The following is a 72,089-nucleotide window of genomic DNA, read 5'->3' on the forward strand; positions in this document are numbered from 1 at the left end:
ACGTATCCAATCTTTTATATCTCCAGATTTGTACAGCAAGTTATCGTCTTTTAGATGAAAAAATCGGAATAAGGATATATTTACACATTTGCATTTTAAATAAGTTTTCATGAAATTATCACGAAATTACCTATGTTTACCCTATAGCGCTAAATGCGCTGATCGATCAATAAATTATAAAAGAAAGCTTCATTCAAATGTTGGTATGAACACTGTAAGTATGTATACTTTTGATATAGAATGCCTTTTTCCTCACCGAGTATGAAAACCCGTTCCAGGATCCGTAACGAAAAAGAGAACAAATGACATAATTATAGATGCTTTCTGTATTGGTTTCCAAAATACGGATTGCGATCCCTTGGGGGTTCGTGTAATGAGGTGAGGGGGTTGCGAGATGATTTAAAAAATAAAACAAAAACGCATGATTAACATATATATTATTTTGTAACTTAGAGCAAAAATAATCTGTATTTATCTCAATGTAAGTTTTGGCCCATTATAATGCATAAATAATTTACCATTTCACATATAAGAATTTTATGCCATAAGGAAGGATGGACATTTGAAAAATTTGTGATATGTAAAGTTATTTTTAAATTATTTTCACTTAAACGAAGCCCTGTTTCATTTAAAGAAAGAAAGTATAAGGGCTGTTTTACCCTAATATTGAGAGACGGAAGGTTTGCACTAATCTATTTTTAACAATGTTAACTCCCGTATTTGCTTAAGACTCTACAATTATTATTTTGAAATAACGTAAACACAAGCATAGAAGCTTGGAGTTAAGTTCTTATGCTTAAGTTTATTTTCATGTGTATGTAATTCATTGTAAATGCTAACATTAAATAACATAAGCACAAGGTTTTATGTTTGTATTATGTTTAAATTTAATTTTTATTGTGAATGAAACATAAACATAATTCAATTATGTGAACAGAATTAAATACGTATCAATTTAATGTATATTTAATTATTATTCATATTAACTGAGTTACTTTTGAAGCAAGTAAAGCGATAGGGTTGGAAGTAAATCCCGAAAAGACTAAGTATATGGTTATGTCTCGTGACCAGAATATTGTACGAAATGGAACTATAAAAATTGAAGATTTATCTTTCGAAGAGGTGGAAAAATTCAAATATCTTGGAACAACAGTAACAAATATAAATGACACTCGGGAGGAAATTAAACTCAGAATAAATATGGGAAATGCATGTTATTATTCGGTTGAGAAGCTTTTGTCATCCAGTCTGCTGTCAAAAAATCTGAAAATTAGAATTTATAAAACAGTTATATTACCGGTTGTTCTGTATGGCTGTGAAACTTGGACTCTCACTCTGAGAGAGGAACAGAGATTAAGGGTGTTTGAGAATAAGGCTCTTAGGAAAATATTTGGGGCTAAGAGGGATGAAGTACAGGAGAATGGAGAAAGTTACACAACACAGAACTGCACGCATTGTATTCTTCACCTGACATAATTAGGAACATTAAATCCAGACGTTTGAGATGGGCAGGACATGTAGCATGTATGGGCGAATCCAGAAATGCATATACAGTGTTAGTTGGGAGGCCGGAGGGAAAAAGACCTTTGGGGAGGCCGAGACGTAGATGGGAGGATAATATTAAAATGGATTTGAGGGAGGTGGGATATGATGATAGAGAATGGCTTAATCTTGCTCAGGATAGGGACCGATGGCGGGCTTATGTGAGGGCGGCAATGAACCTCCGGGTTCCTTAAAAGCCAGTAAGTAAGTAAGTACTAAGTTATTTACACATTAACTTAATTACGTACCAATTTAATTAATGTAGGTCTTCTAACAGAAAGTCGTTCACGTGGTTTGTCTTGTAAAATCTATTTTGTCATTATGCATGGATCCGTTCGTTCAATATATTCAAATCACTGTTACTCCATTTCGTCAATTTTTCCCCCAAGTTAAAGGTGGTCACATGAGCTCTGGTGTTTGCATTGTGGAAGCTAGGAGACGTGCAATGTCTTGGTCGGATTTGAAAGAAGAAAGGAGTTTATCTAAAATTTTTTGGGAAAAGATAACGTCCCACTGCTTTTGAAATTCAGGATGGGCAGGAGGATGAGTGGTTTGTGAGGAAGTACACCAACCAGTCAGAGCATTACGCACATGACAGATTTCAGTTGCATCACAGACAGCTTAGTTCAAAAAGGAGAGATTAGCCTTTTGATGTCTGGTTGATTTTCACATAAAGAACTATAATAAAAATGAGCTCTAAAAAGAATAATCCAAGGTTACATTTGGCACATACATTTATCATATAAAATTTACTTTGAGCAATGTAATACAAGCAATAGAAAGAGCAAAACAATGTATATAAAAAAGTAGCGAAGTCATCTTTGTAAATGATGTAGTTAACAGTTCTTACTCAATTTTAGTCACGTGAGTACTTCACACTATCATTCGACATTCATATAAAAACTGACTGTCTTTGAGCAATTACATAATATACTACCATTTCTTTTGGGTCTGAAAACTGGTAAGTGACTTCCTCAGCACTACTCGTTGTATTACATGAAGTTATTTGTAGTAGATATGAAAGGAGCCATTCAAATGGGACACATGTATTTCCTAAGATGGATAATTATTTCTGTCAATTGTAATTTAGTTAATTTAACTTACACAATACTTGATAAGCGATATTGAAATTATAATGGAAACAAAAAGAACAGTATACAAAAACTACTAAATACATTTATTTATTTATTTTATTGCTAGTAAATTTCAAATGAATACAAGTTAATATAATAAAATATAAACTAGCCCACTCCTAAATGAGTAAGACTCGTGCTCAGATGAGATTCCCATACAGATAGAAATAAAATTGAGAGTGAATAAATAACAGATTAAAAAGTGTTTAATATCGTTAAACCAAAACTATAAATACAATACATTTTTTAAATTTTTTTATTAATCTGGAAATAATTAATGGTTAAAATAATATTACAATAAAATTTGTTTAATAATCTAAGAACATGACTCATGCTATGATAAAAAGCTGCATTGGTTTTACATTTAGATTCAGATAAACGCAGAGAATTCATATTTTTAGTTCTATATTTATGTATATACCTTACTTACTTACTTACAAATGGCTTTTAAGCAACCCGAAGGTTCATTGCCGCCCTCACATAAGCCCGCCAGCGGTCCCTATCCTGTGCAAGATTAATCCAGTCTCTATCATCATACCCCACCTCCCTCAAATCCATTTTAATATTATCCTCCCATCTACGTCTCGGCCTCCCTAAAGGTCTTTTTTCCTCCGGTCTCCCAACTAACACTCTATATGCATTTCTGGATTCGCCCATACGTGCTACATGCCCTGCCCATCTCAAACGTCTCGATTTTATGTTCCTAATTATGTCAGGTGAAGAATACAATGCGTGCAGTTCTGTGTTGTGTAACTTTCTCCATTCTCCTGTAACTTCATCCCGCTTAGCCCCAAATATTTTCCTTAGCACCTTATTCTCAAACACCCTGAACATATGTTCCTCTCTCAGAGTGAGAGTCCAAGTTTCACAACCATACAGAAGAACCGGTAATATAACTGTTTTATAAATTCTAACTTTCAGATTTTTGGACAGCAGACTGGATGATAAGAGCTTCTCAACCGAATAATAACACGCATTTCCCATATTTATTCTGCGTTTAATTTCCTCCCGAGTGTCATTTATATTTGTTACTGTTGCTCCAAGATATTTGAATTTTTCCACCTCTTCGAAAGATAAATCTCCAATTTTTATATTTCCATTTCGTGCAATATTCTGGTCACGAGACATAATCATATACTTTGTCTTTTCGGGATTTACTTCCAAACCGATCGCTCTACTTGCTTCAAGTAAAATTTCCGTGTTTTCCCTAATCGTTTGTGTATTTTCTCCTAACATATTCACGTCATCCGCATAGACAAGAAGCTGATGTAACCCGTTCAATTCCAAACCCTGCCTGTTATCCTGAACTTTCCTAATGGCATATTCTAGAGCGAAGTTAAAAAGTAAAGGTGATACTGCATCTCCCTGCTTTAGCCCGCAGTGAATTGGAAAAGCATCAGATAGAAACTGACCTATACGGACTCTGCTGCATGTTTCACTGAGACACATTTTAATTAATCGAACTAGTTTCTTGGGAATACCAAATTCAATAAGAATATCATATAATACTTCCCTCTTAACCAAGTCATAAGCCTTTTTGAAATCTATGAATAACTGATGTACTGTACCCTTATACTCCCATTTTTTCTCCATTATCTGTCGAATACAAAAAATCTGATCAATAGTCGATCTATTACGCCGAAAACAGCACTGATGTTCCCCAATAATTTCATCTACGTACGGAGTTAATCTTCTCAAAAGAATATTGGACAAAATTTTGTACGACGTCAACAAAAGTGATATTCCTCGAAAGTTACCACAGTTGGTTTTGTCCCCCTTTTTAAAAATAGGTACAATTATGGACTCCTTCCATTGTTCTGGTACAATTTCCTTTTCCCAAATAGCAAGTACAAGTTTATAAATTTCGCTATATAATGCACTCCCACCCTCTTGTATTAATTCTGCTGGAATTTGATCGATACCTGGAGACTTGTACTTTTTCAGATTTTCTATCGCAATTTCGACTTCTGAAAGCGTGGGTTCGGGTATATGTATATACCTGTGAAAGTTATTAAGATTTCTGTGAAAATATTTTAATTAGATAAAATGAGGAGCAACTAATCAAAACATATATATGTTAGTGAACTATATACGTTTCGATCCAATCACCTTCATGGACAATATACAATTTGTTTCAACCACTGGTTTTCAAAGCACTTTTTCACTGTAAAATTATACGATTTGATGTAATCTGAATATGGGAACTTTTAGAGCGTATGAAAAAGTACACGTTAACATATCAGACTCAATTTTGTCCACTGGAAGACAATATAATAAGTAGTGCGATATTGTTTTATTGCTTAGTATGTTCTCTTGTGTTAAGCTAGTCTCTATTGATGTAGGCCTATAATAGCCTATGTTTATAAAGAATTTCTTACATTTTTAAACTTGTTTGAATTTAAGTCGTTCTACAGATTAATTACAAAATGGCGACTCAAGAATTTCGATTTGAGGAGCTTCGAGGCCCACTCGTAGACAAGTTTGTGAAGAGTAATGACAACATCTACAAGTACGGCCTTATTAAGGTCTGGCCATCTGGCTGCACGTTCTACCCCGAGTATCGCAACCACGCTCAAAGGATCCGAGACCTGGAAGTTCGTGCTGACGATGTTTGGATTGTTACATACCCTAAATGTGGTAAGTATTGACCTTTGCGTTCATATCTCATGATTAGAGTAGAGTAACAATGTATATAACGTAATGTACAGTGTGTTTCAGAATTAAACCGAAGAAATTTATCAGGTTATAGAGGGGTTGTAGACAAGCAATTTGATATAGGGAACCCAGGGTCTCTGACAAAAAATATCTGAGTTATCAGTTGCTAAATTTACATAGGTTGGATAAAAAGTAATGGCAACACTGCTGTCACGTGACGATGGTGCATTCGAGAGCTGCCAGCTGTGTGGACATGAACAAGGACTGTTAGATGAGTTAGTGCAGCCAGCGGTGACAGTACTCCATCAATCTACTGCAGTGTGTAGAACGTTCACTTTCATAGGGATAGTGCAAGCGCCCTAAGACCATCCTTACAAAACTAGAGCAACGTTCCTGGATCAAAATTGAAATGGCACGAGGTCGTAGTGCACAAGAATGTTTTCAGGGACTGCGTGAAGCATGTGGCGATGCAGCGTTGCCATATCGCACAGTTGCACGATGGGTTAAAGCGTTCCGGGAAGGCCTTGTTGCACCGGTACCAAAGGGAAGGTTACGACTTTCTTGGACGAATCGTCGCTATGGACGGAACCTGGACTCGCTCGTATGAACCAAACTTGAGACGCCAATCAAATGAATGGAAGCATCCCGGTTCTCCTCGTCCAAAGAAAGTGCGCCCTACACAAAGTGCTGTGAAAGAGATGTTCATTGTGGCGTATGACATTGATGGGGTAATACTGCACCACGCTGTACTTCCAAGGCAGACGGAAAACGCGGACTACTGGAACATCCACCGTACTCACCCGATATGATCCATGCGATTACGATCTTTTCACCAAAGTGAAAGAACCACTGCGAGGGACCCGGTACAATACCAGAGATGAACTTATCCGTGCTTTAGGGCGGTCAATACGGAACATCAACAAAGATGGACGCGCTGACGGTGTACGACGCCTTCCAAACATTTGGTAAAATGTAATAAATAAGGGAGGCGACTATATAGAAGGTACGTAAATGTGAATAAAGCCATGTCAGAAATATCGAACTGTTGCCATTACTCTTTATCCAACCCAAGTATTTACATTTGGCACTCATAATCCAATACTAAAATAAAATACAGAGATGGAATTATATGGATTGATTTCGAACCTTATTTGAGATTGAATGAAGCCCAGTTGTTAAGAACTATTCAATCTAGTTTTTAAAATTTAGCTTTTACAGAATCTGTAAAATTGGCGTCAAATAATTAGACATCACGCCACGCTCAATACCTTGTATTTTATTGGTGAGATCTCTGAATTCTTTCTTTTCTAAACTACCGAAATACGTATTGTAGTACTATGCTTTTGGCAAGAGTATACTGTACAGACTAGCCTTTTGTTCAATACTGTTCACTTGAGATTATCAGTTGTATTGGACACCTATAGAGCTAGGGTATTTGCTAGACATGCGCTGACCTTTGGTTGCAAAAGTCACTAGTTCATGACTTTTTTGTGTTCTGTGTTATTTTCTGTATGACATTCGTAAGTTGTCCAGAGTAATGGATATGCATTTTCCAAACTACATTCTTTCTTCACCCTTTTAAACAATTATTGTCATTGTTACCTACATTACAGAATAACTAGAGCTGAATTTTTAATGTTACAACATACGTTTAAAGTTACATAAGTTAAAAAATACCTGCTAAAATTAACGTTCGACCTCATTGTCTGTAAGGAATTTATGTTTACTGATTGTGCCAGAGATACATTGCAATATTGCATCCGATGCGTTTCCAATGTACTGCTACACCACGTGCAGCTACAATCAGTGGCATACTGGTCCAAAAAAAATATTTGACGCCATTACGTTCAAGTTTGAACCAGCAGACTCCTAGTTTCCTATCCCGAAATAGTTACCTAGCGCTCCTCCACAACCCTCTTAAAATTTCTTCGGTTAAATTCTGAACCATTCGATGTAAAATAGCCTACATTCATGTCATGCTCTATCAAACTTAAACAGAGATTGTTAAGATCTATTGAAAATATGACACGATGATAAAATCATTGTGGTAGGTACAACAACGGCAGAAGAAATGGAATTATTCTTTAAAAAAAAGGACACCATGATGTCTTTGTTCAACGGAGTTTTGGAAGACATTCTGGTAATCAATCTCAATTTTTTTGTTCAGGAATGATTACGATAGAAAATAAAAAAAAAACGGGACACTTCTTATAGTTGACATGAATCAATATTTTATCTAAACATTCATTATTATTTGTGTTTATAGTGTATAATGTCAGTGAGCAATAAGGTTCAGTTTTATTTATTTTAAATATAAAATTATAGTGCTAACATTATCTTTAGCATTACCACTTTGAGTTAGTTTTATATTATTTGGTTGAATTAATAATACTCAACACATATTTGCACACCTTGTACCACAAGGCACTCCCCCAATTCTGATACCATAAAAAAACTATTCTAAAAAATAATTCATAATTAAAACCGTTCAAATAAATATATAATATTAAAAACAAAATTAAGATAATAAATTCTAAACTTAACGTAACAAGTAAATGTTTAGTGAATACTACACTGTTTACAATAACTAGGTTATAATAATAAAATTATGCAAATACATAATAGGGTAGCATGGATAAGGTCATTGTTAACAGTTGTTTATATTGTAACTAGTCCAGATTAATTAGGTTAACTTATCTGCTTAAAAATACTTCAGGTTAATTTGGACCTTACGTTATATTCATGCCACTGTATTCTTATCTTGTTTCATAACAAAATTGTTTGCGTCATATTAACTTCCAACTATTTTAACATTCTCCATGAAGATCAACTGTACAATCAGCATCATATTTCTTTGATGAGTACCTTTGTTCTAGAAGTGTAGGCCATTCTTTCAGGAAACTATAAAAATCCATGCAAGACACATTATTGAAGTTACATTTTGTGATTAACATGGCCTTTAATTAATTCATTACTGTGACATCTGATGAAAACAGTACACATTTAATCAATGTTTTACGTGATTATTAAATAAAATAAAAGAAAAAGAAATATTTTAACAATAATTTAGGGAAAAGGGACGAAATTTAAGAAGCGGGACATTTGGCGTCCCGAGTATACTTTTCTCGGGAAATTTTCTTAAGAATGTGTCGTAAAAACACCACAGAAAAGTACGGTTTTAGAAGCAACTTAAAACAAATGCTCTAACAAATTTACGCCAGAAAAAATATGTTTTTCCTCTTTCTCGGTATTCTAGCCCAAGCCTTTCGAAGCACCATTACAGAGTATATTCCTTTTAAATGTATATCCATGGATAAATATATAATACGATGCGAAACTTAAAGAGTTTCCCGTAACACATACTAGAGGCGCTGTTATAGAAATTGATCTTGCTGCCATCTATTTTTGGGAGATGCGTTATTACAAATAGCAGCGCACCAAGTAGCGAAAAGAGTAATTACTCCATGCATTTAGCAGCGCACCTGGTGACGAAAATGTTAAACTGTCTAGAAAGTATTCCCTCCCACCCTCATAGATATTCAAAACTAACCTAATTTAAAATAAAACATTTACAGTTTTACTCCTCACAGCATATTCTACTGAAAATTCTTACCGGAGCCAACAGGAAGATAAAAGAGACGATGTGTTTTACATTACCCGATTAAAATATAACCAGACAGAAACAAAAAATAAAGCAAAAGGTAGATAATTGGGATTGTATTCTTTGGGTATTTATTGTACAGCACAATGGAAAGTCTGCAAGAACTACGTAGATAGTTCAATTCATTATATTACTATTACTTTACAATACATTCAACACTATTTTTACAACGTCCATAAACTTCACTGTTTAACATGCACTGCTTATACACACACGTATCACTTTATGTTCACTTATTAGTAAGTTTCAGTCCGCCATCTTCTCTCCTCGACTCTCCCATACAATATCTCTAACGGATAAATAGAGAACTCTCAGTAATGTACCCAACACGTAGTTCTAATGTTCACCACCTACGACGCCGGGCGCTGATCACCTTATTTCAGAGCACCAAATCCAGATGGTGCTGACAGCAGTTTCGCATCCTATTATATATTTATCCATGGTATATCACTGTTGATAATTTTTTTACGAAATCCTTGATGTAGGTTTTTTTACAAGTGTGGTAGGCTTTAATAAATTTAATGCTCTACTATCATACGTATGAAGGAAGTCATGATTCTTAATATTAAAATTAAATGTATGATATTTAACAATTATTTCTATCACTTATGCTAGCTAAAATTAATTAGAAGTAAACTAATGTAGTCAGAAAATGGTTGATTATGATGCAAATGTTAAACGTGTAATTGTGTTTTTCGAGTAGGAACAGATCTTAATGTATTTGCGAAACCATACCAATAAATAAAGTGTAGAAAATCTAAGAATAAGAAAAATTCAGTTTGATATACGTAATTCATACACTATATTTTATACAGAAATTACATTATTTGTTATCTTAATTGTTATCCATTCTTTTAAATTACACAAAACGCTTTCCAGTTTTGTGGCACTAACAAACAACTTTCAGATATTCAAAGTTGATAAACGATGCATGGCCTACTCTAACAATGACTGTCTTAAAAACGTACGATTAATTATTATTTAATACAGTCATTGATCTTGCATCGTTGTTAACTCTTTAGAAAGATGAAAATTGTTTACTCCTAACATTAATAGCAGCTATTTTTAACAGGCTTCCCCATAATAATCCATTTTAACACAATCATATACTATTAAAAGTCTTGCTTTTAGAAATGACTTTCTGAAAACGTTATTACTAAAAATCTAACTTTTTTTTTGCAGGAACTACTTGGACGCAAGAGATGGTGTGGCTATTAATGAACAATTTGGATTATGAGAAGGCTGGGAAAATTTTGCTGACAGAGAGATCGCCGTTTATAGAGTGTGTAATCATCCATTTTGTCTAAGAGAATTCCTATAATTTTTTAAAATAAAATTTCACTAGAATTTCATGAAACTACAGTATATTACAGTATATGGCAAACTCGGCTAATTTCGTGATATTTTCATTTAAATTTATTACGAAAACATATCAGCGACAAACTAGTATAGTTATAGCTCAAGATGAATAATCATCTTTCCTTTTACACTTCGAATATGTTTTTTTCTTTCCTCTGCAAGTGCCTATAATACAGGAAACAGTCTAAGTGCAGAAAGCTTCCTCTGACACGAGAGTTCATCATTTCAGCCACGTATGAATGTTGTACAGGGTTAGTTAAAAGTCCCACACCACCTAAATAACTTTTGAAGCATACGGTTCAGTGACATGAAACTTGGTATGTAGGGATAACCATAGGGTAAACTAGGATCTGTTGGACAGTCGGGCATGTTGGACACTATGTACTTTAACGTGTTACCTCGCCACTTGTGGGCACCACATTCTGCTAGAAGTCAATGAAGGTAGTAGCCACGAGTGGGGCTACTTTCGTCATTGACTTCTAGCAGAATGTGGTGCCCACAAGTGGCGAGGTAACACGTTAAAGTACAGAGTGTCCAACATGCCCGAATGTCCAACAGACCCTAGTTTACCCTATGCTAAGAACTCAATAATGGTATTACCGAGTTTTTTCTGCTTCCGGTTTAACCGGAAGTAACTCCAACTCTCTTATTTTAAATGGAACACCCAATATATATTTTTATTTTTGAATAAAGCTCATTAAGAGCTTTTCAAAACTTACCCACACATGATACTTCTGTACAAATTCAGTGTTGCTAAGTCAAGAAAACAGAAAAGAGTATCGAATATTAAACTAATAAACGCACCACCTAAATAACTTTTGAAGCATACGGTTCAGTGATATGAAACTTGGTATGTGAGGATAACCATATGCTAAGAACTTAATAATGGTATTACTGAGTTTTTTCTACTTCCGGTTTAACCGGAAGTAACTGCAACTCTCTTATTTTAAATGGAACATCCAATATATTTTTTTATTTTTGAATAAAGCTCATTAAGAGCTTTTCAAAAAGTACCCACACTTGATACTTCTGTACAAATTCAGTGTTGCTAAATAAAAATGGAAGTGGTGCAAGATATTCCTAACGCCTGGTTAAATCATTCCTTAAATAGTTTCTATGATCGAGTGACACATTGTAAAGCAGCTGAGGGCTACCAATTTGAACACATAATTTAGAAGGTGAGCTAGCTTTGTTTTGTTTTTGTTAAGGAAGGAGTATTTTATTATTTTAATATTCGATACACTTTTCTGTTTTCTTGACTTAGCAACACTGAATTTGTACAGAAGTATCAAGTGTGGGTACTTTTTGAAAAGCTCTTAATGAGCTTTATTCAAAAATAAAATATATATATATATATATATATATATATATATTTGGTGTTCCATTTAAAATAAGAGAGTTGGAGTTACTTCCGTTTAAACTGGAAGCAGAAAAAACTCGGTAACACCATTATTGAGTTCTTAGTATATGGTTATCGTCACATACCAAGTTTCATGTCACTGAACCGTATGCTTCAAAAGTTATTTAGGTGGTGCGGGACTTTCAAATAACCTGTATAGTCACACATACTGGGAACAATAGTAATTAAAATGCAAGAAATGTAGGTTTGAGATAAAAGGTTGGAAGAAAGTATGATTTGGAAGTAGAGATGTTGAAGTGTTGTTGATTGGAACTATATGTGTGAGAAAGAAAGATTTGGAACTAGAGATGCAGTGGGACTAATGTGGATTGGTCTAGACGTTTGGAATAGTGTCCCCCAACGCTTACTGTATTCACTCATAGTACCACATATTTCCTAACACTCAACAATATTCCAGTCTACTCAACCATGCGTCCCTAACCACTCACTCGCTTATTCATCCCCCCTATTCATCCAATCATTCACTTCGTACTCCTCCAATAGTCACTTATCTATCCACTCTCACATTAGTAACATCATCATAGAAATGTGCATGCATAATTTCGTTCCCAATAGGTACGGCTGCATGTCCGGAAGTGATGACTTGTTTCAAGTAGGAGACACAGTGGCTCAAGTGGAGGAGCTGGAGTCTCCGCGTGTTGTCAAGACTCACTTACCCCTTGAGTTGCTACCAAAACAGCTGTGGACCGTCAAACCCAAAGTACGTACTACTTCATATTCTAAGTCCCTCTTAGTCTCACAATTTAATCATATCCAATTGTTGTTACCAGCTTTGAGGAAGAAAAGTCAATGCACTGGTCCTTACGGATCTCCCATGACCCGAAGTTTGAGCCACGATAAATACTTCAACAGTTTATGAAGTAACTTTTCCTACAGCCATTCCTCTCTTCTATTCTCTTCTGCTGGTTCGTTTCTGTACTATTCCACCGTTTCTAAGCCATCTTCACAGCCAGTTTCTATTAGATTTGTATTATTAGTAAATAAATTATTTAGAATTTTATTCTTCTGAGCTATCACCGTTTCGGTTAAAAATTTTCTGAATTGAGGTATTCATTTATATTAACAATACCATCTTCAGAAAAAAAAAAACTTTGAGCCAATTCAATTTCTGCCCTATGATATAAAGGTAACGTAATTAGCTAATACGCTGCAGACACGTTCTCAGTGCTAATTCTACTTGTGTACAAATCTTAGAGGTGCTATTCATAGACGTTTCGCTAGCCCGCGCTATGAGCAAGCTAAACTAGCCCCGGCTATCCACTGGTTACTTGTACAGGATTAATATCATATCATATCGCTGACACTAGTATATGAATAGGAAAAACGTTAGTTCGCTGATTATCGACCGGAAGCGCACTAAGAATGTCTATGAATAAGTTACGGCCCTAGAGGACTTATTTCATCCCCATGAGACCCCAAAATCTGACGAAACTTACGGCGTTAAATCTTCCAATTAGTGCAAAACATATTCTTTAAAATCAATTACCCACTCTAAATAAATGAATGAATGACAAAATGAATGAATGAATGAATGAATAAATAAATAAATAAATAAATAAATAAATAAATAAATAAATAAATAAATAAATAAATAAATAAATAAATAAATAAACTTACTTACTTACTGGCTTTTAAGGAACCCGGAGGTTCATTGCCGCCCTCACAGAAGCCAGCCATTGGTGCCTATCCTGAGCAAGATTAATCCAGTCTCTATCATCATAACCCACCTCCCTCAAATCCATTTTAATATTATCTTCCCATCTACGTCTCGGCATCACCAAAGGTCTTTTTCCCTCCGGCCTCCCAACTAACACTCTATATCCATTTCTGGATTCGCCTATACGTACTACATGCCCTGCCAATCTCAAACGTCTGGATTTAATGTTCCTAATTATGTCAGGTGAAGAATACAATGCGTAATAAATAAACAAACAAACAAACAAACAAATAAATAAATAAATAAATAAATAAATAAATAAATAAATAAATAAATAAATAAATAAATAAATAAATAAATAAATAAATAAATAAATAAATAAATAAATAAATAAATAAATAAATAAATAAATAAATAAATAAATAAATAAATAAATAAGTAAATAAGTAAGTAAGTAAGTAAATAAATAAATAAATAAATAAATAATAAGTAAATAAGTAAGTAAGTAAATAAATAAATAAATAAATAAATAAATAAATAAATAAATAAATAAATAAATAAGTAAATAAGTAAATAAGTAAGTAAGTAAGTAAATAAATAAATAAATAAGTAAATAAGTAAATAAGTAAGTAAGTAAGTAAATAAATAAATAAGTAAATAAGTAAATAAGTAAGTAAGTAATTAAGTAAGTAAATAAATAAATAAATAAATAAATAAATAAATAAATAAGTAAATAAGTAAGTAAGTAAATAAATAAATAAATAAATAAATAAATAAATAAATAAGTAAGTAAGTAAATAAATAAATAAAGTAAGTAAATACATAAATAAATAAATAAATAAATAAGTAAATAAATAAATAATAAATAAATAAGTGAATAAATAAATAAATAAATAAATAAATAAATGAATGAATAAATAAATAAATAAATAAATGAATAAATAAATAAATAAAGAAATGAATAAATGAATAAATAAATAAATAAATAAACAAACAAAGAAACACACAAACAAATAAATAAATACATAAATAAATAGATAGATAAATACATAAATACATAAATAAATAGATAGATAAATAAATAAATAAATAAATAGGTAGATAAATAAATAAATAAATAGACAAATAAATAAATAATAAATAAATAAATAAATAAATAATCTTCGTGATAAGTTCATACACTGTAGGCATATATTCTTGCACTTCAAATTCTATTTAAAGGAGAGATAACACTCAAGTTAGAGAAACGTTTGTCATTAACATCTTGACATTTTGTAGGAGTAAATTATGACTACGGCATACAAATGCTTCTAGTAGTATATTTACTAGCATAGAATTAATTTTTATTTACATACCACCTACATAATTTCATAACTCCAATCATAATAACATGTAAGGCCACTTTTCTTCTGAAGATTTGAGCTTTTAATGGATCTGATTTTTCTAGAGCCTCTTACTTCAGAAGAATATTTCCATAGAAATTAGCAAGATGAAATAAATTACGATTTTAACAGAACTAAATAGTGGTATGAATTTTGTCCACTAGAAAGTAATAGACCTAAGTGGGGGCCGTATCTTTCGGTAATATAATGATACGAACGAAATTTTCCAAATTACGTTCATTGTTACATACACCCTTCTAGAATGCATAAAATACCATAATTTAAGTACAACAAACAAATTTTGATCGATGTGCATAATATGTTAACAGCCACCAAATATACCACATCCATTGCAAAAACTACGAAATTTGAACCAAAATTATATTCAATATTGTTAAAGAAACAAGTTTGTGACTTTAGTTTCAGTAAATTTGTCAATCACTTGGTAACGCCAATATTTCTCTATGGATATTTTGTTCACTCACTTTTACTGTCTGTCACTATCGGAAAGAGATAGATTTCTTATAGTAACATGCAACCTCCTTCAGTCTTTGCTGCAGTAGGTTATGCACTGTAGCCTATGTTGCAAAGATGCTGGGGAGGACTAGTAGGGGACCACAGCGAATTTAGTGTGAATAGTTTGTAGGGAGAGTTTTCCCCTACATAATTATAAAGTGGACAGTGAGTAAGAAATGTTATTGAATAAATTTTAGTTGGATTTTCAATATTTCGAGAAGTGAAATGGTCGAGGGTTGATTTTGCGCCGGCACTATTCCACAGAATTTTCCCAAACTGACGTCTCCCTACTTCATACCATTTTTAATCTTTCTTAAAAGTTCATGTACTCAAAATAAATTATTTTAAAACTGTTTATATTTCATGAGGATCATACTGACACAGCGGGAAAGGCATGGAGGGCGTTACACTTTGTGATGAGGGTACTAAGGAAAGGCTCTGATAAATCCAAAGAGATTGCATATAAATCACTAGTACGTCCAGTAATGGAATATGGTGCTGCATGTTGGGATCCTTACAGATTAGAATATATTAAGACACTCAAAAGATTCAAAAAACGGGCTCTCAAGTGTTGTCGTAATAATTCACCATTAAAATGGGACACACGGACCGGAGAACGCGAATTCGATTATGCGAAATGTTCAAAACATACAGAGGTGAGCCTGCCTGGAGAGAAATAAAAAATAGGTTGCAGCCGCCAAATTACTTTTCAAGGAACGACCACTCATATAAATTGAGGGAAAGAAGGCAGAGGACGGACACTGGAAAGTTTTCTTTTCTCAATCATACTATCAGGGACTGCAGACTTACTAAAGGCTTTACCAATAACCAAAAATGTATTTAAAAATAGGCTTAAGGACTTTACTAATAGACAGTAGTATATTATACACACTACTTAAAGGGTGTAATTGATATCTTGTTATTTTAAGTGTTCTATCAGTGAAGAAGTGTGTTGTGTCAGTGAAGTGTGTAATGTCAGTGAAGTCTATTGTGTAAGTGAAGTGTGTTGGTGTCAGTGAAGTGGCTGTGCAAAGTATGTGAACAGTGAAATGGTTAGAAGTGTTAGTGAAATCAGGTAGAATCAGTGCAGTGAGTGAGTTGACAGCGAAATAAGTGTAGTGCCGAAAGGTACTTGTGCAGGTATGAACCTGTCGCACTCGTGGGTCTTAGTTCGAACTTAGGGTTAAGATACAAATTAGATTTACTTTAAATGTTATTTTAAGTGACCATGTTTCATTTAATTTTGGATGCTTATTATTATTATTATTATTATTATTATTATTATTATTATTATTAATTATTGTTTTTTATTATTTGTGTTTATTATTAATTGTCATTATTGAGTGTAATTAGTTACCACTGCCACCGGGTATATACCCATTTGCAGTGTGAATAAATACATACATACACATACACATACATATTCAAATTCATTTCATTTAGTTTCATTTAGTCTTCTGCCCAATGGCAGGTCATTCACTACAAACCCAGCTTTCTCCAATCTTTCCTATTTTCTGCCTTCCTCTTCGTTTCCTCATAATATGATTCATATATTTTAATATCGTCTATGATGTGAAATTTTCTTCTACCCCGAACTCTTTTCCCGTTCACCATTCCTCCCAGTGCATCTTTCAGTAGGTAGTTTCTTCTCAGCCAGTGACCCAACCAATTCCTTTTCCTCTTCCTGATCAGTTTCAGCATCATTCTTCCACTCTTTCCAAAGCAGCTTCATTTCTTATTCTGTTTATTTAGACTGTTATTCAGTTTTCTGTGTCTTGTTGCCCAGCAGATAATATACGTGGCCCGCGGAGCGAAGGACGTGGCGGTGTCCTACTTCCACCACCATCGCTTGTGGAACTGCTACGTGGGAACCAGCGAAGACTTCGTCGACGCTTTCATAGAAGGATATCGTGAGTAAAGATCTATTCCCCCAAATTTATTTTCTGAAAAAATGAATGTAACTGTTTTAGTCCAACGAAATAAGTTAACAAATATCGCTTCAAATTTACTTTGTCGTCGTCTTCCTAACAAGTATTAGGCCGAGTGACCTGTTACGATCTCAAACTAGAATTTTCAGTCCATCTCTTCTTCGGACGACCTAGAGATCTTTTGCCATGCGGATGGTAATGAAACAGTGCTTTTGGAATTCTGCATCGATTCATTCGTTCGAGATGACCCTTCCACTGAAGTTGATATTTGCTGATGAACTGCATAATGGGTTCTATTTGAAGTTCTTGCATTATGTCCTCATTTTTTTATGATCCCAGCGAGTATATCCACCTGTTGCTCTCATCTCACTTGCTGTTATTCTACTGACATCTTTATTCTTCACAGTCCACGCTTTGCTACCATAGCTTAATACTGGCTGTGCTAAGGTTTTATACAAGCCTATTCTTGTGTGTCTTTGTACTAGTGAAGGTTTCATGATTTTATTAATGATCCCCATTGTTTTATTATATTTACATATTTTTTTCAGCAATATCTACTTCATCATAAGGTGATAGTGTATTTTGTGAAAAATGAATATAGCTGTTTTAATGCAACAAAATAAGTTAACAAATATATAATTATGATAATACATGTGCCAGGTAGCCTCAAAGTCTGCATGCAACAGGTAGGACGAGATATCTTCGCTGTTATTCCAAAACCTCGTAAATCCAATTACCGCTGAAATCAAGGTTTCTAGCTTAACGGCTGCAAAATATCAATCCTGAATGGTTTATGAACGCTTATAGAAGAATGAACAATACATTTTCCGCAGATGACGAAATACAAACCTACATACGGTACATCGGAATGACAACAGAATAAAGCAGCAAAAGTCTGTATATTCACACATTAACTGTAAGAGATTATGTATTAGCAGGTATGCTAGCAAAATCTGGTAATTGATCAATGCGAGATTTTGGTAGCTGTAAAAGCACCTACTTCATTCGTTCATTCATTCCTTTGTTCGTCCGTCCGTCCGTCCATCCATCCATCCATCCATCCATCCATCCATTCCATTTGTTCGTTCATTCATTCCTTTGTCCGTCCATCCATCCATCCATCCATCCATCCATCCATCCATCCATCCATCCATCCATCCATTCCATTTGTTCGTTCATTCATTCCTTTGTCCGTCCATCCATCCATCCATCCATCCATCCATACATTCCATTTGTTCGTTCATTCATTCGTTAATTAGTTCATGTATTCATTCAACTCATATCTCCAAAGTTGGAACATAGGTATCTCGTAGCAGGTTTCAATAAAAAAAAAATAAAAAAAAAAATAAATAATAATAATAATAATAATAATAATAATAATAATAATCCGTGGGGCTACAGTCCACGAAGGGCCAAGACCGACCAGCCGGCTGCTGGTCTCACGGCCACATGACGAAGCAGAGGTAAACGATCATCCAATCAGAATAAGGTATCGTATGGTTAGCACGATGAGCCCCCCAGCCGTTATAGCTGGTTTGCGTAACCGGATTTCGCTACCTATCGGAGTGCATCACGATGCTGAGTGGGCACCGGTCCCATACACTGGCTGGAACTTCATGAGAAAATTTCTTCTCCATGAGAACTCGAACCAGCGCGCATTCCGTAATACGAGTCCCAGGCAGGATGCCTTAGACTATGACGCCACGGCGCGGTACAGAGGTTACAGTACCTACAAGAAATTTAGTTACACTTATTTTCCGGCAGGAAGCAGAGGGACACGTGGTAAGCTTATCGCCTCAAACGCCATCTAGTATATAACTGAGGTATCACAAGGACGCGAGAGAGGAGAAATTCTGTCCAGAGGCTCTATTTTAGGCTTTGAGGTCTTTAACGTGCCGAAAGAATCCGACACGGGACATACGGCTTGAAGTCCCCCTTGGAGGATTGCGCGCCCCATTTTTGAGTCCTGAAAAAATTAATCGAGCATAACTACGTTCGAACCATTAAATCTTATGTCTAAAATAGAGCGGTTTACCCCTGGACCACTTACGCTTCATTAATATTTTTGTTCTTACTGAGAAATATTGTTTTTTGGGGTTACGAGATGTTGGAATAACAGCGACGATACTACTGATGTGACACGTAACAAGGTTAAAGAGGATTTGACGAGAAGCTAGTTAAGTGAGAGGGATTTGCATTCATGTCAGTGTTTACCCCCAAAGCCCTCTGAAACTGTATGTGTGATCATTTCTCTCAGCTTCCTAAACATTATCAGTAAACTATTTTCAATTATGTGTGTGCTATCTCGATAAAATTGATTTTGAATTGCATTCTTTTCAAGCTGGCTACGGTTCACTATGGGATCACATTTTGGAGTTTTGGAAGATTCGTAACGAACCTTACGTGCTTTTTAACACTTTCGAAGAAATGAAGAAGGTAAGTAGCAACTATTTTTTCAGAGGGATATGTTCTGAAAACAGTGAATTACAATCACATTTGGTAGAGAATATCAGAGTAGAAAATTGCTTCATTTTCTTTTAGAATCTAACACACCCACACGCTAATATAATCAATTTCAGGGGGTTATTCTTTGAGATATTTCAAACAAAAAATGTTTAATACAATTTTGCTCGTTTTTTCTTCCTGTTCAAGATAAAAATTCTTTTATTTGAAACCATTAATAGCATGTTTTGCAAAAGCCATTGATTTAATTCTTAATATGCTCAATCAATTTAAGAAAGCTCCTGCCCACTTCTGTGTTGACATTCGTCAGCATCTAAACATTTTCCCCGTCAGTTGGTTCGGACGAGGTCATGTTGCATGGCCCTCCCTATCACCGGACTTCAATTCATGTAAGTTTTGCCTGTGGGGGCACCTGAAAAGTGTCGTGTATACTGAGCCAATTCTTGATGTGCAGACACTGCAACAACGTGTCGCTATTCGGATACAGACCGGAACATTCGACTGGGTACATCAGTCCATGATGTAATGCGTGGGCACTTGCATTGGGGTTCACGGGAAACACTTCAAATACTATTAAAGTTGTCAGAAATTAAATGGCTTATATCTTGCAATGGCATGTAGCACGTATGGGCGATTAGAGTGTTAGTTGGGAGGCCGGAGGGAAAATACCTGTGGGGAGGCAGAGACGTAAATGGGAGGATGATATTAAAATGGATTTGAGGGAGGTGGGATATGATGGTAGGGACTGGATTAATCTTGCTCAGGATAGGGACCGATAGCGAACTTAAGTGAGGGCGGCAATGAACCTCCGGGTTCTCTAAAAGCAGTTAGCAAGTGAGTGAGTGAGCGAGTGAGTGAGTAATATCTTGCAATGAAAGGGAATGTAATTATGCTGTATTCCCGTCTCTCTGTACATTTACGGACATTTGTTCTTAAGAATTTTTTTGTTCCTTTTCCTATAAGAAAACACTTTCTGAAGTTTGCCCTATAGTTCATATTCACCCTGTATATCAGACACATCAAAATCTGTATCATCGTACGTAATTGTGATTTTTTAAAAGATAATAACCAGTGTGTTTGAACACTGTTCGTCACTTGCAACTGTTCATTTCTTAAGTCCATGTTACGACTTGTTCAGGACCTGCCAAATGTGGTGCAGCGTACTGCCAAGTTCCTGAACAAGAGTCTGAATTGTCAACAGCTGCAAAAACTCTGTGAGCATCTCAGCTTCGACTCCATGAAGAATAATACGTCGGTGAACCACGATGATGAATTGGGGAAAATTGCTCGGCCAACAGTAAACGTGGAGGAGCGCTTCATGAGAAAGGGCCAAGTCGGCAACTGGAAAAGTGAATTAACCCCCCAACAGGCCGAGAAGATTGATAAGTGGACAGACGAGAAAATAAAGGGCACAGGTTATGTGCTGCACTGAAGCCAGACACATTATTTAACACTACTTCAGCACCACTGGAGTTGGTTTCAAATCTTGTTGCTAATTGCCAATGTAGGATATTCAAAAGTGAGAATATTTTAAATCTGTGAAACTATTTAAAAATTATGTTCGCAGAGAAATAAAAGCTAATTAATTTTGTGCGAGATAATACGTAAATTCTCGCGTTCTATGTTTCAAATAAGACATATAATAAGAAATATTAACAAATAGTATAATAATAAATAAATGTTGCAGCTATATTTGTTGTATCTTGATAAGGTTGTATTCAGTTTGTGTTTCCAGCACTAAACTAATTTACAAAGCTAGAAAATAATTTTGTTATGTGTTTAGGTACAGTCTGTATAAAATTACTATAATTATTGTACCATGCGTCATTCTGAAATTCAAATCATGGAGTAGATATCACGACTACCTGCATGAGCCGCCAGAGAGCACCGTGGCAGTGAACTGCTTTTGCAGCGAAACTACAAACAACTTGTAACTGCTGCGGCTGGCTCCGTCTGCCTTTCTCTCTTTCAAGGTTTTTTTTAACACTTTGTGAGCACGAGTTGCCCATCCATGTCCATGTTATTTATATATCGAATCTTCGATACCTCGAAGCATTACCAAATTGCCGAAAGCGTTTCGAGATATCGAAGTTCGACGGTATATGAATGTCAAATGAAGTACACCACAGTGCACTGTTAAAAGGTACATATTGTATATTTTATAGAGAACTTCACGTTAAGAAAAAAGCATTGAGCATATTGGGCTATTCCATCAAATGACAGTTGCCATAGAAACGGCTACCTACCACATAGCTTGTACAGTGTATTAGCCAAGGCCCATATGCTTTTTTTCTTAACGTGGAATCCTCTATAGTATTTCACGCAATCGCAGGTATTTCCTTAAATCCTCTACCACTGGTGTTACATTTAATGTGAGCAGTTTCTCCAGAAGATTACGGAAATCCCATCCATTTCAGATGACTAGTTATCCTTCTCGTACGTTAATCGCGCATGCTCATCACATGATTAAGCCATTTTATAGCGAAACAATCCCAGGTTTATCTTCGTGTTATTATTAATTCTCAGGATTTATTAAATGCATAATTTTTATCTGCTGTCAAGGTGTGTTGCGTCTTTATCTTGTTTATAAATTACAACCTTGAGAGATAATTGCTCGGGAATTACTGATGTCGTGTCCTATTTGATTTCACTTAAAACTCAGTAAATAACAGAAAATCTTGCAATTTGATATAAGTAACATATTATAACGCGAAAAAGAATTGTGAAATTTAGCAACGTGAGAAGGAGCGCGTGTTAAGTAACATTAAATACACTAGAATGCAATAAACCAGTTTCAGAAGAGGTTGGAATTAAGAATATAGGGGGAAATGACCACAGAAAGCTTAGAATTGTGATGGAGGAGAAAAATTAGTGTTTAAAATAGACTGGAAAATAAGACAGAATGCTGTATTAGCGCAATACAGTAAAGAAGATTATAGTTTTGAAATAGAACAATTGGAACGAAATATAACACAAGATAATAGAGTAAGAATATAAAACAAAAGAAGAGAATATGTTAGACTAGTACACAACAGAAAAAAAAATACAAAAAGGAACAGAGAGTAAGAGAAGAAAATATATCACAACAAAGATTGAATGAAGATAAGAAAAGAATAGAAGGTAGATATTAGAACAAAACAGGAGACAATAGTTTGAAAATAATTGAAAAGGACATGTTAGAACAAAATAGAACAGAACAACGTACATTGAAATAAACTGGAAAAGAAAATATTAATTCTGAAGTAGATTAAATGAAACATATGAGATTACATTAGAGCAAAATAAAACACAAAAAATATATCAGACTAAAAAAGAGAATAGTTTTAAAATAGAACAGTGAAGAATAAATGGAAATATATTAAACAAAATATAACAGAAGAAAATATATCAGACTAAAAAAGAGAATAGTTTTAAAATAGAACAGTGAAGAATAAATGGAAATATATTAAACAAAATATAACAGAAGAAAATATATCAAACTAAAAAAGATAATAGTTTTAAAGTAGAACAGTGAAGAATAAATGGAAATATATTAAACAAAATATAACAGAAGAAAATATATCAGACTAAAAAAGAGAATAGTTTTAAAGTAGAACAGTGAAGAATAAATGGAAATATATTAGAACAAAATATAACAAAAGAAAGTATATCAGACTAAAAAAGAGAAGAGTTTTAAAGTAGAACAGTGAAGAATAAATGGAAATATATTAGAACAAAATATAACAGAAGAAAATATATCAGACTAAAAAAGAGAATAGTTTTAAAGTAGAACAGTGAAGAATAAATGGAAATATATTAGAACAAAATATAACAAAAGAAAGTATATCAGACTAAAAAAGAGAAGAGTTTTAAAGTAGAACAGTGAAGAATAAATGGAAATATATTAGAACAAAATATAACAGAAGAAAATATATCAGACTAAAAAAGAGGATAGTTTTAAAATAGAACAGTGAAGAATAAATGGAAATATATTAGAACAAAATATAACAGAAGAAAACATATCAGACTAAAAAAAGAGAATAGTTTTAAAGTAGAACAGTGAAGAATAAATGGAAATATATTAAACAAAATATAACAGAAGCAAATATATCAGACTAAAAAAGAGAATAGTTTTAAAGTAGAACAGTGAAGAATAAATGGAAATGTATTAAACAAAATATAACAGAAGAAAATATATCAGACTAAAAAAGAGAATAGGTTTAAAATAGAACAGTGAAGAATATATGGAAATATATTAAACAAAATATAACAGAAGAAAACATATCAGACTAAAAAAAAGAGAATAGTTTTAAAGTAGAACAGTGAAGAATAAATGGAAATATATTAAACAAAATATAACAGAAGTAAATATATCAGACTAAAAAAGAGAATAGCTTTAAAATAGAACAGTGAAGAATAAATGGAAATATATTAAACAAAATATAACAGAAGTAAATATATCAGACTAAAAAAGAAAACAGTTTCAAAATAGAACAGTGAAGAATAAACGGAAATATATTAGAACAAAATATAACAGAAGAAAATATATTATACTACAAACGAGAATAGTTTTATAATAGAGCAGTAAAAATGAATAAGAATATACTACAACATAGAATAAAACAGTAGAATATAATTAGAAGAGATCAGAACATGATGACACAAAACTACAATGAAATAAAAAAAGTAGAATACATTAGACTGGAAGAATAAAACATATAACTGATATGAATATAATTTTATAGAATGAGATGGAAAGAAGCAGTATACAGTTGTATAGGCTATGCAGCTTCAAGACTCCCTCGAAATATCTTCAATGTGAATACACTATGTTGATTTTAACACGGAAGACTAATAACAAGAAAAGTTTCAGCACATATTGTATATTTTTCATTAATAATCTTCCTCGTATGTAATCGTGAAAATTGTGTAACTAATTCAACAGTTCGTAGCATAAACACGCGTGAAAAAATGACTTTCATACTCCATCGGCAAAGTCTATCGTGCTATCAAAAAGGAGTGCGTTATATGGCAGTAAAAATGTTTAATAGCCTCCCTATCGATATAAAAAATGAAACTCAAAACATAAGATTATTTAGGACCAAATTAAAGAAGTACCTAATTTCTCACGCCTTCTATTCTTTAGGTGAATTCATGACATTCAACAACATATAATGAATATTTCTGTTTTGTTAAGTATCGATACTAACCCCTTGTGTTGTACTAGTAGACTATATTGTAAAACCCTTCTGTTATATGTTTGAACTAGGCTATAGCTATAATTAAGACTTTATATAGTTCTATTAAAATTCTTTTCACTTGTTACATATTCTAGCTGTGAAGCGATGTACAAATACCATAGATTGCAAATAAATATAATACAATACAATAATTATAATACGAGAAGAAACATTTCATTTCGCAGAGTCAAAAAGTTTCACGGCTCCTGGTATGAAATATGACTTCAGCTACGGCTTAAAGCTATATAATATTCTCATATCACAATGCCCTGACTTAGAAAATGTAAGTACGATTCAATTTAAAATGCAAATTAAAGATATTATTAAGAAAAATTAAAATAGAAGTAGATAATTGTTAAATAAAAAAAGGTAAAAAAGGTAAAGGTATCCACGTAACATGCCATGAAGGCACTTAGGAGGCATGGAGGTAGAGCCCCATGCTTTCCATGACCTCGGCACTAGAATTAGGTGGTGTGGTCGGCACCACGCTCTGACCGCCTTTTACCCCCGGGAAAGACCCGGTACTCAATTTTATAGGAGGCTGAGTGAATCTCGGAGCCGTTCTGAAAGTTTGGCAACGAGAAAAAAAATCCTATCACCACCTGAGATCGAACTCCAGACCTTCCAGTCCGTAGCCAGCTGCTCTACCAACTGAGCTAACCGGCCGCCAATTAATTGTTTAATAATAATATTATTTACTTATTAATATCAGTTATAAACTCTTCAAATTGTAATTATTTATTTCAATTGTGATTTGAGATTTTCCTTTTCGTTTCACAAATCACATGCATCTTGTTCCGACCACAGTGAGTTGTTCCTTGCCCCCTAACCTCCCACTTATCTGCGTACATATCAAACACAGCTTGACCGCCGCTGTTTTGGTGAGTAATGGGATCTACAGCATACATTTTAAAGCAAATTCATCCCAGTGCTGATAGCTGCAGCGCTTCCGAGATATCTTATCAGAAAATGTTTAATATTATCAGTCTGTGCGTGAGATTCGTGTTGACTGGAAGTGTGGAGTGCATCGCTTTATCCTGATATCACCGATCCAGGTTCCGTAAAATAATATAACTTTTATTCATAGTTACACCTTATGCACTCAATGGTTATAAAGCTGACTGGATGTTATATTAGAGTGATAAATTCTTTCTGTGTTGTGGAATGTTTGTCGTTTTTAATATAATGTCTTGTATTGTCTTAAGTGGACCGATATAGTTCAAATTCCACCTTACTGTAGTAGTAGTAGTAGTAGTAGTAGTAGTAGTAGTAGTAGTAGTAGTAGTAGTAGTAGTAGTAGTAGTAGTAGTAGTAGTAAGATTATTTTGCCTGGCAGAGTTAAGGCCATGAGGCCTTCTCTTCCACTCAACCAGGTCTCAATAATATACATGAAATACAAAATTAGATTACAAAACAACACAAAAGAAAATACCTTAGAAATTACATGAAATATAATAGAAAATTACAAATAGTCAAGATCAGTTACATAAAATAAAATTACAAATAGTCAAGATCGGTTACATAATATATAAAATAAAGTAGAAAATTACACATAATCAGAATCAGTTACATAACATAAGGGGAAAAAAACACAAGCACGCACGCACACACACACACACAATTTATAAGACCTAAAATGCTCGAGATAAATTCGACGATTAATTCACTTGAGATATATTATACAGTTAATATACTAATAGGAGAATACATGTGGGTTACAAGACATAAAATGTTGATTAGCAAAGTCGTACTAAATGGCATACAAATACAAATGATTAAGTAATATATCAAGACAATAAAAAAAAAAGAAGAGAGAGGAGAAAAAAATAACAACTTGGTCATTTAAGACTACTTAGAAACTTCCTCAAGAGTCTAGTTCTGTTCATTAAAAACATTTCTAAGTAGAGTGTGCTTAAAAGATTTTACACTCCGACTGCTCCTGATTTCCTGTGACGAGGAATTCCAGGAACGAGCTGTGTGTATTGTGAAGGAAGCAGAGTAGAGAGGCGGTTGATGGAATGGAATTGATAGAACAAGGTTACGCTGTGAATGTGTATCACGGTTGTGGTGGGATGCTAAAAGTGTGAAGCGAGGAACTAGGTAAATAGGTGTGGAATTATTGAAAATCTGATACAGCAAACAGAGTGAATGAACTGAACGTCGGAGTTCCGTCGCATGTAAACTTCTGTAGTGTCTGATATGGAAGTCACTTGACAATAACGGAGAAAAGGCTCTCCTCTAACAATTACGAAATTAAAAAATAACTTACTTAGTTGTTATAATAAGAAAACTTGTAATTATAAATTGAGATGTCCTCTGGAACAAAATATTATGTAGGTTATTTTACGACGCTGTATCAACATCTTAGGTTATTTAGCGTCTGAATGAAACGAAGGTGATAATGTCGGTGAAATGAGTCCGGCGTCCAGGACCGATAGTTACCCAGCATTTGCTCATACTGGGTTGGGGGAAAACCCAGGGAAAAAAACCTCAACCAGGCAACTTGCCCCGACCGGGATTCGAACCCGGGCCTGGTTTCGCGAACAGACGCGCTAACCGTTGCTCTACAGGTGTGTACAAGAACTTATGTACAAAATCTTGAATTTGAGATACAGAATATCAAATATTTTTAATCTGGTATAATAGCATTGCGTAGAACGATATTCAAATGTTTGTAGATGGCGCTGTGTTTGTTGGAGGTAAATAATATTTTGTGAGGATGGAGTTGTGTTACTAGGAATTCAATATATGCTAGAAACAAAAAAAACGATGTAACGTACGTTAAGTTGTAATTGCATGGAAGGCCTGAATTATTATTATTATTATTATTATTATTATTATTATTATTATTATTATTATTATTATTATTATTATTATTATTATTAAAATATATTTTTATTGTACTAAATGTTTAATTATTGTTTTATTTAGGACTTGAAGGTGATTTAATTTGTTCTAATCTAATGTCTTGTGTTTTGTTTTTGTGTTTATGTTATTGTTTTGTAATTCTATAATGCAAAAAAGTCTTGTTATTTTGTGTTTTGTATTTATATTTTGTTCTGATTTTTGTGTTGTGGTTTGCATTTGTATTTTTGAATTTTTTATTTTATTTATTTATTTATTTATTTATTCAATTCTGGTAGTGTTAAGGCTATGGGGCCTTTTCTTCCACACTTGCAGAAGTGTCTTGTTCACGTGACAGAATAATGCATCTTCTTAAAAATGGACATGGTTGAAAAAATTAAAATACAAATTGCGAAATTCAGACATTTGAAAGTACCTCAAATTAGTCAATAATTAAAATCATCTGTATTAGGTTAGGCTTTGCAAACAAACCTATGACGTTGTGAACGTAAAAACAAGTGCCACAAGCTCCCATTCAAAACTGACCACTATGCATACAACATTCCTTTTGTGGAATTCGTTCACAGGTGAGTGTCTTCAGACATCGATATGGAGAATGACGGCAAAGATATAATATTTGAGGACTTCCATGGACCAATCGTTGATAAGTACCTCAAATCTAATCAGTCAGTGACCAGCAGCGGGTTCTGCAAAGCCTGGCCGTCTGGGTGTGTGCTGCCCGTTGGCTATGTCGAAGAAGCAGAGAGGATTCGACGCCTGGGCGTTCGAGAGGACGACGTCTGGGTAGTCACGTACCCAAAATGCGGTGAGTATAACTTGAATTGAAGGTCATTATTAGATAATCAGTATTTTAATAAACTTAAATATTTTATCGATGTTTCTACTCATGAGTACGAACACTTTCTGTGACTGTACACCCATAACCATTACAATGTACTCATTTTCGTAAGAATTAAAACATTCCTCACTTGAATACGCACTCATCTACACAGCCTTCTGGATCATTTAAATGTGAGCACGCAGTCGTGTCATCTATGCTCTTTCACCACATCGCAAGGGATGCTCAACTGTTTATAGACATTCACTCGTTATCGGTATGCTTTAGTGTTATTGCTTCGGTTTTCTTAATTTTTATAATGGATTCTGCCCCATGAATAACATTCGCAAATCTTTTGAGGGAATATCCTGATTTATTAACAAACACAAGTTACCCGCTGTTAGGAAGGGTAAGAAATGAAAATGAAAATAAAAGCCATGTGGGGGAAGAACAATGATCTAAATTCAATTTAAAAATAAATAAACAAGTAAACAAATATATAAATAAACAAATAAATAAAATAAATAAAAAAATAAGTAAATAGGTAAATAAATAAATAAGTAAATAAGTAAATAAATAAATAAGTAAGTAAGTAAATAAATAAATAAAGTAAATAAATAAGTAAATAAATAAATAAGTAAATAAATAAATAGATAAATAAGTAAGTAAATAAATAAATAAATAAGTAAAGAAATAAGTAAGTAAATAAGTAAATAAGTAAATAAGTAAATAAATAAATAAGTAAATAAATAAATAAGTAAATAAATAAGTAAACAAATAAGTAAATAAATAAATAAATAAATAAATATGGAAATAAATAAATAAGGAAATGAGTAAATAAGTAAATAAATAAATAAGTAAATAAATAAATAAGTAAATTAATAGATAAATAAGTAAATAAACAAATAAGTAAATAAATAAGTAAATAAATAGATAAATAACTAAATAAATAAGTAAATAAATAAATAAGTAAATAAACAAATAAGTAAATAAATAAGTAAATAAATAAATAAATAAGTAAATAAATAAATAAATAAGTAAATAAATAAATAAATAAATAAGTAAATAAATAAATAAGTAAATAAACAAACAAATAAATAAATAAGTAAATAAATAGATAAATAAGTAAATAAATAAGTAAATAAACAAATAAGTAAATAAATAAGTAAATAAATAGATAAATAAGTAAATAAATAAGTAAATAAATAAATAAGTAAATAAACAAATAAGTAAATAAATAAGTAAATAAATAAATAAGTAAATAAATAAATAAGTAAATAAACAAATAAGTAAATAAATAAGTAAATAAATAGATAAATAAGTAAATAAATAAATAAATAAATAAATAAGTAAATAAATAGATAAATAAGTAAATAAATAAGTAAATAAATAAATAAATAAGTAAATAAACAAATAAGTAAGTAAATAAGTAAATAAATAAATAAGTAAAGAAATAAATAAGTAAATAAATAAGTAAACAAATAAGTAAATAAATAAGTAAACAAATAAGTAAATAAATAAATATGGAAATAAATAAATAAGGAAATAAGTAAATAAGTAAATAAATAGATAAATAAGTAAATAAATAAATAAGTAAATAAACAAATAAGTAAATAAATAAGTAAATAAATAGATAAATAAGTAAATAAATAAGTAAATAAATAAATAAGTAAATAAATAGATAAATAAGTAAATAAATAAATAAGTAAATAAACAAATAAGGAAATAAATAAGTAAATAAGTAAATAAATAAGTAAATAAATAAATAAGTAAATAAACAAATAAGTAAATAAATAAATAAGTAAATAAATAAGTAAATAAATAAGTAAATAAACAAATAAGTAAATAAATAAGTAAATAAATAGATAAATAAGTAAATAAATAAGTAAACAAATAAGTAAATAAATAAGTAAATAAATAGATAAATAAGTAAATAAATAAGTAAATAAATAAATAAATAAGTAAATAAACAAATAAGTAAATAAATAAGTAAATAAATAAATAAGTAAATAAATAAATAAATAAATAAATAAGTAAATAAACAAATAAGTAAATAAGTAAATTAATAGATAAATAAGTAAATAAATAAATAAGTAAATAAACAAATAAGTAAATAAATAAATAAATAAATAAATAGATAAATAAGTAAATAAATAAGTAAATAAACAAATAAGTAAATAAATAAGTAAATAAGTATATTCCCCAAGTTTTTGTACCATGCACACAGCCGGATCATGATTTGTGAACCCAATGTTACCTTTTTGTTATTTTATAACTTGTATTTATCACCAAATGTATTGACAGATATTCTTGTAAAGCTACAGAATTTATTATTATCACTCCGTAGTTCAATTATATATTTCTGCAAAATATTTTCTTTTCCTCGTTTTCCATTTATTAGATATACCCACAAAAAATGTTTGCCTTTGTCTTCTGCACAAGCAACTTTCATCCAGTGCCATTCACCACAACCACATCACTCCCACCGCCTTTGCAAGACTGCTGCTGCTCCTTGTCTCCCACTGCTCTAATGTTTTCGGGAGAAGAAAAGTTTCCGTTTCAAGGACGAATGTTAAAATACGAAACAAAAACCTTATTAAACAAAGTGCTTTTGGCAAAACAAAATTGTTTTCGGTTTCAACAAAAAAGTTTCTATTTTAAACAAAACCGAATCTGGTGAAAACAGTTTTGCTAAGTAATTGTGCCTTAAGAATTCTCTTATAAACTATTTTTACGCTCTTTTTTAGTTTGTTATTTAACGACGCTGTATCAACTACTAGGCTATTTAGCGTCAATGAGATTGGTGATAGTGAAATGGTATTTGGCGAGATGAGGGCGAGGATTCGCCATAGATTAGCTGACATTCGCCTTACGGTTCGAGAAAACCTCGGAAAAAATTCAACCAGGTAAGCAGCCCAAGCGGGAATCGTAACCTCTCTCGATCACAACTCTGGATCGGCAGGCCTTAGCCGACTGAGCTACATCGGTGGCTCCACATATTGTGCCATTTTCTGTCCTTTTCCAAAAATATGTATTTTTCTTATCACCAACAACAGAAACAGCAATAATAATAATAATAATAATAATAATAATAATAATAATAATAATAATAATAATAATAATAATAATAATTTTAATAGGGTCAAGTAATTTAACAATCAATCGGATTTCATTTACTGTAGCAGTAAATTTTCTAGTTGAGCTAAAATGAATTATAAATTACGAAGTTAGATTAACATAGGATCTGTGAATAACCTTCCCTTCCCTTATCTTGCTACGCAAAGTTACAGTTTTGCAACATTAAAACCATTAATGGAAATGATTCTCATTCCAACGTTTTGTGTAGGCACAACTTGGACGCAGGAAATGACATGGCTTTTGGTCAACAATTTGGACTACGATGCAGCTAAAGCAACCTCGATTGTACGCAGATCACCGTTTATGGAGTAAGTAGAGATTTATGGCACAAGCAAAGATATAAAATTAAACCCCTCATACAAGATCAAGAGTACTGCAACAGTCTATGCCAAAACTTTTACGAATAATTAATTTTAATTAATACAAATTTTTGTGATCCAGTTTACAACAGACCTAATTTCAGAGGTAGATTCTGACTTTTTCATTACATCATGTATGAAAGTATTTGATGCTAAAACAATCATGCATCGGAGTGACATCTAGCAGAACTACAGGCACTGGAACACAGGCTAACAAAAACACGAAAAAAAAATCGGGGGACGCCCTCTTATGGAGAGGTCCACGAGGTTTCAAGCATAGAATTACATCAATAGAGTTCCTGGGGTGAAACGCAGTACTGGGTGTTCAGTTCAAAGTGTGTCATGGCTCGCTGTATGCCGTCACGTGGCTAGTCGATGAGTCTAGAGAATTCAATCTTCCTACACTTCCGCAGAGGTGTATTACTTATCTGCCAGAGAAGTTGCCTAGCAAGTACGGCGTTCATTCAGAAGAGTACTTACCGATACGTACGGTAACGCCGGTAGTGGCAGGAATGTGAACTGTTTCGAAACATGTACTGAGGTGAGTTTTTTCTTACTGTCGGGATATGGGGAGAGGGTTAAGGCGATTACTTACGTATTTGTTGACATTAACTTCGACGGTCAACATGGACACGGAGCATTTGATTTGTATTGTGGAATGTTGCCGTACGCAACCGATGATAACAAATAAGTTACCCTGCGTACGACTTGGCCGCGCAAAACACAGTTCGAAAGAGGTTATGATAGCACACAGACCGTAGAGACCGCCATCTGTTGCTACGACGTTCAAGTTATACCGTACACGTTCTCAAGTTCAGATTGAACGCCTTGAATAATAGACAACTTCTCTGACACAAAAGCTGAAACTCGTTTCAAATCGCTGACTCATCAACAGTGACGTCATGACACACTTTGAAATGAACACCCAGTAGTTTTAGCCGAAGAAAATTCGAAAGAAATAAAGTTTTCGAAAAAATAAAGTTGATTTACTTTTTAAAATTCTATCCCCTTTATCTCAACATACACGCGTTTTAAATTCGTTCTTCATCAATCCTCCTGTTTTCTTTCCAGTGCGAGCTATTAGATGTCGCCATCCGTAAAACTAATTTTATAATTCTAATCCAAAGCAAATAATGTAACATGTACACATGCAGTGTGCAGGTCTATGTAAATTGATGTTAAATATTCCGGGGACAAATTCCTAACAAAAAAAAAAAAACACTGAAAAACTTTCACATGAAAATGGTTAACGAAAATGCTCAGTTCTATAGTTAGTAAGGAGTCTGCCCTTGAATTGACTCCTGAAGGGCAGCAAATTGAAATTGCTTTCATGTTGTAACTTTTTTCTTCAGTACAGGCCGTGAGATTTGTTTTCGTTTATTTGATTGTGTGTGTGTTATTTTTAGTTGTTTGCACACTAACAATAATGTACTCAGTGAGTGAAGTGACAGATATCGGTGGTTTGTCTGAAACGAATTGGACCATTTAATGGATTATTTACCTCTGGATGTTATTCTTCGAACGTAGTACCTGCGTGATGATGTTGCAGTTCACTTTATTCTGAGAGTTCATCGTCAACTGAATCGCCGTTTTTTGCGAACATGGATTGGTCGAGGGGGATTCACTGAATGACCTGCCCGATCGCCAGATTTAAATCCAATGGATTTTTATTCTTAGGGACATTAAAAATCCATAGCTTATGCAAATTCTTTACCTAAAATTGACGTTCTGAGAGAGCGTATCCCAAATGGATTTGAGCAAATACGAAACAGTCCAGGCGTCTTCAACAGAGCACGCGAAAGCATGGAATGGGAACGCAGTCTCAGGGAATGAATTGAGGCACGACGAAGCCACTTTGAGCAATTTTTGTAATAATTTTTTTGTAATAATTTTATTAATAATATCGCTCATACTAACAGCTTATTCTTTCTTGTGTCGAAAGGTTCGGCAGCCTTACCAAGGGCAGCAAGTCGGACGTGCCGGACACTGTGTCCATAGTGGAAAACCTGAAACCTCCCCGAGTCATCAAGAGTCACTTGCCTCTTCAGTTGCTGCCGTACCAGCTGTGGACTGTCAAACCCAAAGTAAGTAGCGACTACCTAACGTACTCTTCCTCTCTCACACGTCAAATGGCGAGTTTCATTAACATCTGTTAAAACTTAACGATCTCTTAGGACCATTTTAACAGAATATTTAACAGAATGTACGTTTCATCAACATACGTTACGACTAACGAATTATTAAAACTTATGTTAGTTAATAACAAATTTATGCTAAATAGTGTCAAAATAAGTTAACGGAAATAATGTTTTGTATACTTTTACACATGTACACATACATTACAATACAGGATGATTCACGAGGAAAGGTAAAAAATTTGAGATGTGAATTCTGAAGTCATTCTGAGTCAAAAAGTTCATATGAATATAGGTCCGTTTTCAAACGGTTACGGACATATATGGCTCTTTCATTCACAAAAACCTTTCGGATTCCATTGTACAAGGACATCACTTTATTTTTACCAACATTTTTAACATTAACCTGGCTATACTCGGAAACACTGTTGCCCCCTTCCATTACAGGAGTTTGATGTTACTAGTGCAATATGTAAACAAATCATTTTACTTGGTATAGGAGGAGAGAAAAGTAGTGTATCCATTTATGTTGTAGGGAAATACGATATTACGATTTTCAGTTTGATCATTACTTTTACGGAATTTATCAAAATACAGTAGAGTAGTAACATTAAAAAAAAAAAACTCAACTTTTCAGGCGGCTAAGTTCGTTATGTAATGTCTACTTTATTTAGCATATTAATTATTGATGTTAACATACAATATAGAGAGTGCGTTTAAATTGAGGGGGTGGTAAGTAAAGGGCTGTAAGTGCACTTAAGTTACTTTTGAGAAAATGGGGTTTAAATGTTTAAGCTTTCGTAAAAGTGGTGAAATTTTTATTTAAATTTTAATGTGTGATGCGATTAAAATATCCCTTTGCCACTAAAATTTTAGATACTTTAGCTTACACTGGATGCACTTAACTCATGTTATTACAAATGTCACTAGCATTCCTTTGCTTCTATCCACCTCAGTTCAAAAAAAGCTAATCTGAATTTTTAAACAAGTTGCTGAAAATGGTTGCCGTTCATTACAATGCAGGCTTCAATTCTTTTATGCATATTATTAAAAATATTTTGAAGCATATTCTCTGAAATTGAATTTATCGTGTCTTGAATATAATTTTTAGTGCGATATTATTAATATAGGTTCTTTCTTCTATAGGAAACGCAACTATATTTCTGAAACACACTATACACTGCAGTGTTTACTTGAAGACTTCGAATGCAACAGCGGTCGTAAGTTTGTGTGTCTGGCGGGAGCAACGACATTAGTGAAGGGGTGGGAGTGAAGTACATTCAGAAATGCAGGTACAATAAAAATGCAAGTAAAAATAAAATTATGTCCCTGTACTAACTCGCATTTAGAGACAGATAAAAGACCAATTTAAAGTTTATATTCACGTATGCATACATACATAATATTCTCGATGTCGGGGTCGATGTTTTCGCACATTTTCAAAGGTACCTCCTTCTGCTTCAATGCACTGTTGCGCTCGGGCGTGAATCGCGCTCATGGCTCGGGAGAGTTGCACGTGGCTGTTCTTTATGCGGCATGCAGCATCCAAAATACGGTCGATTAGCGCCTCTCTCTTTTTCACCTTCTTTTGCTATACCAAGTCTTTCATCCAACCCCATAGACAGTAAATACTCTTCGATATGGTACCCTTCTGTTCGGAAAGCGTCGTTCATATTCAGCGACGGCACGCAAGGAACTTCCATCCCACCAACCATAAACATACAAAATATCGGAGTATTCTGCAGTCGAAAATTTATAAGGCATCTTGAAAAAACACAACTTAACACTTCCGATAACTGTACCTGTATAACTACTGTACTGTAGGTAGCTGACTGAACTGCTGTGAACTGATAAGCAATAGGCTAGTGTATCTATGTTATGCGCGGGGTCTGTGTCATTACATCAGATAAGGGCAGGCGATTGGACATTTGTAATGCCCCATCACCCGGTTTGTGAGGTGAATGAACTTATCCACGTCGCTCACAATGCAGATTCCAATGTTAGCATTCATTGCGATCTTGACCTTGTCTCACGTTAGCAGCATATGGTAACGTCTGATTCACATTGGGGCGAGACGTTTTATCTAGCTCCGCCGTCGTTCGAAAACGGACTTATGTTCATATGGACTTTTTCACTCAAAATGGCCTAAGATGTCGTATACTAAATTTTTTACCTTTGCTTGTGAATCACCCTGTATATGTCTCGTTTCCTTCTTTCCGAGAATTTATTCAATAAATTATAACCAAAAAGTCAATAAATGGACTTAGATGATAATGTCTAATGATCTTTCACACATTTCAGATTATCTACGTGGCTCGAGAAGCAAAGGACGTGGCGGTGTCTTACTACCATCACCATCGGCTGGTGACAGCTTACACTGGCACCATTCAGGACTTCGTCGAGGCCTTCGTTGAAGGGTCAGGTAATATAGAGACGGTAGTAAATTGACATTTACTAAAGAATACAAACACTCAAGTCATTTCAAATCATTGAACAGTATATATCCATGTGTATCATATGAGAATTCTTAATGATCAATCGACTTGTAATGTTGGGGACCAATAGGAGTAATGACGAAGGTTAAAGATTCTCAGACGCATATTTTTGCAGCGGAATTTGGTGAGTGTTTTGAAGTGAATAACGGAAACATTACATGTAAATTGTGTAATACAAACATACGAGGTGGCAAGCGACATTACACAGGGTGTTAAAAATAACGTTTACAACGTTTCAGGAATGATAGAGGAGGTAAAAACAAACATCTGTTTTAAGTGACAAACCTTTAGCAGATGCGCCGTTTTGCCGCTAGATGGCCTAAAGGATATATGACTTGACTTCCGTCACAACACACACTGATTAGTTCTGTTTGTGCACGACAAACTTGTAGGGCCTTGTATGTTGCCTAACAGTCTCCGTGGTGGCAATTATTTTGTTTTTTTTTTTTTTTTAAGCGACGTCCAACCAAAACTTTTAGAAAATATCCCAGTGTACATCAGAGAACGAATATGGTTTCAGCATGACGGTGCCCCCTCGTCGTGTCAGGAACCACCTCAATGCTACATTCCCCGATCGTTGGATTGGCAGGTGTAGGCCGGTACCGTGGCCACCTCGATCACCGGACCTATCCCCACTGGATTTTTTTTTGTGGGGAGACGTGAAACGTCTTGTCTATGAGACACCGATCGATACGGCAGAAGACTTAGTTGCTCGCGTTGTTGAAGCTGCACATGTTATTAGAGACAATGTTGGCCTTTTGAGCGTTGCAGACACTCCACAGTGCGAAGGTACCAGTTGTGCAATGCCTTCAATGGACGGCAGTTTGAGCACCACCTCTAAAACGACAATTGGTCTTGTTCTTTATGGATTACAGTAACACTTACGTACACAATAAACGGCGTATCTGCCAAAGTTTTGTCACTTACAAAAGATATTTGTCTTTACCTCCTCTATTATCCCCGAAACGTTGTAAACGTTATTCTTAACACACTGTATACAGAGACATTCTAGCAGATAGATATATAAATAGATAGATAGATAGATAGATAGATAGATAGATAGATAGATAGATAGATAGATAGATAGATAGATAGATAGATAGATAGATAGATAGATAGATAGATAGATAGATAGATAGATAGATAGATAGATAGATAGATAGATAGATAGATAGATAGATAGATAGATAGATAGATAGATAGATAGATAGATAGATAGAGGTAGATAGATAAGATAAGATAAGATAAGATAAGATAAGATAAGATAAGATTAGATATATAGATAGGTAGGTGGGTAGGTGGGTGGGTGGGTGGGTGGGTAGGTAGGTAGGTAGGTAGGTAGGTAGGTAGGTAGGTAGGTAGGTAGGTAGGTAGATAGATAGATAGATAGATAGATAGATAGATAGATAGATAGATAGATAGATAGATAGATAGATAGATAGATAGATAGATAGATAGATAGATAGATAGATAGATAGATAGATAGATAGATAGATAGATAGATAGATAGATAGATAGATAGATAGATAGATAGATAGATAGATAGATAGATAGATAGATAGATAGATAGATAGATAGATAGACAGACATATTTGTTCCATAGTATTCTTACATTTGCTTTATAGCATAGAATAAAGAATATGTCCAATTCTTACGTTTAAATATAAATGCAATACATATACAATGCAAATATGAAATATGTACAGAATTAATACCTTAGGCCCTAATAACAATAATATTTTATACAATGTAATATGTTTACCATTTAATAGTATTAAAATATTTACACAGAATAAAAGAAAGGAGGAAACTCAAATCCACGAATAATTCTATGATAATTATACTGCACATAACGAAAGGTACGTAAAAATATATCTTTGTAATGCTATGTAGCGTATATTTACTTTTATAGCTGTCCAGATTTGTTTATGAGGACCTTGTTATTCGTGTAATCGACCGCAGAACTAAGTCAATGTCCTCGTACTAGCTCACGTCCCCGGCCTATGTACATACTTCAATCAACTTGTGTAATTGGTCCCCAACATTACAAGCCTAACGATCAGTAGACTTCAGGGATAAGTTACATAATAAATAAGATTGCGAACAAAACGTTATATTACCGTGTCCGGTTTTTAGGTTAAATATAACGAACATTTATAACCTTCATTATACAGAAAGAGCCAATAAAATATGAACGATTTTATTAATTAATAACCTTGAACTAATTTTATATATTTAAATTATTATTGCTCATGTTTAAAGAAGGATGTGGAAGATTCATGCACGATGAATAACACTTTCAAAATGACCACCGCGAATGTTGCTGAATAACTGGTTGCAAGTCGATTATATATACCGTGCAACTAGGGGTGTACATATCGAAGTTGTTTGAATACAATATAAAATACAAGAATTTCTGTATGAGACATCAGTTTCTATCATTAAATTATGGTTACTTTGAAATATGGCCTCCATGTTCTCCAGATATTACTTCTCTGGACTTTTTCTTGGGGAGTTTTGTAAAGGACCGAGTATACCACACGTGTTTGAAGAACTTGTGTCATTTCAGACGCAAAAATGAAGTAACCGAACATCTCATTAAAATTAAAACAAAATTATATTGCATTAAAATTCAATACGTGTCAACCCTGTTGAGGATCATATGCAAAATAATCAAGAAAAGACTTTGAAGAGTATGCTGCAGGAATGGAACCATGACAGAATGTGATGAAATACAGTATCAGTGATGGTGTGACAGGTCATAGAATCTGTGAAACTTGGACTGTCACTTTGAGAGAGGAACAGAGATTAAGGGTGTTTGAGAATAAGTTTCTTAGGAAAATATTTGAGGCTAAGAGGGATGAAGTTATAGGAGAATGGAGAAAGTTACACAACACAGAACTGCACGCATTGTATTCTTCACCTGACATAATTAGGAACATTAAATCCAAACGTTTGAGATGGGCAGTGCATGTAGCACGTATGGGCGAATCCAGAAATGCATATAGAGTGTTAGTTGGGAGGCCGAAGGGAAAAAGATCTTTGGGGAGGCCGAGACGTAGATGGGAAGATAATATTAAAATGGATTTGAGGGAGGTGGGATATGATGATAGAGACTGGATTAATCTTGCTCAGGATAGGGACCGATGGCGGGCTTATGTAAGGGGGGCAATAAACCTCCGGGTTCCTTAAAAGCCAGTAAGTAAGTAAGTAAGTAAGTAAGTAAGTGAGTGAGTGAGTGAGTGAGTGAGTGAGTGAGTGAGTGAGCAAGAAAGGTCATAGAATAGTAAATTCAAGGTCAGAACGTGTTAAAAACTAATGAATTCTATATAAGGTCATATTTCATTTAGGGAATGTACAGAATTAAGTGAAATAAAGAATACACTAATACAGTGACTCCCAACCTGTGGTCCGCGGACCCCTGGAGGTTATCAACAATAATTATGATTTACTAACATTTTGTTGTGTACACACAGAAATGAGAGTTATAAGTTATAGTTCTATTTTTTTTTCCAAAGAAACAGAGCAATTTTCTTCCATAACGAAGTTATTTCTTCCATTTCCATAATATATTTCATCCGCTTAAAAATTATGCGAAAGTTTTTGGCATTACGAATTTAAATTACACAAAGAAATATTCATAAAATTACAGAATAAATACGCCTAAAATATTTATTGAACTCAAGCAATGTTGTTTTTTAATTTAAATTGAAGAACTACAAAATTCAAAGCCCGTTCATTATTTTGGAACTATCCTACAAGCATGCGTATATTCCTTTTGAGGAAAATACAATGTTTGTGAATCACAATATTCTTTGTCTAATGTTTCAATTTTCCTTTTCAGTTATGTATGGATCACTATGGGACCACATTCTAGAATTCTGGAAAATTCGTGATGAGCCTTACATATTGTTCAACACTTACGAAGAAATGAAAAAAGTACGTGGAAAATGTTTACATTATTAATTAACTTAATATTTTTTTGTGTTAACAAACAAATTAACAATCCTTGTTCCATGATATTGAACACTCACAAATTCATAATGATTTCTGATCTATAGGAATCCGAACAAATGACACGATTTTTACACACCCATGCACTTACAGAGACTGTATTTTCACACTTTACTTTAATTGATCTTTCATATAATGTATTTGTGGAACTAAATCTTAAGGCCATGTCCTGTAAACATAGAGTCAATTGGGATAGCTTTGTACACGAATATAATATTTTTATGCTTACTTATAATAGTCTCTATTGAAATTGATGTTTAAAAGTAAATTATTTGAGAAAACTGGTTATTTTATGATTTGAGACATAATGAACAAAAAAATCGTATTTTAAATACTAGGTGAAATTTGACATTTAATGGTGGTACCAAGTTACATGACTATTTGGGGAAACTTTGTACCACATTGTGTTTGCCTATAATTAAATCCAATTCTCTATATTTCCCTCCAAATTCAAGGTAACTTTTGAACATACAATAAGAAAATACATGAGATTTTATTTCACCATCGAGATATATCTGGAGAACTTACAGGAATCTAATGATTTGTATTGTTTATTCGAATACTCATGTCACTAATGCAAGCAGTGTATTCATTAGAATCAGATACCCAACTGCTGAAGGCGTTAGCCTTTGAACTAGCAGTTTATTTATTTTCCCTGGTAGAAACAATTTACCTTTTGCTACAAAACAGTGCTTTTTAAACTTTATGAGTTCCAGGACACTTTTCATATGATGTGTCTTTTGCTGGACCCCATAAGATATTAATTTTATACGTTTGCTTAGTACAAGTACGAAAAATATTTTCATGTATATAAGATATCAATTTTTCACTTCACAAAATATTACGATCTATAGTGTAGTTTAAGTATTTTGCAAAAATTAGCTTTGTTAAACATAAAAGTGTTAAACATAATTACAACATTATTTAATGAAAATTTAAGATACATTTTTTGCTGGGATTACTATTACTCTCTACTATTACTGAGTACAATAATAATTATTGTTATAAAAATAAAAAGTGAGAAGTCAATGAGTCTAATTGTGCTGGGAAATAATGTTTATAGTGTTGGCACTTAAATTTCAAAAGCAATGAAACTATATGTTCCTGCAAAAGCATGATGAGGAAAACTAAACTTTCACAGTATATACAGTATTCATGTCCCTGTGAACACCCACACAAACAGTCGACCACCTGTTATTCGAGTGCCCGCTACAAGAACGCAAGAGATACCGGCTAGGAACCCATCTTAGCATGTGTGATACAACTTTCTTACCACCAATAACAAAAGTTCTTCTGAAGCAATGTTGCTTAAAGGAATTTCACAGATTTATTACAGATGTATTTAAGACCTTGTAGAATAATAGTAATTAGTAACAGTGCCCTATTTATTCTTCTTGGAGCCAAATTTGTAATTTTTAAAATGTGTGGTTACTATGTTGAAGTGTATGTGTTGTAACGGATGCTTGATTTGTTATGTATGTGAGTCAGTTATGGGATGCTTGATGTCGTCGCAATGTCGTAATTATAGTTTGATTGTGTTTGTGTGACCATTGTGTATTAATTTATGATGTATGGTACGAAAGCTGCATATTTGTGTTATAGAAGTGTTACGTATGTGTGTTGTTAATGTTTTTTGTATGTCTCAAATTGATGCCTGATGTTTGTTTTGCAATCGCAATGCCCAATTTACGGATTGTTTACGTTTTGTTTACATCGCGTAAGCTAATTTAATTTTTTTTTTCCATTTCTCTTTATGCTCATCTTTTTTTGTGTATAAAACTATAGCCCTAACATACATATGTAAAATAGGGCTAACCCCCATTTTTGTACAATAATAATATACAGTATTTTCAGTATCAATCAATATATAGTATTTTCACATCACTGTCCGGGAATCAAACGCGGGTATCATAAATTTGTGGCCGAAACAGCTGTCACTGAGCCAGAGAAAGGGACTAACAGAGTAATTACAGACACAAAAATGTTCTCTTGTTAATTGTTTTACTTCTTCCTTCAGGACTTGCCGGGAGTCGTGCAGCGGACTGCCAAGTTCCTGAACCGCAGTCTGGACTCGAGACAGCTGGAAGAGCTCTGCGAACATCTGAGCTTCGAGTCAATGAAGAAAAACCCTTCCACGAATTTGGAAGAACAGTTGTCTAGAGAATCGCGGCCGAAGATAGAGGGGAAAGTAGAACCTTTCATGAGAAAAGGCCAAGTGGGAAACTGGAAAGCAGAGCTTACGATGGAAGATGCTGAAAAAATTGACAAATGGACTGAAGAGAAATTAAAGGGGTCAGATTATGTGCTTCAGTAAAAGAGTTGCAAATATATTGTAATAGGAAAAGTGATACGCTTAATGTGTATTTCATGGTATGACGTCTGTACATACGCAATGACATTATGGGATAGGATTTTGTTCAAATAAAGTTTTAAGAATGAGACAGAATTCTCAATTTCTATAAAAGGTGGAAATATTAGTAGCACTTGAACTACAAATAGTCATTGGAAAAAAATATAAATGTACAAACTTAATTGTACGTAAAATTTCTGAGTGATAGAAAACAGAGGGCCAAAAAATGATAAATTACAAAAGGTACGGATGAAGATATTTAAGAAGATTATTGCATGACGCCGAAATAAGAGCATATGTGAATTATTATTGATTTATGAGAGTTATGATGATTTTTTTGGACGTGAATATGTTAGGAGAAAATCCACAAACGATTAAGGAAAACACGGGAATTTTACTTGAAGCAAGTAAAGAGATAGGTTTGGAAGTAAATCCCGAAAAGACAAAGTATATGATTATGTCTCGTGACCAGAATATTGCACGAAATGGAAATATAAAAATTGGAAATTTATCCTTAGAAGATATGGAAAAATTCAAATACCTGGGAGCAACACTAACAAATATAAATGGTACTCGGGAGGAAATTAAACATAGAATAAATATAGGAAATGCGTGTTATTATTCGGTTGAGAAGCTTTTATCATCCAGTCTGTTGTCAAAAAATCTTAAAGTTAGAATTTATAAAACAGTTATATTACCGGTTGTTCTTTATGGTTGTGAAACTTGGACTCTCACTTTGAGAGAGGAACATAGGTTAAGGGTGTTTGAGAATAAGGTGCTTAGGAAAATATTTGGGGCTAAGAGGGATGAAGTTACAGGAGAATGGAGGAAGTTACACAACACAGAACTGCACGGATTGTATTCTCCACCTGACATAATTAGGAACATTAAATCCAGACGTTTGAGATGGGCAGGACATGTAGCACGTATGGGCGAATCCAGAAATGCATATAGAGTGTTAGTTGGGAGGCCGAGACGTAAATGGGGAGATAATATTAAAATGGATTTGAGGGAAGTGGGATATGATGATAGAGAATGGATTGATCTTGCACAGGATAAGGACCGATGGCGGGCTTATGTGAGGGCGGGAATGAACCTCCGGGTTCCTTAAAAGCCAGTAAGTAAGTAAGTAAGTAAGTAAGTAAGTAAGTAAGTAAGTAAGTAAGTATGATGATTTTTTATTTTGTAATTATAGGTTTCTGGTTATCCTAAGTTATAGCAACGTTATCATTCTCACTATGAGATCAGAGGTTCGAAGACCGAAACCCAGCTGAAGTAATTGATTTTTTAAGGCGATGAAAAGCTTGGTCTGACTTCATTAGAAAGAAAAATAAAACTTGTAACCCTTGCACCAGGCTTAAGTACGAACAGAAGCTTGTACCTTGATTTGGAAGATGTCCCGGTGTAATCTGCAACGTTGCTTTTGCAACTTTATGACTGATTTGAGTGCTCCAATACCAGAAAAGTAATATACTGTACCTCACTTTTCACAATCACATTTTCTCACGGAAAATTTTCCTTTGAATGATACTTTTTTCGCAGAAGTTTTGATATACTATTACTAATCACAAGGTATAGGCCTAATAGTAGCTTGCGTTTGTTTCTTCCAATCAAAAATTAGACAATTCTTTGCCAATTGTATTTTTGCAAGTAATTGGTTTTACAATTTTATCACCATCCTTATCAATTTCTCTATTCTTCCAAACACTCCATCAGGTAGAACAAAGAATGAACAGTAACACAATAAAAAACGTTCATTCTTGTTATTGATGTATTAGAATACAACCAAAACAGAATCATTCCCATGATACTTCAATTTTTATTTTGTCCTTAGCAACCGTCAGCATAAGATTTGAGAGCTTCTGCAACTGATAGATTTAATAATGTAACTTTATCCTAAGCTATTTTTTAAATATCGTTTGAACTTTTTAAGCAATGATTTTCTCTCCAACTATAAGCTGTCAGTGTACATGAGACATGGCTTCTTCAATGAGATATAAATGTGTAAATAATCATGTTGTCTTCTGTTATAACTAAGGACCTGATTTGTAGGTTTTTATTTATTTTTTCCCTTCCTTATGAACTCCTAATTTCTTCAATACTTTTCGGAATCATGATCGTAGGAGTCGTGTATGTGAATTCTGTTGAATCTAGATGAGCCAAAATAATATTAGTAGTAGTATTTATTTATTTAACCTGGTAGAGATAAGGCCGTCAGGCCTTCTCTGCCCCTCTACCAGGAGATTCCAACTACGTATAATATGAAGAATAAATTTACAATTAGTATTAAATTTACAGTTACAATTACAAATAAAATTACAATTAGTATTAAATTTACAATTACAATTACAATAAAAATCAAAGTACGAAAAGATTACCTGAATAATTAAAGCTAGATAATTTATCATAGAGAAACAAAGAATATTTTATATTTACTGAATTACAAATTAAACCTAGAATAACAAAATTCTATAGTGATGAAATTACTGGATATTGAAATATTTTGTGATGGATTAAGGAAACTATTTACAAGAAATCAATTACTGACCAAGTACCTAGTAAGTTTGCGTTTGAATTCAATTTTATTTCGACAGTCCCTGATGCTAGCAGGTAACGAATTCCAGAGTCTGGGGCAGGGCTATTGTGAAAGAGGATGAGTATGAGGAGGTGCGATGGGATGGTATTGTTAGTATTGTTTCATGAACGAGAGCGTGTGTTCAGATTATGGTGGGACTAGTATCTAAAAAAAACCTAAATCATTGTTGATAAGTACCAGTAAATAATGCTTTTTTGTTTGTTTGTTACTTTTTTAAATAATTCTTGATCAAGATTGAACAAATTTAATTCAAAAGTTGTATGTATACTGTAGCTTTTATCTATTAAAAATTATAATTTATGTAGTCATATCAAGGTAAATCATATTAGATAAAATGTTAATTGTTACAATAATTTATTCAAACTACAAATAATGTTAAAGGGGAAGGAGCAAACATTTCGAATTTTATAAATTTTGATAAATAGTTTGGTTCTTGAAACGGTCAGTTTCGTGGTCCATGTTGCCTTAATAAATATATATTTATTTTTTAAGAGTAACTGTAAGGATACATTTTTAATGATAGGACAGTTTTTGCGACCCCTTCCCCAGGTAGGACATAAAAGCTAAAAAAAACCTATTTCACCTATTTCAAAAACCTAAAATGGTATTTTTTAAAACGTAAAAATCCGGTCCCTAGTTATAATTCAGGAATGGATTTTAAGGTGGAGCATCTTTCCAAAAATTTAGCTGTTTTCATACAGATAGGTCAAGATGTGTGTTTGTGGGCATGAAATGAAGCAAAATAAACACAATTTTTAGTTGGTTATTTAACGACGCTGTATCAACTACGAGGTTATTTAGCGTCGAAGAGATTGGTGATAGTGAGATGGTATTTGGCGAGATGAGGCCGAGGATTCGCCATAGATTACCTGGCATTCGCCTTACGGTTGGGGAAAGCCTCGGAAAAAAAACCAACCAGGTAATCAGCCCAAGCGGGGATCGAACCCGCGCCCGAGCGCAGACCGACTGTTAATTCGGCCTTAACCGACTGAGCCACGCCGGTGGCTTGAACACAATTTTTTACACCTTTTCGGTACCTTTTCGTGAGATTATTAATAACGATAAGAATTTCGCAAACTATGTACCATAGCTATAGGCTATATTTCTTGAAACAATGCGTTCAGTGAATCTTTCCTTTGTCTGCACCACTTAGACTCGTATAAGCTGCATTTCTTCACTTAACTGACAAACACGTTTATCGTTCATAGCTTGAAATCTCTTATTTATGCACATCAGATGGCGACACTGCTTATTATCTATGCGAGCTCATGCTCCACGTTTGTCCATTTAGAAATGTTTAATACATCCAATATAACTTTCTCAATGCATCGGTCACCACAGTCTAGTATATACAGTCGCGAAGCTCAATACGTAGTAAATATGCAAACATTAGATAGTTGCTCACCACTAGGATCGCTAATATCGCCTCATTACAGGCAATGCAAAATAGTACCGTCACAGTCTATTGTTTCTAGCACCCTCAAAACTCAAGCTTCGTGACTGTATTAGTAGACTGTGTCGGTCACGATAAGCCGCTCCATATTTCTGTCCTCTTTCTCTGCTGCGTCTCAAGTAGTCCTGGATATTATTGTGTAGATGGCAGCAGCAGTTTCATTTTCAGTTCGTTCACAAGGTTTAGCAGTTACCAGATGTATTCGATATTCCAACTTCATAATCGCACTGCTAGTGAAATAGTGTCGTAACTCGAAAATTGTGATTTGAAAAGAAATGTTATTTCCTTGTAAAATACTGATGTAAAAATATATTAATAAATAGGTACCAAAACCTTTGATAATTTACTACCGTATTTTATCCAGAAAAACAGCGTTGAAAATAATTTACGAAAGTAATAGCCTAAGTGACTTTCGACATATAACAGTATTTTACTATCAGTGTGCGATATCTAATATTCATGTTGTGTTGTTTCTGTACGAACAAAACATTCCATAATATCATGGTAAGAGCTTTCATTCTATATGCTTATCCCATCCGTTCTTGAATTAACAAAAAATTCTTAAGCAGCTTTTGGAATGCTATACTTCAGAAGCTATACTTGGACTCTCACTCTGAGAGACGAACATAGGTTCAGGGTGTTTGAGAATACGGTGCTTAGGAAAATATTTGGGGCTAAGCGGGATGAAGTTACAGGAGAATGGAGAAAGTTACACAACACAGAACTGCACGCATTGTATTCTTCACCTGACATAATTAGGAACATTAAATCCAGACGTTTGAGATGGGCAGGGCATGTAGCACGTATGGGCGAATCCAGAAATGCATATAGAGTGTTAGTTGGGAGACCGAAGGGAAAAAGACCTTTAGGGAGGCCGAGACGTAGATGGGAGGATAATATTAAAATGGATTTGAGGGAGGTGGGGTATGATGATAGAGACTGGATTAATCTGGCACAGGATAGGGACCGCTGGCGGGCTTATGTGAGGGCGGCAATGAACCTTCGGGTTCCTTAAAAGCCATTTGTAAGTAAGTAAGTATACCTCAGAAGCAGATTTTTTCTCTGATGCTTACGTGTATTTATTATTATTATTATTATTATTATTATTATTATTATTATTATTACAGTAGTATTATTATTATGAGTATTATTATTATTATTATTATTATTATTATTAAGTAAGTATCTACGTATATATTCTTTAGTACGATCGATAGAGAGAGAAATTTTGGCTCTCGATGACACCCCAACGGGTTCAGACTGGGAATTCCCTGTTTACCGTCAGCTGTCTCTGAAATTCAAGCGAAAGTACAAACAGACATGAAATTACGTGAAATGCACAGCTTCAGAACCAATGTACAGTTCTTATAATTATTTTGTCTCTGCCTTTGTGCAATGTCACATTTGCGGGGGAGGAAAGGAGATGGCAGAAACGTTGTAATGCTTTTTAATACGTTGACTCCCATGACTAAGATAGCCACTTGAAATTTAAGGGCCGTATTCATAGACATTCTTAGCGCGGGCTTTCGGTGGATGATCAGCGAACTAACGTTTTTCGTATTCATAAACCAGTGTCAGCGATATGATATGATATGAATCCTGTTTAGCACGCTCGTAGCGCGGGCTAGCGAAATGTCTATGAATAGCGCCCAACGTCACTGGCCGGCAGAGATAACATGTAAGATCTGTAGAACATTGATACAATGCTAAGTGGGCCTATAGGGATCGAAGGGTGTGTTTTTGTTTTGCTAAACTTCAAGACAATGCCAATTCATTTAAAGTTTGTGTGACTGTAGCCTATATATATACCTCTAGGGAGGCCGAGACGTAGATGGGAGGATAATATTAAAATGGATTTGAGGGAGGTGGGGTATGATGATAGAGACTGGATTAATCTTACACAGGATAGGGACCGATGGCGGGCTTATGTGAGGGCGGCAATGAACCTTCGGGTTCCTTAAAAGCCATTTGTAGGTAAGGAAGTATTGGTTTGGTTTTACTTCAATTATAGTTTGATTTTTTATTATTTTATTTGTGTTTCTGGTGATGTGGAAGAGAAGGACTGTTGGCCTTATCTATGCCAGAATAAATAAATAAACATATATATATATATATATATATATGTGCACTATACATACATACATACATATATACGTACATACATACATACATACATACATACATACATACATACATACATACATACATACATACATACATACATACATACATACATACATACATACGTACATACATATATACGTACATGCATACATAGAAATTAAAACACATTTGAAAGTAAGACACGTGATGAAATGTTTTCTTCCGTTGCCTGATCTGCAGTTGTTTTAAATTGAATTAATTTTTTCAGGCATTTGGCTAAGAAGTTCATTAATTCATGTAAGTGATGCTACGTAAAGATTCATCTTTATGGACGAGGAAAACTTTTTAAAAACAATTCGTTTTGGTTGTCTATAGTTGAGTTTCTGAGATTACCAAAAAGTCTAACAACCAGGTTGATTAATTAAAGAAGCAAAAATGACAACCCGGGCAACGCTGGGTGTTTTCAGCTAGTATATATATATATATATATATATATATATATACATACAGTGTTTCAGATCACCTGTATCACCCTTCTTTCTCGAAAACTATATGATATTGGTTGTACATAAAAAAATTCATGGACAAAGTCAGAGGTTTTCAAATCACATCCCACTACTACCAGAAAGTAATAGTTTCATATCTTCACGTTCAATGTTCTCATTGCACAGTACTGATAAAAGTTCAGAAGTAATCACCACGAAAAATTTCATACTAATACCACTTGATGTCCATACCACTTTTAAATGATAATTTTTGTACATAGTAAAAAAACGTATTTTGTACAGGCCTGTGTGTATGGTTGTGAGTGTAAGTTTAGGGAGGACTGTAAGAATATCCATCCGTGTGTAGACCATGCAGTTGGGGTCTTTGTACATACATCAAATTGTCTAAAGATCAGACAGCGGTGCGATCACATAGCTTTCAATTGTTTTTCTTCTCATTTCCCTCTTAATTGAAGTGAGACTATTGAAAGTTTCTAAGAGTGAGTTTTTAGCTCAGGAGACACCAAAGAGTTGACAGCTAGGAACCTGTCACCAGATATCACAGAATGCTCCCTTAACACCAACGGCTCGCAACCTGCCATGATCATTCCAGACATGCCAACGAAAGATACATAAAATGTCCCTCAGTAAACGTCGACTTGATATGTGTCAGAAGAAAAGCAATTCGTTGCACACATCTCAGGTCTGACTAGCGAAATATGTTACTCGATAACAATATATGCAATGGACGGAGATATGAACTGATGAACCTACTCAATTATCTCGTGGTTTAGCTGCCTCTTGAATGATGCCTTATTGGTGTCAAGAGATTCCAATCTCTCTGTGAAGACTTGACTAAACAACAATTGCAGCCCTAGCGAAGATAGAGTCCACGAATATTGTAGTTGCAAAAGGTTAAGAGCTGTTATTACAGATGCCTAAATAAATGGCTGAATATTGGGGTGAAGAATTTTGTTAACATCTATAATGCTCTAGTAGAATCAAAGATATTACATAATATTGAGATCTGGGGTAGTAGGTTATCCAGCAGAAACATCGATAAAGTAAGAGCCAAAATGTGTAAAAATTTTCTAGGAATACCGCAGAATGCTTCTAACCTGGCAGCGTTACTAGAGATGGGAACCGATTCGAGTCTGGGAATTATTCTAGAAAGAAAAATCAGATATTTAAGTAATATTCTGCGTAGAAATGATTCGGCAGTTATGAAAACATGTATCTTTTGTATGAAATCCGATGATTGGAAATCGAATTGGCTGAAGGAGCTGGAACGAGAAATAAGCAGATTAGGTCTAAATTGTCTATGGAGAGAACTAGGGTCTATAAACACGAAAACTATTGGAAGAATAGTAAAAGAGAGGGCAAACGAAATTTCGAGACAAGATATTTTTAGTAATATTAAAGACCTAGGATCACTAAAATACTATAGGGGGGTTAAATAGTTTTGGGAACAGGAAGAATATTATATTAGACTAAATTCAAGGGAAGAGAGAACGGGAATGGCATGGTGGAGATTAGGTATCTGGAGACTCAAGAATAAGAGAGGGGACGTAGAGAAGGATAAATGTCCTTTGTGTGGACTAGCTGTAGACGCAATGCATATTGCGCTAAAGTGTCAGGCAACGAATGATTTGAGAAACAGTTGTGTGGATAAAAAATTTCTACAAATAAACGCTATAGTATCTTATAAAAAATGAATGGTCACCTAAACGCCAGCAATCTGCATAAATTAGGAAAATTTCTTTTTAGAGTTAAAATTAGATGGGAAGAGAAAGTCAAAGCTCTAACGGAGATGGAATTATCAATGTTGAGTAGTCACACGATAAGAAACTACGAAAAGTAGTCAATGACGTTAACAGAATAATTCTTAAGAGATTGAGCATAAAAATGAAAAAGATAAAGTAGGAGTTTACATACAAGAGCTATACTATTATCAGTTGTGTATTATTATTATTATTATTAAATTATTATTATTATTATTATTATTATTATTATTATTATTATTATTGATGACGTGAATATGTTAGGAGAAAATCCACAAACGATTAGGGAAAACGCGGAAATTCTACTTGAAGCAAGTAAAGAGATTGGTTTGGAAGTAAATCCCGAAAAGACTAAGTATATGATTATATCTCGTGATCAGAATATTGTACGAAATGGAAATATATAAAATTGGAAATTTATCCTTCGAAGAGGTGGAAAAATTCAAATATCTTGGAGCAACAGTAACAAATGTAAATGACACTCGGGAGGAAATTAAACGCAGAATAAATATGGGAAATGCCTGTTATTATTCGGTTGAGAAGCTTTTGTCATCTAGTCTGCTGTCAAAAAATCTGAAAGTTAGAATTTATAAAACAGTTATATTACCGGTTGTTCTGTATGGCTGTGAAACTTGGACTCTCACTCTGAGAGAGGAACAGAGGTTAAGGGTGTTTGAGAATAAGGTTCTTAGGAAAATATTTGGGGCTAAGAGGGATGAAGTTACAGGAGAATGGAGAAAGTTACACAACACAGAACTGCACGCATTGTATTCTTCACCTGACATAATTAGGAACATTAAATCCAGACGTTTGAGATGGGCAGGGCATGTAGAACGTATGGGCGAACCCAGAAATGCATATAGAGTGTTAGTTGGGAGGCCGGAGGGAAAAAGACCTTTGGGGAGGCCGAGACGTAGATGGGAAGATAATATTAAAATGGATTTGAGGGAGGTGGGATATGATGGTAGAGAATGGATTAATCTTGCTCAGGATAGGGACTAATGGCGGGCTTATGTGAGGACGGCAATGAACCTCCGGGTTCCTTAAAAGCCAGTAAGTAAGTATTATTATTATTATTATTATTATTATTATTATTATTATTATTATTATTGTAAGCAGAGTTACTTATAGGTTCATTATGTAGTAGTTATTGTTATATTTGTATAGAGAGTGATGGCGGATTAAGAACTGGAATACATCTAATCCGCCATGACGTGAACAAAGATTGATTGAAATAAATAAATAAATAAATAAATAAATAAATGAATAAATGAATGACTAAATAAATAAATGACTAAATAAATAAATAAATAAATAAATAAATAAATAAATAAATGAATGAATAAATGAATGAATATATAAATAAATGACTAAATAAATAAATGACTAAATAAATAAATAAATAAATAAATAAATGAATGAATGAATGAATGAATAAATAAATAAATGACTAAATAAATAAATGACTAAATAAATAAATAAATAAATAAATAAATGAATGAATGAATGAATAAATGAATGAATAAATAAATAAATGACTAAATAAATAAATAAATGAATGAATGAATAATGAATGAATAAATAAATAAATGACTAAATAAATAAATAAATAAATGAATGAATGAATAAATGAATGAATAAATAAATAAATGACTAAATAAATAAATAAATAAATAAATAAATAAATAAATGAATGAATGAATGAATAAATGAATGAATAAATAAATAAATGACTAAATAAATAAATAAATAAGAAAATAAATAAATAAATGCATAAATGAATAAATAAATAAATGAATAAATAAATAAGAAAAAATAAATAGATAAATAATTAAATAAATAAATAAGAAAATAAATAAATAGATAAATAAATAAGTAAGAAAATAGATAAATAAATAAATAAATAAATAAGAAAATAAATAAATAGATAAATAAATAAATAAATAAAAAGGAAAATAAATAAATGAGTAAATAAATAAATAGCAAAATAAATAAATAAGAAAATAAATAAATAAATAGATAAATAAATAAATAAATGAATAAATAAATAAATAAATAAATAAATGAATGAATGAATGAATAAATGAATGAATAAATAAATAAATGGCTAAATAAATAAATAAATGACTAAATAAATAAATAAATAAGAAAATAAATAAATAAATGAATAAATGAATAAATAAATAAATGAATAAATAAATAAGAAAAAAATAAATAGATAAATAATTAAATAAATAAATAAGAAAATAAATAGATAAATAAATAAGTAAGAAAATAAATAAATAGATAAATAAATAAATAAGAAAATAAAGAAATAGATAAATAAATAAATAAATAAATAAGAAAATAAATAAATGAGTAAATAAATAAATAGCAAAATAAATAAATAAGAAAATAAATAAATAAATAAATAAATAAATAAGAAAAAATAATAATTAAATAAATAAATAAATAAGAAAATAAAAAAATAGGAAAATAAATAGATAGATAAATAAATAAATAAATAAATAAATAAATAAATAATTAAATAAATAAATAAATTAGAAAATAAATAAATAGATACATAAATAAATAATTAAATAAATAAATAAGAAAATAAATAAATAGATACATAAGAAAATAAATAAATAGATAAATAAATATATAAGAAAATAAATAAATAGATAAAGAGCTGTTATTAATTTTCTGCATATGATTGAAAAACCCCGTTACCTAGGATACCTGAAATCTCGTAGAACAATTCTGATACTGATATATGAATGGGACTGAAAGAGGGAATTGCGAAGTGAAGTCGCCTACTCTATCTCCCAGAGGTCACCACTATAGCAGACAAAACACGGTACACGCCAGATGTGGGATAAAATTCAAAATGAATGCCAAGTAAAGTCGTAACTCCTGAAACTGTCGCCGTATTGGGTAAAAAGGCATTTCGTTTTGCTTCTCTATAGGAAAATATGCGGAGTGCCCTGACTTCAATGTGGGCTCGCTTTTCTTCCTAACATTTTTTTACGAGGTTGGTCTCCACCTTTGGACAGGTATAAAGACAAATACGTCGCCTGGAGTAGTAGGGCGTGTTTTACGAGCCAGACCACGAGTGTATCGTGTGCACTGGATTCCAATCAAGCCGGGACAGTTATCCGATAAATAAACATATGTAATACAAACAAGCTCATAGGGCTCTGGTTTATGGTAAGTATAAAACACCGGGGAGGCTGGTAAACAAGGAGTGCAGGACTCCAACTTGATTATGTTTCAAATGATACCGGTTTGCTGCTTGAAGATGTGGCTGGTGAAAAGGTGTCAAGAAGATTACTTTGGTGATCATTTGGAACAACTTGTGTAGATTCATAACTGCATCGACATCACTTAATTCACCTGTAAAACTAAGCTCAATAGCGGCCCAGATCGTTCCACATCGGTAACGCGGAATCCAATTATTGAAGTACGGTATTCTAGTAATAATAATAATAATACTAATAATAATAATAATAATAATAATAATAATAATAATAATAATAATAGGGTTTACGGTCCATCAAGAGGTGCAGGGACTAACCACACAAGGAAGTGTTCGGCGAATTGATATCATTGCCATTAAGAACAACTCGGCATACATTCTCGATCCCACCATCAGATTTGAGACGCATGCAGATCAACCGCATGAGGTGGACAGTGAAAAGAAACGGATCTATGAACCAACGATCCCGTTCTATAAAGATAAATATAGCCTGTCCCACATTGATGTGATAGGTCTGATGGTGGGAGCACGAGGTACCATACCCTCCTTCTTTGCCAACAAATGTAAAAACCTGCGCCTAACACACAGCATTGTGAAGGAAATAGCCATTAGTGCCCTCAAAGGATCGGTTCAGATATTGAGAAATCATTTGTATGGGAGTGATAATGGAAATTTCAAGTTATCTTAACCGATGGCTGTTGATTGGTTTAGATATCAATGTCAATCAATCCGTACCATTATTTTTCTCGAGGTATATGGCATTCAAATCATTCTAACCTATCTGATGATATTTCCCCCCCCCCTTTCTCAACTGTAAATGAGCACAAATGCTACTTAGGTGTAAATTTTTCTTACATTTTGCATATTCGATTCCCTAACCGTTTCAAATGTATATCAATTTACCTTTTAGGTGTGTTTCCAAATTATATATAGGCTAATACGCTTTGTCAAATCTGGCAACCTTTTCATAAGGGAAGCTAAATTTATTTATTTATTAATAATAATAATACTTACTTAGAAATGGTTTTTAAGGAATCCGGAGGTTCATTACCGCCCTCACATAAGCCCGTCATCGGTCCCTATCCTGAGCAAGATTAATCCAGTCTCCACCATCATATCCCACCTCCCTCAAACACATTTTACTATTATCGTCCCATCTACGTCTCGGCCTCCCCAAAGGTCTTTTAACCTCAGGTCTTCCAACTAACACTCTATATGCATTTCTGCATTCTCCCATACGTGTTACATACCCTACCCATCTCAAACGTCTGGATTTAATGTTCCTAATTATGTCAGGTGAAGAATACAATGCGTGCAGTTCTGTGTTGTATAACTTCATCTCTCTTAGCGCCAAATATTTTCCTAAGAACCTTATTCTCTAACGCCCTTAACCTCTGTTCCTCTCTCAAAGTGAGAATTCAAGTTTCACAACCATACAGAACAACCGTTAATATACTGTAATTGTTTTATAACTTCTATCAGTTTTTTACAGAGCAGACTGGATGACAAAAGCTTCTCAACCGAATAATAGGAGGTATTTTCTATATTTATTCTGTGCTTAATTTCCTCTCGAGTGTCATATTCCGTCCTATAACTCCTATGTGCAAAATATACAATTTTTCAGTGGGAGGAAAGAACACATTTATTCATCCTATGGCAGCCGTACATAGAGGATTGTGAATTCTTACATTTTCGAAAGAAAGATAATTGTATAACTACATATAGGAAATTTTATTATTTGCTGTATCACAATTTAAGTTATTTAATAGAGCAAAAATCTGAAAATCGATAAATACGAGTAGGCTATGTCACATAGGAGTTATTGCAGGAACAACGACGATTTGTTACCGTTGCTCCAAGGTAGGTCTACTTGAATTTTTCCACCTTTTCAAAGTATAAATTTCCAATTTTTATATTTCCATTTTGTACCATGTTCTGGTCACCAGACATAATCATATACTATGTTTTTTTCGGGATTTACTTCCAAACCTATTTTATTACTTCCTTCAAGTAAAATTCCTGTGTTTTCCTTGACAGTTGTGCAAAGGATTATGAACTTAAAATAAACAGGTGCAAAACGAAGGTGCTAGCATCAGGGAAAGGATATTCAACTAATTAAATTACAGATGGCCTATTGCTTGTAAATTGAACGAGTTTCATTATTCAGTCATCTCGGAAATATTAATTCAAATTTGAACACGGACGCCATAGAGTTGAAAATATGCAAATATAATTTTGTGAATGGGTCAATAAGAACAAATTTTTGAAAAGAGATATCATATGAGATCCAAATTAAACTAATTATATAATATAACATCAAAACAAATTTTAAAAATTCGGAAGCGAAATACGGGAATTAAAACAAACAGAAAAATCAAGGCTGTAGGAAGTCCGAATGAACTTTTTCCGTCCATTATTAGAATTAACGAGATTAGATTGTCAAAGAAATTAAGTTATAAGTTCAAAATTAAAAGTTAAAAATACAATTTCAGAATTCGGTGATCACAGAAAAAAAAAATAAATCGGATGTAAAAGGGATGAAAAATTCTCGATTTCCAAAAGCAAGAAAGTTATGACAATTTGTCACTAAAATTTGGTTCCGGCTGTTACCCCAAAAATTGGTCCCAGTAATTATTTCTAGAGATGGTGCATTTTAGTAATATAAAGTTACAAATTTAGCACATCACTCATCAATGTATTATCATCGGCCTCGGTAGCGTAGTTGGTATATGCTCGAGGTTGAGGGTTCGATCCCGGCCGAGGTCGATGGCATTTAAGTGTGTTTAAATGCGACAGGCTCGTGTCAGTAGATTTACTGCTATGGAAAAGAACTCCTGCGTGACAAAATTCCGGCGACGCTGATATAACCTCTGCAGTTGCGAGCGTCGTTAAATAAACCAAAATTTAATTTTTTTTCAACGTATTATCAAGTGCCTTTTTATACATTTCCAGTGAAAATTATTATTATTATTCTTATTCTTATCATTATTATTATTATCATTATTATTATTATTATTATTATTATTATTATTATTATTATTATTATTATTATGTACTTTTAATAGGCTTATATTTTCATTACTGCTCGATAACTTTCTTTTGTTTCCCTTGTTTAGTGATCCGTAAATTGAAAATCGGTCAAACATATTTTTATTGTTTTCGTAGTTGAAAGAGTTGACGCATCTTGAAGAAATCCCCAATAAGAATAATTGTTACCTGGATTAACTTTCATTTATTAATTTTTCCTGCAATAATTTGGAGATCACTGCTCTCGACAAACAAGGAAACTAAATTTTTAACGATCTTTGGAACAATGTCATGAATCCATTAAGATCACAAAGTAACAACCGGTCCATCGCTAGAGCTGGATGATGACGAAGATGATGTTAAGAATGCATTTGCTGTAAGACATTCCACATTTCTGATCTGCCTCGTTATTTAAGGTCTATCGTTGTACATCCAGGAAGATTGAGATTTTAGGCACTTGATATCAGGGTTCCCTTAGAAGAGAAGACATTTTGGAGACCATGAGCATCCTAACGGCTTTGAATTCCCATCCCCCAGTGCAGCTCTATAATAAAAAATAACACCCCTCTTATGCGCCCTGATATCTCTTATAACAGCCAGCTATGCAGCCATTCTCGCAACGTGCTCCTTTCTATGATGCTTTTAGTTTTACAATCGTATAACTTGTTTCCTTTCTCTTTTTCTTCTGTTTTTACAGCAACGTCCGACAATAAATAACGAGAGTTACAATATTACACACGTAAAAGCAGCCAAATAAATTTTAGGAGAGGGAGGCATCCTATCGTTTCAATGCATCGGCGGTAGACGAGTAAAGATCAAGGTGCTTTTATTTACATGTTATAATATCTGATTCCTAGCACCAGGCGATTCCGTTACCCCTGTCTTAGATTTAAAGCATTAAGGTGGTTCCTTACTTCTATTCTCAGTGATATTTCTTCAGCTATTTAAACGTTCTTTATGCAATAATTGATATCCACTTAGAATAATTTCAAATTCACTCGCAACACAACTAATAAAACTTACATTTAACTTCAATTAAAAGACAAAATGTTGGTTGTCATCAACTTTCAAGGACTGGACTTCCCGTCAGTTGAAATTGTCTATACAGCGTCTTCCAATGGCTAACATCTGTTCGGATACCACGTTAGTAATATTTATTTATTTTTGCGAATGACAGGTACATAGATAACTTATCTTTTACCTAAACACAACCTCAAGATTAAAACAATTAACTTAATACAACTTAAAATTAAATCTAATGAAGGAACTAAACAAAATCCTTAAAGAACTAAAAACTAAGAACTGAACAGAGGCATGAGGCTTCTCGCTTCCCAGTATCTGCCACATTCTGTCGGTGATTTTAGAGCTGGGCAGCGTTGGAGATGATCCCTATTTATCGCTTCTTGAAGGTCACAAAGGGTACAGGTTGGATGTTGATAAATACCGAAACGGTGGAGATGCTGCGCCAAGCAGTCATGACTAGTTGCAAAGCGGAAATGCGCGACTGCCAATCTTCTTGGTCCGTTAGGTATTGATAGGAGGCCCCTTCTCCAGTGTTTGTCATATGTTCTTTCTGCAATCTGTTGGGAGTGGATGTTGTGGGCAACTTCTTTGATGTATAATTTTATTGTCTGGAAGGATGTTGGTTTAGGAGATGTTTGTAAAATTTTAGCACCTTTTTTTGCCAAGGCATCGGCCTGCTCATTACCAAATAAGTTGCAGTGCCCGGGGACCCACTGTAGTACCACGATTTTGTGTTTTGCTTGTAATAGTTGTATGGCACTTTGACAGTCTTGGATTGATGAAGACTCAGGGTCTGAGGAACCTACAGATTCTATGGCTGCTTTGGAGTCTGACAGGATGACGACATTCTTGAATTTAGTTTGATGACATATCAGTTGAGCTAAGGCTACCCTGATAGCTTCAATTTCACCGTCATAAGCTGACCTATGAGTGCCTACCGCTGTATAGGAGGCAAAGATATCGCTGTATACACCGGCACCAACATTAATATCATCCTCCGATTTGGATCCGTGTGTATAAACACGAAGCCACTCAGATTCTGGATACTTGAGGTTAATTGTTTCAAGAGCCAAGGATCTTAATATATCTACTGGTGTTTCTTTTTTACAAACATCATCTTCCAAATCTACGGAGAATAAGATAGAGTTAGAAAGTATTGGATTTAAAAATTGAGGAAGAGGTTCTGGAGTATTACAAATCTGATAGGGTAAGGTGGTACATTATGGATATAGGTACAATACGGATCACGCTAAGATTAGCGTAATTTTCTACAATACTATTGTTGGTAGAACTGTTTTGAGCAGTGCGTTAAAAAGGAGGATCCTTGTTGTGTTTATCACGTGAGTTTCAGTACAGCTGTGCCTTTCATTGAAGCTCTACAATTTATTTTGCATAGGAAGGTAAATACTTGCACATGGAAAATATTCAATTTATAAAACTGCACAGTATTTAAGTTCCTGGTGTAGCTTCAAACATAGCAGAATCATTTTCCTTTTTATACAGTCTTATGATGCCATGAAATAGACGACTGTAGGTGCAAGTGCTGTCACCTATTGTTGCATTGTAACAATGAATGAGCCCCATACATTTAACATTACTGAAGTACAATATGGATCAGTAGTCTAGGTACAATATGGATCAGTAGCCTAGCTACAATATGGATATAGCCTAGTAGTACAAATGGGATCGGGAGAAGTCAGACGATTACTTTTTGTTGTAATTATTTTTATATAAGGGAACTGTGCCTAATATCGCACCCATTTTGAAAAAGTAATATTTCAAGTATTAATATATTACAAAAATTTGAAATAAACATGGATACTTAATACGGGGTTATTATGTTTATATCAGTGAGGTCAGATTTGAAAATTACTTTTATTTTGCATTTATTTTTCAAGTACAAAGGAAAAATTGCAAAAACGGTACTAGGAGAACTAGTGCTCCTAATATCGCACCCCTCTTTTTGTGGAAAATACATAGGACAAATGCTAAGTTTATTGTACAGAAACAAATTTTCTTACGTATTTATTACATATATGTTGTATTTAAGCACAAAACATGTTATTTTTTAAAATAGCATACGAATACAGCTCGGAAATTATAAGATTTTCTGATACAATGTGTTTGACAGTAAATAACTACACATTCAACTGCCAAGGTATAGAATGTCTGTTAGTTAACGGTATACATAGTCCAGATATTTAGGGAACCAAATCTAACCTTCCAAACAATAAACACAAATGAAACTTTTGTAGTCATCCTCTCCAGAACACTCTTCGTGGCACCAAATTCCACATTTCGTGCATACGATCCATTTTTCTCCCCTTTTGTCACAAGAAAACTTGCCGTTGCAATATGGACATTCTGCGTCATCTTCACTATCTTCATTATCAGTGGAGATGTATACTGGATCATCCAACTCTTCGCCTTCTGAATCTGAAGATATCTGGCTTTGTTTTTTCTGTCTCTTTCTCTGAGTAGGTACTTTATCAGCCTGCTTCTTTTGAACGCTTTTTCGTTCATATGTCTTCTTATCTGTGGGTGATTTCCTCTTAACATCATCAGCCAATTGGTTTTTATATGGTGAACTTGTTAGTAGAGCGGCAGAACCACTTTTACGTCCTCTACCAGTTGGATTTTTTTGTTGTATTGTAGGAACTGGTGAAATGTCAACAGGCGTAACAAAAGGTGTAGTTTGCTTCTCGACTGGTTTTGGTGGAGTTTTTGGCTCGTTGATACCGCTAGGGCCTGGCCGAGGTTGAGAAGTGTTGGCATCATGTAGTCTATTTGGTAAAGCTTCAGGTGAATGGTCACTTGCTTCATGGTTATTTGGGGAAGCTTCTTGAAATTCAAAGTCGCTGAAGATATGGCGGTTGCAAGGATACAGACCAGTTTTTCTGAAGCCATTTGTAGCTACAGCAACAGTTGCTGCTTTATTGAAAGCTTCTCCCAATAGCATACCAACCTGGTAGTGAGTCACTACTCTGCCTGCATTTTGTTTGAGCCACTGTTCAATTGCTTGAGCATAGTAAGTTTTGAAAGGTAGCATAAATGCCACATCCAAGGGCTGCATCTTATGCGTGCAATGTGGAGGTAAACACACAATATGAACACCATTAGCACGTGCTAGTTCGAGGAGCTCAACATTTCTAGTGTGGGAATAATGCCCATCCAATACTATAATTACTGGGTCATCTTTCGTAGGCTTCACATTGCTGAGAAAGTGATGAAACCAATTAACAAAACTTTCATTCTGAATCCAGCCAGATTTGTGACACACCGCTAAGCTACCATTTGGTGCTCCATCCAGAAGTTCGGTTTTCATGTTGACCCTTGGAAAAACCAACAACGGGGGCAGGAAATGGCCTGCTGCGCTCATGCAGGTCACTGCAGTCACTAGAGATCCCCTCTCTGCTGAAGATACAGATCCAACCTGCCTCTTACCTTTCAGACTAACTACTTTGTTGACTTTGTGTTGAACTACTGTCAACCCAGTCTCGTCACAGTTGTACAGTCTGTTTGGTGAATGGTTTATAATGTTCATCAGTGGTTCATAAATGTCAAAAAACTTAATTACGTTCTCCTGATTGAAGCCTCTGATCCTTGCCATAGACATGCTTTGCGGTTTCCGGAGACTCAATTCCTGGTGTCTTCTCAAGAAACTGTGCAGCCATTTCCGTCATGCGGCTTCATCGTTCTTTGAAAATGGATGTTTCAAACCATTCAGAGATGCTAACTGAAAAGCCATAGTTTTAACATCCTTTGCAGATAAACCATAAAATCGCTTCTCCATTTCTAAGCAATATGAAACCAAAGAATCTTCGAGTTCAAATGGAAGTACAGGTTTTCTGCCAAGTTTCGTGCTCACTAGCTTATCTACATCCTCCTCTTTGCTATTGACTTTATCTTTTAAAGTAGACTTAGGAACATTGAAAGTATTGGAAGCACGTTGCAATCCCATGGCTTTGTTCCTAACTGATATGATTGCAGCCTTCATATCCTCCTCTTTCCACAGCTTACGACGTTTTGGACTCATCTGCAATGGCAATTTTTTATGAACCTTCGAATTACCAGATTCATTGTAGGATTATATTAGTTTGCAGTAACATCGTCCTAATATCGCACTGTGCGATAATAGGAAAACAGTAAGTGTGCGATATTGGGCAAATAACATACACGAAACATAATAGTTTGTTTCAATAAAAATAAAAAGTTTACAATATTTCTTTAGCGGATTAAAAATATTACACGACTAACTAAATCAAACTAACAGTGTATAAAAATTTTGCTACTTACCGTTAGTTGTACAATCGTCCCGAACAACGCACACTACAAATATTTTCACATTGGCTATTCCTGACTCAAGGCGTGTAGTGTGTATTGAAGCCCGTAGCAATCCATCTGCGGGCGCTAACGCTACTTTTAATTGAACTGAATAAGCTACTACTCCATTCAGGGTCTTATGCCTGCTCTCAACGCAGAAACCATGGGGTGCGATATTAGGCGCGTGTGCGATAATAGGCACAGTTCCCTTATAGTCCTACGCGTATATTTTATATATTACAATTTTTTTTTTTCGTTTTGTTGTTGATTTTAATATTTTTTTTCTTACATGTTCATGGGTAGATGTCAAGGGTAAAAACAGAACCTAAATGCAGACGAAAGTGGAAGCCATCAGTAATGAACACTGCAATTAAGAGCGTCAAGGAAGGGTATTTGTTTATATGTGAGGCTTTCGAGTTACTTTTACTGCACTCCATAGAAAATTGAAGCTTGAAGAACACAGAGCTACTGGGTGAAAGCTTCGTGTAGGAGACGCAATAGTCTTGGTTTAACACATCTTCAAGTGACGCAAGCCGCATTTAAATTTGCAGAGGGAAGTCAGGTGGAATACGGAGAACAGAGTTGCAATGATTGATAGGTTTCTCGCATTTCTAACGAGGCATTCAAATTCGAGTGTAAGGGAACCCGAGTGTCGTCACGTGCCAGAGCTCAAGGATTAAATAGGCAATCAGTTGCGCATTTTTTCGGCAACTTGAAAGAAGTTACGGACCAATTTGAATTGTGTGACAAGCCTTATAATGTGTTCTTTATGGATGAATGTGGTTTTCCACTTAATAACAGGCCTTCCAAGATAGTATATCAAAAGGGGGAATGAAAATTTGTTGCTATTACCAACGCAGAAAGAGAGGAAAATGTAACCATCGTTGCATGTTGTAACACATCCGGTGGATTCATCCCTCCAATAGTCATTTTTGAAAGTGTTAGGAAACACCCAGAATTTCAGGACAGCTTGCCTCCAGGCTCAATAGTGGCAATGAGCGAGTCAGGGTACATAAATGAAAATCTCTCTTGGCATGGTTGAATCACTTCAGTACATATAAAACCCCAGGCAGAGTCTTGATAGTTCTGGGAAATCATTCAAGCCATGTAAGTTTGCAAGCCTTGGAATATTTTCAGATGAATGAGATGAATTTTTAGGGTTACCACCACATAACACTCATGTCTTACAACCATTAGACAGAACATTGTTTAAGTCACTGAAGACCAAATACCATAAGAATGCAATTGAATGGATTCATCCAAATGAAAATCTGTCGAAGAAAAGATTCTGTCCCATATTCAACATGGCTTGGAACAGCACGAATTCCGTAGGTGCAACTGTTAAAAGGTTTCAATGTACTGTGATGTTCCCATTCAACGATGACATTGTTCCGGAGGAAAAATTTGAACGTGCAGTCACGTCTATATAATCAAATAATGATACCGAAAATAATGCTGGTCATGCAACCGCTAGCACTAGTAGGCCCCAAACCTCTGGAGAGCCCTCAAGCAGACACACAAATGCGACCAAGCCTATAGTTTCAGAAACTGGATCATCCACCAAAACTAGCGGCAACTTCTCAAGTGACAACTTCTCAAGTCATAAAAGTTGTTTTTCGTCACCAGAGGATACAATAAAAAATTTGTTGCCTTTTCTACCTAGAAAGGAGTCGTGCCGAAAACGGAAACTGCAGACCTCTGTCCACCTTCCTTCCCCACAAAACAATGACACCACTCGTGTTAAGATATGTGGCAATGAAACCACAAATAAAACCAAAATCCAAGGCGAGAAGCGCAACAGTGCTAAAAGGAAGTGTGTTGATGTCATCAAGGAATCACCAAAAACAAAAGATGTATATAGATTATGTTTGCTGAATTATTATAGTCCGAAATCCATAAGGAAAGGGGGCTGGATTTGTTGTCAAGTGTGCCAAATGTGTTATCATGAAATCTGTGTAGGTGGAAAAGGTAAAAACAGTTTATTTGTGGCAAATGCCAGTGATTCTATATGTACTATGTAGGGATCCGAATTGTACCCACTGAGGTACATTATGGATCATTTTCTGCTAAATGTAATTCATTTTTCAGTGCTTAACTTAAGTGAAGTAATTTTGTTTAAACACTTGTATCATATCAGAAAATGTCCAAAGATTATATAAACATAAAATCATAATGCACAGACATGCATTTTGGTTGGAACAGTAAAATCTGTCTTTAGTGATCCATAATGTACCACCTTACCCTATATTTCCCTCAATTCCATGACTCTTTGTATAAATCCGTGCTGTGTTTTCAACCTTCTTTCGACATTATGATAAGATTGCCAGAATTGGTCTCCTGGAATTCTCAATAGCTTTTCGTATAGAATTATATTTTATTTTATTGAGTTATTTTACGACGCTGTATCAACATCTAGGTTATTTAGCGTCTGAATGATATGAAGGTGATAATGCCGGTGAAATGAGTCCAGGGTCCAGCAACGAAAGTTACCCAGCATTTGCTCGTATTGGGTTGAGGGAAAACCCCGGAAAAACCTCAACCAGGTAACTTGCCCCGACCGGGATTCGAACCCGGGCCACCTGGTTTTGCGGCCAGACGCGCTGACCGTTACTCCACAGGTGTGGACTAGAATTATACGTTAGTAATATTCCTTGCCCATTCGTTCTGCAATTTACTTCATTTTCTCTAATATTGCTATTACTTTTAACATGGAAGAATTTTTCCCTTCGCATTAGGTGGATTTGGTCACACTTTCTGTTAATACGGTGACGTCATTCAAGCAATAAGAGCCGCTCTGCTTCCTTCAGGTGCATTAAATCTAAAATCTTAAACAACTATTCAGTTCAGTTTTAATTTAAACAAAAATTACTAACAAAACTTAGTCAAATATAACATATTGCATGTAATATTACGACAATACTATGCAAAATAAATGAGAAATGAAATTCACTAAAATCGACTAGCATACGTAGTAAATGGGTGGAGAGAATGTTTAGGTTAGATTTCACCCTTTGGGTATTAGATAAGCTGATCCGGACTATAACAGTGATTCACGCAATGTTTGAGGTTAGGTATCCACTTACTTACTTACTTACAAATGGCTTTTAAGGAGCCCGAAGGGTCATTGCCGCCCTCACATAAGCCCGCCAGCGGTCCCTATCCTGTGCAAGATTAATCCAGTCTCTATCATCATACCCCACCTCCCTCAAATCCATTTTAATATTATCCTCCCATCTACGTCTCGGCCTCCCTAAAGGTCTTTTTCCCTCCGGTCTCCCAACTAACACTCTATATGCATTTCTGGATTCGCCCATATGTGCTACATGCTCTGCCCATCTCAAACGTCTGGATTTAATGTTCCTAATTATGTCAGGTGAAGAATACAATGCGTGCAGTTCTGTGTTGTGTAACTTTCTCCATTCTCCTGTAACTTCATCCCGCTTAGCCCCAAATATTTTCCTAAGCACCTTATTCTCAAACACCCTGAACCTATGTTCCTCTCTCAGAGTGAGAGTCCAAGTTTCACAACCATACAGAAGAACCAGTAATATAACTGTTTTATAAATTCTAACTTTCTGATTTTTGGACAGCAGACTGGATGATAAGAGCTTCTCAACCGAATAATAACACGCATTTCCCATATTTATTCTGCGTTTAATTTCCTCCCGAGTGTCATTTATATTTGTTACTGTTGCTCCAAGATATTTGAATTTTTCCACCTCTTCGAAGGATAAATCTCCAATTTTTATATTTCCATTTCGTACAATATTCTGGTCACGAGACATAATCATATACTTTGTCTTTTCGGGATTTACATCCAAACCGATCGCTCTACTTGCTTCAAGTAAAATTTCCGTGTTTTCCCTAATCGTTTGTGTATTTTCTCCTAACATATTCACGTCATCCGCATAGACAAGAAGCTGATGTAACCCGTTCAATTCCAAACCCTCTGTGTTATCCTGAACTTTCCTAATGACATATTCTAGAGCGAAGTTAAAAAGTAAAGGTGATAGTGCATCTCCCTGCTTTAGCCCGCAGTGAATTGGAAAAGCATCAGATGGAAACTGACCTATACGGACTCTGCTGTATGTTTCACTGAGACACATTTTAATTAATCGAACTAGTTTCTTGGGAATACCAAATTCAATAAGAATATCATATAATACTTCCCTCTTAACCGAGTCATAAGCCTTTTTGAAATCTATGAATAACTGATGTACTGTACCCTTATACTCCCATTTTTTCTCCATTATCTGTCGAATACAAAAAATCTGATCAATAGTCGATCTATTACGCCGAAAACCGCACTGATGATCCCCAATAATTTCATCTACGTACGGAGTTAATCTTCTCAAAAGAATATTGGACAAAATTTTGTACGACGTCAACAAAAGTGATATTCCTCGAAAGTTACCACAGTTGGTTTTGTCCCCCTTTTTAAAAATAGGTACAATTATGGACTCCTTCCATTGTTCTGGTACCCTTATACTCCCATTTTTTCTCCATTATCTGTCGAATACAAAAAATTTGATCAATAGTCGATCTATTACGCCGAAAACCGCACTGATGATCCCCAGTAATTTCATCTACGTACGGAGTTAATCTTCTCAAAAGAATATTGGAGAAAATTTTGTACGACGTCAACAAAAGTGATATTCCTCGAAAGTTACCACAGTTGGTTTTGTCCCCCTTTTTAAAAATAGGTACAATTATGTACTCCTTCCATTGTTCTGGTACAATTTCCTTTTCCCAAATAGCAAGTACAAGTTTATAAATTTCGCTATATAATGCACTCCCACCCTCTTGTATTAATTCTGCTGGAATTTGATCGATACCTGGAGACTTGTACTTTTTCAGATTTTCTATCGCAATTTCGACTTCTGAAAGCATGGGTTCGGGTATAAATGGCTCAGCAGTTTGTATTTCAATTTCGTCCCGATCATTTCTATTTGGCCTATGTACATTTAGTAGTAGGTATCCACTAGTGACATTATTTTATGTAAACCAACACTAAATCCCTGTTAATTCTCGATGAAAAGAATGCAATTCCTTCCATAACTAATTAAATCCCGAGCAAAAATGAGATTTTTTGCATAAAACACTACATCCTCAGGAAAGCAACAGGAATTCTGTAACAGGACCGAAATTACATGCAAAATAATGTAAGTATAAATTTCTTGATAATCCATGTTGAATCTTTCGTACACTCCTTTTAACACTTGAATATAAATAATTGATTAAATGGCGATCTTACTCGTGTTAATTATGTAAGCATGTGCGGCTTACACAGCAAAGAACAAACATACATACTCAACAATTAACACAACAAATATGCAGACAACATAATATTCTGGCACAGATACGTAGACGACATACTCATACTATACAAAGGAAACAAACGACAAATACACAAACTACACCAATAAATAAACAAAATACACCCAAAACTACAATACACACTGGAACTTGAAAACAACAACTCCATAAATTTCTTAGACATCACCATGACAAAAGTTGACAACAAACACACCTTCAAAATATACAGAAAACCAACCACCACCACCACACACATACACAACACATCTAATCACCCCACACAACACAAACATGCTGCATTCAGGACAATGGTACACAGATTACTCAACATAACACTACAATGAAGAAGTGAACACAATCAAATACATAGCACAAGAAAATCGTTACAACCCAAACATAATATACAACGTCATAAGGAAGACAAAACAAAAACTTAACAAACACAATAACACACAAAACACAACAAGAACACAAGAAATACATCACACTAACATACGAAAAAAAAAAACACATACAAGATCGCATCCTCATTCAGAAAACGAAATACAACATAGCATACAGAACACAAAACACACTACAAAGACATCTCAACACACAAACAACACAAACAAATAAATACAACCACACAGGCGTACACAAACTCACATACAATAGTTGCGACAGTTTCTACATTGGACAGACAGGCAGATCATTCCAAACTCGATACAAAGAACACATTAAAGCAATAACCAGAGGACACAATACATCTACATATGCCGAACACATAACTAATGCTAACCACACATACAATAACATAAATACAGACATGAAAATCCTACACATACAACCCAAAAACCAAAAACTCAACACACTAGAACAATATGAAATATACGGACACACTAAAACACACCCTAATCAAATTCTCAACACACAGATCAATTTCAGAACACACACACTATATGATACAACTCTTCATCACACAAACGCACCCACACAACAGGCAGCGAAGTTGAGTTAGCGCCGAGATCTAGTAGGCTCTGAGGATGGTGTCAAGTAACACCGAAACAGCTGTAAGCCACACATGCTTACATAATTAACACGAGTAAGATCGCCATTTAATCAATTATTTATAAATTTCTATTTGGTTTTTTTTTGTAGCGATGGTAGCAGTCATTCGCGTTTTCTCTGAAACAGGTTTTTGGAGATATTGAGTTTTGGAAAGAAAGCTCACAATGGATAGGCTATAGATACTGGGTCCATACCGGTTTAATGGACTGTAAAGTGTAGTTTGGACGCTTTTACTTTGCTGGAATAAACTCCGAACCATACCTCTAATTAATAATGTATCTTAATGTGCTCTTTATCGAAAAAAATTCTATCTTGCAAATGAATAGGCCTACATAACTCATGAAACTACCTAGCTGACTGAACCATTTGTTTCGCTGAATATCTCATATTTAGGAACATCCTTAAGATTTGCTAAATGTAATTCTTGTCTTTTACAAGTTACAACTGTAAAAGTGACAAAATTCGAATTACTATGTTAAAATAAATTAAGTATGAGCAATAAATTATTTTCCTAATAAATTGATATGTCTCTGTTTTCCTTCCTACAACAGTAACAAGCCTTCGGATTTTTAGATAGTACGTGATAGTATTCTCTGAAGAATAAGACCTAGCCAAGAGGAGAGTAGCCTACGCTTCATTGCCATCGGAGGGACTTCGCCTTCTATTTGTAAATAATAGGATTTAATTCATTTGAAGTGTTACATTATTAAATGGACGTGTTGTTGAGCAATAAAGAACAATTGAACAGAGTATAAAGGGGAAGTATTGTGACCAGGAATAAAATGAATAAAATTTAGGCAATTTACCTGAAGAATGTTTTCATCACATAACGAAAAATTCGTTTCGAATGCGTCACCCATCTCTGTGTCTAACCATAGGTTGCATTTTGTTCATATGCAGTATCTGCAGCCTGAATATGAAATATAACAATATTTTTAGTAAATCTCTTTCTGAAACCAGCAACACATAGCAATAATCTAATGCAAAACAAAAAAGCAAGTTTTTTGTACCTACGCTTCAACTTAATCCGGAATTATATACAACAAGTCCAATAAACTAAAAAATGAAGCGGTATGTTTCGCAGAAAATTAGGACATTGGTTCTCAAACTTTAAAACTCGAAGTCGCGAAATGGTTTGTTACGCTATAAAATTGCTATATGTTCGCGTGTTGAAACAAATTTTCTAGATAACTACTAAAAATCTGTTACATTTTGAGTTTCTTTTATTGGTTTTATGGTGATTGAGGAAATAAATTAAATACCGATATATTGATATTGCAATATATTGCAAACCTAATTTCGATAAACGATATATATCGCAGAAAATATATCGATATATCTAACGATTATCGTTATATCGCTATTCGTTAAGCAAATTGCATTTTCAGACGAACATTTACTGTATTGCAATAAAATTACTTAAATTTTAATATTCCCTTTTACAATATTGAAATTACTTTTGTGCGAGATCGTGCGTATTTGCTTGTTTTCCGAACAGAACCAATACGCGGTAAGTGTGAAATACCACATTCACTATTCCCAACACACATAACAATTTCCCTCTTCTTACCGCTTAAGCGCGACATTCATTTTACTGCTTTAGGCTTTTAACATATTATTTTTAGAGACGTTTAACATAGTAATAATTATAAATTGGAAACTTACCACTGCAATTTCACCTAAATTGCAATGTTAATTATTGTTTTTAAATATTTGCAAAAATTAAGTAAAGTCTATTACTCCACGAAACTTACTGCATTCCTGATACAAGTAACATTAAGGAAGCTGTGAAAAAATCAACAAGATTCCAGATGCCGATGTTATTACTGCAATATGTTATATAAATAATAGCCTATTGTTAAAATGTTAAAATGAAAAATAAATCATTACATAACCTTACCGTTTGTTTTAAGTTCGCATTTATAGACTGGGGGGGGGGGGGAAGACAGACGTATATCACGGCCTGCTGGAATACAGTAAACACAGAAAACATTTTATAGCAACAATGTTGAAGACAGATATTTTGGTTTTCCGAAGTTGCCGTCATTAAAGAGAAACCAACATGGAGATTTCGTTGCAACTAATTAGAAATTCGTCTTTCAGGTATGTAATAAACGATCTTCGCACAAAATAATGTACGATACACGAGCGGTATGTTTGTTTTAATGTTCTCGGAAATTAAAAAAGCTCAACTACGTTTCGCTTTTTCAATCTTTTCCTCGACCATGAAAACGTCAACATACCGCTCTTGTAACGTATATTACTATTAACATCATAACAGTCAAAAGCAATACATTTTCAATACCATATGACGTAGGTCCTAACCTAAATCAAAATTATGGTGGAGGCAATGGAGCTTAAATGATATAGTGGGAAAGAGTTAAGTGAACTCTACATTTTTGAGTATTCGATATTGGAACACGATTCAATTATTCTAATGTTATATAGGATTCAATCCAGGACACAGATACCTAACAACGTAATAATTTTTAAATGTAAGTAAACCATACTTGGAATGTTACAAGTTTTAACAAACTTCACAGTTGATTTGATACAATCCCTCTATAGTAAGTTCCTATTGCAAGTTAT

The 72,089-nt window shown here is 34.0% G+C and overlaps 2 protein-coding genes across 2 annotated transcripts; both read left to right on the top strand.

The window, feature by feature from the left end:
* Positions 1–2,466: 2,466 nt before the first annotated feature.
* LOC138697511 (luciferin sulfotransferase-like) lies at positions 2,467–21,310 on the top strand. Its single transcript, XM_069822811.1, has 7 exons — positions 2,467–2,503; positions 5,079–5,312; positions 10,174–10,273; positions 12,326–12,470; positions 17,112–17,235; positions 19,595–19,689; positions 20,855–21,310. The coding sequence occupies exons 2-7, from the start codon at positions 5,102–5,104 to the stop codon at positions 21,146–21,148; spliced, it is 969 nt and encodes a 322-aa protein (XP_069678912.1). The 5' UTR covers positions 2,467–2,503; positions 5,079–5,101; the 3' UTR covers positions 21,149–21,310.
* Positions 21,311–25,859: 4,549 nt separating this feature from the next.
* On the top strand, positions 25,860–43,204 carry LOC138697510 (luciferin sulfotransferase-like). Its single transcript, XM_069822810.1, has 7 exons — positions 25,860–25,990; positions 28,367–28,605; positions 31,964–32,063; positions 34,057–34,198; positions 36,551–36,671; positions 40,589–40,683; positions 42,776–43,204. Exons 2-7 carry the CDS (start codon positions 28,389–28,391, stop codon positions 43,070–43,072), a joined length of 972 nt encoding a protein of 323 aa, XP_069678911.1. The 5' UTR covers positions 25,860–25,990; positions 28,367–28,388; the 3' UTR covers positions 43,073–43,204.
* Positions 43,205–72,089: the final 28,885 nt, after the last annotated feature.

The sequence above is a fragment of the Periplaneta americana genome, chromosome 4 (assembly GCF_040183065.1).
Source record: "Periplaneta americana isolate PAMFEO1 chromosome 4, P.americana_PAMFEO1_priV1, whole genome shotgun sequence".
Taxonomy (NCBI): Eukaryota; Metazoa; Arthropoda; class Insecta; order Blattodea; family Blattidae; genus Periplaneta; species Periplaneta americana.

Bases quoted from the DNA above. Each gene is read 5' to 3' on its own strand.
- LOC138697511 (XM_069822811.1), top strand. From the start codon at position 5,102: ATGGCGACTCAAGAATTTCGATTTGAGGAGCTTCGAGGCCCACTCGTA. The intron at 10,274-12,325 runs GTGTGTAATCAT...CGTTCCCAATAG, and splicing joins GAGAGATCGCCGTTTATAGA to GTACGGCTGCATGTCCGGAA. The intron at 12,471-17,111 runs GTACGTACTACT...CTTGTTGCCCAG, and splicing joins TGTGGACCGTCAAACCCAAA to CAGATAATATACGTGGCCCG.
- LOC138697510 (XM_069822810.1), top strand. From the start codon at position 28,389: ATGGAGAATGACGGCAAAGATATAATATTTGAGGACTTCCATGGACCA. The intron at 32,064-34,056 runs GTAAGTAGAGAT...TTGTGTCGAAAG, and splicing joins CGCAGATCACCGTTTATGGA to GTTCGGCAGCCTTACCAAGG. The intron at 36,672-40,588 runs GTAATATAGAGA...TTTCCTTTTCAG, and splicing joins GGCCTTCGTTGAAGGGTCAG to TTATGTATGGATCACTATGG.